Raw genomic sequence first — 72,089 nt, 5'->3', positions numbered from 1 at the left:
GGGCTGCTAAGAGCTAATCATTGGAGTGTATATACATATAGTACATACATCTAAAAGCTGTGTATTGTACGAGTACGAATACGGGTGCATACGAGTAGAATTGTTGATGAAACTGAACGAGGATGTAATTGTAAGCATTTTTGTTAAGTAGAAGTATTTTGATAAGTGTATTGAAGTCTTTCAAAAGTGTATAAATACATATTAAAACACTACATGTATATACATTTTAACAAAGCCGTTAAGTCATCGTTAGTCGTTACATGTAAGTGTTGTTTTGAAACCTTTAGGTTAACAATCTTGTTAAATGTTGTTAACCCAATGTTTATAATATCAAATGAGATTTTAAATTATTATATTATCATGATATTATCATGTATGAATATCTCTTAATATGATATATATATATATATATATATACATTAAATGTCTTTACAACGATAATCGTTACATATATGTCTCGTTTAAAAATCATTAAGTTAGTAGTCTTGTTTTTACATATGTAGTTCATTGTTAATATACTTAATGATATGTTTACTTATCATAGTATCATGTTAACTATATATATATATATCCATATATATGTCATCATATAGTTTTTACAAGTTTTAACGTTCGTGAATCACCGGTCAACTTGGGTGGTCAATTGTCTATATGAAACATATTTCAATTAATCAAGTCTTAACAAGTTTGATTGCTTAACATGTTGGAAACATTTAATCATGTAAATATCAATCTCAATTAATATATATAAACATGGAAAAGTTCGGGTCACTACAGTACCTACCCGTTAAATAAATTTCGTCCCGAAATTTTAAGCTGTTGAAGGTGTTGATGAATCTTCTGGAAATAGATGCGGGTATTTCTTCTTCATCTGATCTTCACGCTCCCAGGTGAACTCGAGTCCTCTACGAGCATTCCATCTAACCTTAACAATTGGTATCTTGTTTTGCTTAAGTCTTTTAACCTCACGATCCATTATTTCGATGGGTTCTTCGATGAATTGGAGTTTTTCGTTGATTTAGATTTCATCTAACGGAATAGTGAGATCTTCTTTAGCAAAACATTTCTTCAAATTCGAGACGTGGAAAGTGTTATGTACAGCCACGAGTTGTTGAGGTAACTCAAGTCGGTAAGCTACTGGTCCGACACGATCAATAATCTTGAATGGTCCAATATACCTTGGATTTAATTTCCCTCGTTTACCAAATCGAACAACGCCTTTCCAAGGTGCAACTTTAAGCATGACCATCTCTCCAATTTCAAATTCTATATCTTTTCTTTTAATGTCAGCGTAGCTCTTTTGTCTACTTTGGGCGGTTTTCAACCGTTGTTGAATTTGGATGATCTTCTCGGTAGTTTCTTGTATAATCTCCGGACCCGTAATCTGTCTATCCCCCACTTCACTCCAACAAATCGGAGACCTGCACTTTCTACTATAAAGTGGTTCAAATGGCGCCATCTCAATGCTTGAATGGTAGCTGTTGTTGTAGGAAAATTCTGCTAATGGTAGATGTCGATCCCAACTGTTTCCGAAATCAATAACACATGCTCGTAGCATGTCTTCAATCGTTTGTATCGTCCTTTCGCTCTGCCCATCAGTTTGTGGATGATAGGCAGTACTCATGTCTAGACGAGTTCCTAATGCTTGCTGTAATGTCTGCCAGAATCTTGAAATAAATCTGCCATCCCTATCAGAGATAATAGAGATTGGTATTCCATGTCTGGAGACGACTTCCTTCAAATACAGTCGTGCTAACTTCTCCATCTTGTCATCTTTTCTTATTGGCAGGAAGTGTGCTGATTTGGTGAGACGATCAACTATTACCCAAATAGTATCAAAACCACTTGCAGTCCTTGGCAATTTAGTGATGAAATCCATGGTAATGTTTTCCCATTTCCATTCCGGGATTTCGGGTTGTTGAAGTACACCTGATGGTTTCTGATGCTCAGCTTTGACCTTAGAACACGTCAAACATTCTCCTATGTATTTAGCAACATCGGCTTTCATACCCGGCCACCAAAAATGTTTCTTGAGATCCTTGTACATCTTCCCCGTTCCAGGATGTATTGAGTATCTGGTTTTATGAGCTTCTCTAAGTACCATTTCTCTCATATCTCCAAATTTTGGTACCCAAATCCTTTCAGCCCTATACCGGGTTCCGTCTTCCCGAATATTAAGATGCTTCTCCGATCCTTTGGGTATTTCATCCTTTAAATTTCCCTCTTTTAAAACTCCTTGTTGCGCCTCCTTTATTTGAGTAGTAAGGTTATTATGAATCATTATATTCATGGATTTTACTCGAATGGGTTCTCTGTCCTTCCTGCTCAAGGCATCGGCTACCACATTTGCCTTCCCCGGGTGGTAACGAATCTCAAAGTCGTAATCATTCAATAATTCAATCCACCTACGCTGCCTCATATTCAGTTGTTTCTGATTAAATATGTGTTGAAGACTTTTGTGGTCGGTATATATAATACTTTTGACCCCATATAAGTAGTGCCTCCAAGTCTTTAATGCAAAAAAAACCGCGCCTAATTCCAAATCATGCGTCGTATAATTTTGTTCGTGAATCTTCAATTGTCTAGACGCATAAGCAATCACCTTCATTCGTTGCATTAATACACAACCGAGACCTTGCTTTGATGCGTCACAATAAATCACAAAATCATCATTCCCTTCAGGCTACGACAATATAGGTGCCGTAGTTAGCTTTTTCTTCAATAACTGAAACGCTTTCTCTTGTTCATCATTCCATTCAAATTTCTTCCCTTTATGCGTTAATGCAGTCAAGGGTTTTGCTATTCTGGAAAAAAAGTCTTGGATGAACCTTCTGTAGTAACCAGCTAGTCCTAAAAACTGGCGTATGTGTTTCGGAGTTTTCGGGGTTTCCCACTTTTCAACAGTTTCTATCTTTGCCGGATCCACCTTAATACCTTCTTTGTTCACTATGTGACCGAGGAATTGAACTTCTTCCAACCAAAATGCACACTTTGAAAACTTAGCGTACAATTCTTCCTTCCTCAATACTTCTAACACCTTTCTCAAATGTTCACCGTGTTCTTGGTCATTCTTTGAGTAAATAAGTATGTCATCAATGAAAACAATGACAAACTTGTCAAGGTATGGTCCACACAATCGGTTCATAAGGTCCATGAACACAGCTGGTGCATTAGTTAAACCAAACGGCATGACCATAAACTCGTAATGACCGTAACATGTTCTGAAAGTGTAGCGACCCCGACAAATCGTCAAGTGACGGCGTCGGCTACGTGGGTCCCATTACCTGATTATAAGTCTTTAAGATAACGTTTGACCGAAAATATGTCGCATACAATCCATAAAGGATGTTCCAATGTTTACAAAAGTAATTCCCAAGACAAGTACATAACAAAAGTTATTATTCATATGAAACACGCGCGACATAGTTTAAAATAGCCAAAAAGACGCTCCACGTATGCAAGTATACTCGACATCCAATGCAAGTATCAAAAAGTATGTGCGGAAGCATGTATCACTTAAGTTCAAGGACCTGAGAAAAACATAGAGAATCTGTCAACGAAAACGTTGGTGAAATCATAGGTTTAAATAAGTAAATGAGTAATAGTAAGTTGAACCACAAGATTTGCAACATCGATAAAGCCATAGTACATTCTAAAAGTTAATATTCACGAGCACCCAATTATCAAAGCTTAACGTTCCGTCCGTTGAATACCCCATCAATTAGTGCTAGAACAACACTGTTCCCGAAAATATATTTCATTCGTAAACGGTAGCGAACCGTTTGAATGAGGGTTTGTCAAACCCATATGGCCATATAACATAAGTTCTCGCTTACACCATCTGATGTAACTAATGATAATCGGATTGAGGATTTTCGTTCTAAACTCGTATGTAGAATGTTTGTTTTCCCGTTCTTGTGTTCACTTAGTTCAAAAGAATCGTTTATGTTTTCTCATCCCAATATAAGTTCAAAAAGAGTAAAAGTGGGACTATGATCTCACCTTTGATTGCAAGAGTGTAAAAGTACTTCAACAAGTAAACGTGCAAAGAACAATGCTAGTCTCGACCTAAACAAATAGGTTGTATCAATAACGATAGTCACGAAGGGTCAAAGTTGTTCAATTAGTCCTATGGCTCAATACGACTCGATTAATATAGCATGTGAATCAAATCATCAAGTTTTATGCAAGACACAAGTATAAAAGCATGTTAGAAAGATTGCATAATTAATTGATTAAGTTTGACAAAAAGTCAAACTTGGTCGGTCAAAGTCAACGAAAAAGTCAACACGTTCGGGTCGTATCCCGAACTATTTTTCTGAGGTTTTTAATCATGTATGAGCATGTTAGGACAAGTTACATGTGAATCGGAGGTGCGTAGCATAGCAAACATTATTCAAAAATTGACCAAGTTGGACAGAATTCTGGCCAGGCCATTTGGCGCGCCGCGCGGGGTAGGGGCGCGCCGCGCCACCCTCTGTGCAGGTCTGTTTCTGTTTTTCCCAAGTATGCACGAGCCAAAACCTTTTCCAACCCAACTCTTGACCCGCAAACACTTATAATGCCTATTATATATCGTTGGAAAGGTATTTTGACGAGGAATACAACTAAGTACATTTCATCAATCAAACTTCCACTTACAACAACCAAAAACCGTAATTAAACATTCATAATCAAAGTTTAAGTTCCAAAAACGCATTTTATGATTCGGGCAACCAATTTACATGTATGTTATGCCGTTTCGAAGGTAATCAAACACACATTGCAACAAAACACTTAACAACAATATCTCATAGCATTTGACGCATCAAAAGTTCATGTAAAGCTCATCAAACCCTAATCCAAAATCACAAATTTAACAATCTTGCATATGAAACTAATCCATGTCAACCTACATACCAATTTGAAGCTAGTGATGTTAGGAACACAATTAAAAACATGAACTTTCATCATTCAACAATATATGAACACCTAAAACTCAAGATTAAGCAAGCATTCTTTCAATATGAACTAGTTACATCAAAATATCAAAAACGAGCATACAAATCACATAAACAAACTAGACTCGAGCCATAGACACTAATTAACAACCTTATAACTTAAAAATCTCAAGAACACAAGAATTAGTGATTTTAGAAAGTTACCTAAAATTGATGAAATTGGTATGGAAACGAAGAGGAGATCACGAGGAGTTCAAATATGCAATTTGTTTTGATCGAATCCTTCTTGAACGAATTTGGATGATGATTGAAGGTTTGAGGGTTTTGAGAGAAAAAGGTGAAGTATTATTTGGGAGGTGATAAAATGAATGGAGGGGAAAGAGTTGACTAGTTGACCTAGTCATCTCTTTCTCCATTTGGCAACTTTAGTCCCTCAACTTAGGAAACGGGTACGGGAATTACCTAAACGAGATAATTCAAACGCGTATTAACGAGATGTGTTATAAACATATAACGGAACTTAAATAGTTAAACGGAAAAGTAAATGGAAAAAGGCGGGATGTTACATTACCTACACCTTAAAAGAAATTTCGTCCCGAAATTTAAGTAGGCGTAGTAGTCGTTGTTTCTTCCTCGAGATCTTGCGTTTCCGAATTCACGAATAGATGAGGATACTTCCTTTGCATTTGATCTTGTCTTTCCCAAGTAAACTCGGGTCCTCTTTTGGCATTCCAACGAACCTTGACAATCGGGATTCGGCTTTGTTTCAATGTCTTGACGGAGGTGTCCACAATTTCAACTGGTTCCTCCACGAAATGAAGTTTGTCATCAATGGTAAGCTCCTCGAGAGGAATGACGATATCGGGTTCGGCAAGACACTTTTTCAAGTTAGATACATGGAAAGTAGGATGAACGGAGTTCAATTGAGGCGGAAGATCTAAACGATAAGCAACGGTTCCAATACGCTCCAAGATTTCGAAAGGACCAATATACCGCGGATTTAGCTTCCCGCGTTTCCCAAAACGGATTACACCCTTCCAAGGTGCGACTTTTAACATTACTCGGTCACCGACTTGAAATTCAAGATCGTTGCGTCGTTTGTCGGTATAGCTCTTTTGACGACTTCGGGCCGTCCTAAGCCTATCTCGGATTTGAACGATTTTCTCGGTGGTTTCGTGAATGAGTTCGGGTCCGGTGATTTGCACGTCGCCTACTTCGGCCCAACAAAGAGGTGAACGACATTTGCGGCCATATAGCGCTTCAAAAGGTGCGGCTTTAATACTCGCGTGATAACTATTGTTATAAGAGAACTCGGCGAGAGGTAAGTGCTTGTCCCAAGCTTTTCCGAAATCAACCACGCAAGCTCGTAACATGTCTTCTAAGGTTTGAATTGTACGTTCGCTTTGTCCATCGGTTTGAGGATGATATGCGGTGCTCATGTCTAAACGCGTTCCCAACGCTTCTTGCAATGTACGCCAAAATCTAAAAACGAAACGGCCATCTCGGTCGGAGATAATCGATAAAGGTACACCGTGTCGGGCTACGATCTCCTTAATGTAAAGTTGTGCAAGTTTCTCCATTTTGTCTGTTTCTTTCATGGCAAGGAAGTGTGCGGATTTGGTGAGACGGTCAACAATAACCCAAATGGTATCATAACCGCCCGTCGTTTTTGGTAGTTTTGTGATAAAATCCATCGTTATCCTTTCCCACTTCCATTGCGGGATTTCGGGTTGTTGAAGTAGTCCGGACGGTCTTTGGTGTTCGGCTTTGACTTTGGAACATGTCAAACACTTGGAAACATAAGTAGCTACGTCCCTTTTGATGTTCGGCCACCAATATAGTTGTTTAAGGTCGTGGTACATCTTATTGGCACCGGGGTGAATCGAGTATCGTGACTTATGGGCTTCATCTAAAATAAGGCTTCGTAGGTCCCCATAACTAGGCACCCAAATCCTTCCGGCGTAATATCGGAGTCCGGTCTCCCTAATTTCGAATCGAGAGACGAGAATGTTCAAGAGCTCGTGTGAAAGGTTTTCATCCTTGAGAGCCTCATCTTGGGCTACCCGAATTTGGCTATTAAGGTTTGTGTGGATGGTGATGTTTAAGGCTCGGACACGAAGAGGCACCGCTCTTTCTTTTCGACTTAAAGCATCGGCTACTACATTTGCCTTCCCGGGATGGTAACGAAGCTCGCAATCGTAATCGTTTAAGGTTTCAATCCACCTTCGTTGTCTCATGTTTAGTTGCTTTTGATCGAAAATGTGTTGGAGGCTTTTGTGGTCGGTAAAGATAGTACTCTTGGTTCCATAAAGATAGTGTCTCCACATTTTAAGTGCAAAGACAACGGCTCCGAGTTCGAGATCATGCGTCGTATAGTTTCGTTCATGAATTTTGAGTTGTCGAGAAGCATAAGCAATGACTTTCGTTCGTTGCATCAATACACACCCAAAACCATGTTTTGAGGCATCACAATATACAACAAAGTCATCATTGCCTTCGGGAAGTGACAAGATAGGAGCGGTGGTTAGCTTCGTTTTCAAGATTCGGAATGCGGATTCATGTTCGGTCGCCCAAATGAATTTCTTTCCCTTGTGAGTCAATGCGGTTAGAGGACGTGCAACCAAAGAGAAGTTTTCGATGAATCTACGATAGTACCCGGCGAGACCCAAAAATTGACGAATGTGAGTAGGAGTAGTAGGAGTCTCCCATTTGCTAATGGCTTCGATTTTCGTTGGATCGACTTTAATACCTTGGTCACTTACAACATGACCAAGAAATTGAACTTCCTTTAACCAAAATTCACACTTGGAGAATTTGGCATAGAGTTGTTCTTGTCTTAAAAGTTCAAGCACAAGTCGGAGATGTTGTTCGTGCTCTTCTTCATTTTTGGAATAGATCAATATGTCATCGATGAACACAATAATGAATTTATCGAGATACGGTTTGCACACGCGGTTCATAAGATCCATGAACACCGCCGGTGCGTTAGTGAGACCAAATGGCATGACAAGGAATTCATAACTACCATAACGAGTTCGGAAAGCGGTTTTGGAGACATCTTCCCCCTTAACCCTCAATTGATGATAACCCGAGCGGAGATCGATTTTCGAATATACACAAGACCCTTGTAGTTGATCAAAGAGGTCATCGATGCGAGGAAGAGGATATCGGTTCTTAACCGTCAATTTATTTAGTTCACGATAATCAATGCACATTCGTAGGGATCCGTCTTTCTTTTTAACAAACAAAATCGGAGCGCCCCAAGGTGAATGGCTAGGTTGGATGAAACCACGATCAAGTAGTTCTTGGATTTGACTTTGCAATTCTTGCATTTCAGATGGAGCGAGTCTATATGGTGCACGTGCTACGGGTGCGGCTCCCGGAATAAGATCGATTTGGAATTCAACCGGTCGATGAGGCGGAAGACCCGGCAATTCGTCGGGAAATACATCGGAATAGTCACCTACAATTGGCACATCATCGATGTGCTTCTCATCGGACTCGACTTTCTTAACGTGAGCAAGGATCGCAAAACAACCCTTACGGAGTAGTTTTCTAACTTTAACACACGAAACGAGGTTGAGTCCGGTGCAACTCTTATCGCCATAGACGATCAAAGGTTCACCATTCTCGATAGGAATTCGGATTGCGTTAAGATCACAAAGAATGTGAGATTTATTTTTAACCATCCAATTCATACCGATTATTACATCAAAACTCCCTAGTCCCATGGGTATCAAGTCAATTTCAAATTCATTACCCAAAATGTTTAAAGTACACCCCCGGTAATACGTGTCGGCACTTAAGAGTTTTCCGTCGGCCACTTCGATGGAATAAGTAGTATCTAAAGGGTGTGGTGGAGTGCAAAGGGTAGGAGCTAAAGTCTTGGACACAAAACATTTATCGGCACCCGAATCGAATAAGCAAGTAACATAAGAGTAGTTGAGAAGAAACGTACCCGTGACTAGTTCGTTGTCATCTCGGGCTTCCTCGGTGTTGATGTTAAAGGCTCGGCCTCGGTTGTTGGGGTTGGTTTTCTTTTTCGGACATTCGTTCTTATAATGGCCCGTTTGGCCACATTCGTAACAAGTGACCGTTTTTGGAGGATTGGGCCCCTTTCGAGCAACGGGGGCGACGCTTGTGCAATTGTTGGCCCTATGACCAACACCTTGGCAACGGTGACAAACTAGCTTGTTACATTCACCGTGATGATGCTTGTGGCATTTGTTGCAAAAAGGTAAGTTTCCGACATAACCCTTCTTGCCGTCGTTGTTGAAGGGCTTTTTGGTGGAGGTGTTGTTGTTGTAGTTAGTTGATGGAGTGGCTTCCCATTTCCTTTTGTTGCCACCCGACTTGTCCTCGGCCTTAGGTGCCGGAACTACGACTTCGTCAACCGTTTCAATTAGTTGGCGAGCCATGTTCATAGCGGCTTGATGAGTAGTGGGTTTGGATGACATCACCCCTTGTTTGATGCTTTTTGGAAGACCGAGCATGTAGAGCTCAATCCTTTGAGATTCGGGGTTAACAAGATTAGGACACATCAAGGATAGTTCGGCGAAGCGTTGATTATAAGCTTTAAGATCGTTTCCGACCGCTTTCAAAGCTCTTAGTTCTTCCTCAAGCTTTCGGGTTTCTTCGCGCGGAAAATATTCAACAATCATCTTTTCCTTTAGATCGGCCCAAGAGAGGGCATGAGCTTCATCGGTACCCACCGATTGAACATAGGTGTTCCACCAAGTGAGAGCAACACCGGAGAACGTGTGGGTGGAGTATTTGACCTTGTCTTGATCCCGACAACCGCTTATGCTAAAGACGGCCTCGGTTTGTTCAAACCAACGAGTAAGCACAACCGGTCCACCGGTTCCATCATAAGTGTGAGGTTTGCACCCCATGAAAGCTTTGTAGGAGCATCCCTCGTTTGAGTTACCGGCCCCATTGTTGTTGTTGTTGTGGTTGTTGTTATTGTTATTGTTGTTGGAAGAGTGACCGGCCATGGCCGCATCTACGGCGGTAGCTATCATCCGTTCGAGAGCTTGTTCGGGAGTTTCATTGCGGCGTACACGACGAGGAGCCATTGTTCCTTCAAAACAAAATAATACCGTTGGTTAGTATTCTAAATAATACTAACCGTGATATGGGATAAAGATAGAGGGAAAATTTTCCTTGACCCGCCTTAAATTCTTTATGTCATAATGTCGGTATGTTCATATGAGTCACCGTAATATAATTTCCGGGAATTATATTACCCTAATTCATATGTGCATTCGACATTACATCATATAGTCAAGGTGGCGTGTCAATTAAATTATACAACGCAAGATTTAGATAGGATAAGAGTAGATATGAGTAAGAGAGTTCGAGTATAAATGCACAAATAGTCAAATAATTCCTACGTCAAGTCTATATGCCGGTTGTAGTCTAGACTCACCAATGTACCCTAAGACTCGGGGTTGACACCAATGAACTCTAAATCCCTACAACCAAGGCTCTGATACCAACTGTAGCGACCCCGACAAATCGTCAAGTGACGGCGTCGGCTACGTGGGTCCCATTACCTGATTATAAGTCTTTAAGATAACGTTTGACCGAAAATATGTCGCATACAATCCATAAAGGATGTTCCAATGTTTACAAAAGTAATTCCCAAGACAAGTACATAACAAAAGTTATTATTCATATGAAACACGCGCGACATAGTTTAAAATAGCCAAAAAGACGCTCCACGTATGCAAGTATACTCGACATCCAATGCAAGTATCAAAAAGTATGTGCGGAAGCATGTATCACTTAAGTTCAAGGACCTGAGAAAAACATAGAGAATCTGTCAACGAAAACGTTGGTGAAATCATAGGTTTAAATAAGTAAATGAGTAATAGTAAGTTGAACCACAAGATTTGCAACATCGATAAAGCCATAGTACATTCTAAAAGTTAATATTCACAAGCACCCAATTATCAAAGCTTAACGTTCCGTCCGTTGAATACCCCATCAATTAGTGCTAGAACAACACTGTTCCCGAAAATATATTTCATTCGTAAACGGTAGCGAACCGTTTGAATGAGGGTTTGTCAAACCCATATGGCCATATAACATAAGTTCTCGCTTACACCATCTGATGTAACTAATGATAATCGGATTGAGGATTTTCGTTCTAAACTCGTATGTAGAATGTTTGTTTTCCCGTTCTTGTGTTCACTTAGTTCAAAAGAATCGTTTATGTTTTCTCATCCCAATATAAGTTCAAAAAGAGTAAAAGTGGGACTATGATCTCACCTTTGATTGCAAGAGTGTAAAAGTACTTCAACAAGTAAACGTGCAAAGAACAATGCTAGTCTCGACCTAAACAAATAGGTTGTATCAATAACGATAGTCACGAAGGGTCAAAGTTGTTCAATTAGTCCTATGGCTCAATACGACTCGATTAATATAGCATGTGAATCAAATCATCAAGTTTTATGCAAGACACAAGTATAAAAGCATGTTAGAAAGATTGCATAATTAATTGATTAAGTTTGACAAAAAGTCAAACTTGGTCGGTCAAAGTCAACGAAAAAGTCAACACGTTCGGGTCGTGTCCCGAACTATTTTTCTGAGGTTTTTAATCATGTATGAGCATGTTAGGACAAGTTACATGTGAATCGGAGGTGCGTAGCATAGCAAACATTATTCAAAAATTGATCAAGTTGGACAGAATTCTGGCCAGGCCATTTGGCGCGCCGCGCGGGGTAGGGGCGCGCCGCGCCACCCTCTGTGCAGGTCTGTTTCTGTTTTTCCCAAGTATGCACGAGCCAAAACCTTTTCCAACCCAACTCTTGACCCGCAAACACTTATAATGCCTATTATATATCGTTGGAAAGGTATTTTGACGAGGAATACAACTAAGTACATTTCATCAATCAAACTTCCACTTACAACAACCAAAAACCGTAATTAAACATTCATAATCAAAGTTTAAGTTCCAAAAACGCATTTTATGATTCGGGCAACCAATTTACATGTATGTTATGCCGTTTCGAAGGTAATCAAACACACATTGCAACAAAACACTTAACAACAATATCTCATAGCATTTGACGCATCAAAAGTTCATGTAAAGCTCATCAAACCCTAATCCAAAATCACAAATTTAACAATCTTGCATATGAAACTAATCCATGTCAACCTACATACCAATTTGAAGCTAGTGATGTTAGGAACACAATTAAAAACATGAACTTTCATCATTCAACAACATATGAACACCTAAAACTCAAGATTAAGCAAGCATTCTTTCAATATGAACTAGTTACATCAAAATATCAAAAACGAGCATACAAATCACATAAACAAACTAGACTCGAGCCATAGACACTAATTAACAACCTTATAACTTAAAAATCTCAAGAACACAAGAATTAGTGATTTTAGAAAGTTACCTAAAATTGATGAAATTGGTATGGAAACGAAGAGGAGATCACGAGGAGTTCAAATATGCAATTTGTTTTGATCGAATCCTTCTTGAACGAATTTGGATGATGATTGAAGGTTTGAGGGTTTTGAGAGAAAAAGGTGAAGTATTATTTGGGAGGTGATAAAATGAATGGAGGGGAAAGAGTTGACTAGTTGACCTAGTCATCTCTTTCTCCATTTGGCAACTTTAGTCCCTCAACTTAGGAAACGGGTACGGGAATTACCTAAACGAGATAATTCAAACGCGTATTAACGAGATGTGTTATAAACATATAACGGAACTTAAATAGTTAAACGGAAAAGTAAATGGAAAAAGGCGGGATGTTACAGAAAGCAGTCTTTGGAATATCATCTTCTTTCACCCGCATTTGATGATACCCGAAACGTAAGTCAATCTTTGAATAAACAGACGAGCCTTGTAGTTGATCAAATAAGTCGTCGATTCTCGGTAGTGGGTAACGGTTCTTGATGGTAAGTTTGTTCAACTCTCGGTAGTCGATACACAACCTGAATGTACCATCTTTCTTCTTGACAAACAAAACAGGAGCTCCCCACGGTGATGTGCTTGGTCGAATAAAACCACGCTCTAAAAGTTCTTGTAATTGGCTTTGCAGTTTTTTCATCTCGCTGGGTGCGAGTCTGTAAGGAGCACGAGCTATTGGTGCAGCTCCCGGTACAAGATCTATTTGAAATTCAACGGATCAATGTGGGGGTAATCCCGGTAATTCTTTTGGAAATACATCGGGAAATTCTTTTGCAATGGGAACATCATTGATGCTCTTTTCTTCAGTTTGTACTTTCTCGACGTGTGCTAGAACAGCATAGTAACCTTTTCTTATTAGTTTTTGTGCCTTCAAATTACTAATAAGATGTAGCTTCGTGTTGCCCTTTTCTCCGTACACCATTAAGGGTTTTCCTTTTTCTCGTATAATGCGAATTGCATTTTTGTAACAAACGATCTCTGCTTTCACTTATTTCAACCAGTCCATACCGATTATCACATCAAAACTCCCTAACTCTACTGGTATCAAATCAATCTTAAATGTTTCGCTAACCAATCGACATATATTATCTGCTGAAATTAATTTACCATTTGCTAATTCGAGTAAAAATTTACTATCCAAAGGCGTCAATGGACAACTTAATTTAGCACAAAAATCTCTACTCATATAGCTTCTATCCGCACCCGAATCAAATAAAACATAAGCAGATTTATTGTCAATAAGAAACGTACCCGTAACAAGCTTCGGGTCTTCCTGTGCCTCTGCCGCATTAATATTGAAAACTCTTCCGCGGCCTTGTCCATTCGTGTTCTCCTGGTTCGGGCAATTTCTAATAATGTGGCCCGGTTTTCCACATTTATAACAAACTACATTGGCATAACTTGCTCCGACACTACTTGCTCTGCCATTACTCGTTCCGACACCATTTGTTCCTTTCGTTCTATTAACCCCTGGTCCGTAGACCTCACACTTCGCCGCACTATGACCATTTCTTTTACACTTGTTGCAAAATTTGGTGCAGAACCCCGAGTGATACTTTTCACACCTTTGGCATAGCTGCTTCTGATTGTTGTCGTTGTTGCGGTTATTATTGTTGTTGGGATGATTGTTGTAGTTGCTGTTGTTGTTGTTGTTGTTGTTGGGCCGTTTGTTGTAGTTGCGATTGATGTTGCGATTGTTGGGATAATTGTTGCGATTATTGTTGTAATTGATGTTGTTGTTGTATTGGTGATTCTTATCACCGTTTTCCTCCCACTTTCTTTTGACTTGCTTCACATTGGCCTCTTAAGCAGTCTGTTCTTTAATTCTTTCTTCAATCTGGTTCACTAGTTTGTGAGCCATTCTACATTCCTGTTGTATGGAGGCGGGCTCGTGTGAACTTATATCTTCTTGGATTCTTTCCGGTAATCCTTTCACAAACGCGTCGATCTTCTCTTCCTCATCTTCGAATGCTCCCGGACACAATAGGCACAATTCTGTGAATCGTCTTTCGTACGTGGTAATATCAAATCCTTGGGTTCGTAACCCTCTAAGTTCTGTCTTGAGCTTATTGACCTCGGTTCTGGGACGGTACTTCTCGTTCATCAAGTGCTTGAATGCTAACCACGGTAGTGCGTACGCATCGTCTTGTCCCACTTGCTCTAGATAGGTATTCCACCATGTTAACGCAGAACCTGTGAAGGTATGCGTAGCGTACTTCACTTTGTCCTCTTCAGTACACTTACTTATGGCAAACACCGATTCGACCTTCTCGGTTCACTGTTTCAATCCGATCGGTCCTTCGGTTCCATCAAATTCCAAAGGTTTGCAGGCGGTGAATTCTTTGTAGGTGCATCCTACACGATTTCCTGTACTGCTAGATCCAAGGTTATTGTTGGTATGTAGCGCAGCCTGTACTGCGGCTATGTTTGAATCTAGAAAAGTACGGAATTCCTCTTCATTCATATTCACGGTGTGTCGAGTAGTCGGTGCCATTTCCTTCAAAATAGTCAAATGGAACAAGTTAATCATACAGAATATTAAGAGTAGTTAATAGTATTTCGTAGCATAATATGAACTCATTTATAAAAGCTTTTTCTTCATATTAGCGTTTTATAAGTTTAAATTCGGGTAGTACCTACCCGTTAAGTTCATACTTAGTAGCTAATATACAATTCAACTACTACAATTCTATATGAAAAACTGATTATAATAATATTTCGCGTTCAAACTTTTATACAATATTTTACAAACTTACAATACCGCTTATTTTACATAAAGCATGAAATATAGCACACAATAACTTTGATACAAGATAGTTGTGAAGATAATTCTAGCTAGTACACAAGTCGTTCAGCAAAGGCAATAAAGACACGTAATTCATACGTCCAGAAACAAGTCATGCATTCTGGTTTTACTAGGACTACTTCCCATCCTTGATCTTGTGGAACATAACCGTTATGGCCGTTGATAAGACAGCGTGTTGTAACGTCGTCAAAGGGACGAGGGTTACGTAATGTCCAACAGTCCCGTACCAATCTAAAAACCTCATTTCTTACCCCAATTACCGACTCCGTCACTTGTGGGAACGTTTTGTTTAATAGTTGTAGCCCGATGTTCTTGTTCTCACTTTGGTGAGAAGCGAACATTACTAATCCGTAAGCATAACATGCTTCTTTGTGTTGCATGTTAGCCGCTTTTTCTAAATCACGAAGTCTAATATTCGAATATATTGAGTCAAAATAATTTCTTAACCCATTGCGTAAAATAGCATTTGGGTTCCCCGCAATATATGCGTCAAAGTAAACACATCGTAACTTATGGATTTCCCAATGTGATATCCCCCATCTTTCGAACGAAAGCCTTTTATAAACCAAGGCATTCTTGGAACGTTCTTCGAATGTCTTACAAACTGATCTCGCCTTAAATAGTTGTGTCGAAGAATTCTGACCGACTCTAGACAAGATTTCATCAATCATGTCTCCGGGTAGGTCTCTTAAAATATTGGGTTGTCTATCCATTTTGTGTTTTTATACTGTAAAATAGACAAGAGTTAGATTCATAAAAAAAAATACTTATTAATACAAGCAATTTTTACGTATATCATAAAGCATAAGCACACTATATTACATATATTACACCACACGAATACAACTATCTTATTCTGACTCGCTTGTTTCTTCTTCTTCGGTTTTGGTTCGTTTTGCCAAGTTTCTAGGGATATATGATGTTCCCCTAATACGAGCTGTCGTTTTCCACATTGGTTTAGAAAAACCTGGTGGTTTAGAGGTTCCCGGGTCATTGTTACAACTTAAGGACTTCGGGGGTTGACGATACATATAAAGTTCATCGGGGTTGGAATTAGATTTCTCTATTTTTCTGCCCTTTCCCTTATTATTTTCTTTTGCCTTTTTAAATTCAGTTTGGGTAATTTCTATAACATCATCGGAATTCTCGTCGGAATCCGATTCATCGGAGAATTGGTAATCCTCCCAATATTTTGCTTCCTTGGCGGAAACACCATTGACCATCATTAACCTTGGTCGGTTGGTTGAGGATTTTATTTTACTTAACCGTTTTATTATTTCCCCCACCGGTTCTATTTCTTCATCCGGTTCCGATTCTTCTTCCGGTTCTGATTCTTCTTCCGGTTCCGACTCTTCTTCCGGTTCCTCTTCGGGAACTTGTGAATCAGTCCACGAATCATTCCAATTTACATTTGACTCTTCATTATTATTAGGTAAGTCAATGGGACTTGTTCTAGAGGTAGACATCTATCACATAATATCAAACGCGTTAAAAGATTAATATATCACATAATATTCACATGTTAAAAATATATAGTCTCCAACAAAATTTGTTAAGCAATCATTTTTCAAGTAAACACGGTCGAAGTCCAGACTCACTAATGCATCCTAACAAACTCGATAAGACACACTAATGCAAAATTCTGGTTCTCTAAGACCAACGCTCGGATACCAACTGAAATGTCCCGTTCTTATTGATTAAAAACGTTCCATATTAATTGATTTCGTTGCGAGGTTTTGACCTCTATATGAGACGTTTTTCAAAGACTGCATTCATTTTAAAACAAACCATAACCTTTATTTCATCAATAAAGGTTTAAAAAGCTTTACGTAGATTATCAAATAATGATAATCTAAAATATACTGTTTACACACGACCATTACATAATGGTTTACAATACAAATATGTTACAACAAAATAAGTTTCTTGAATGCAGTTTTTACACAATATCATACAAGCATGGACTCCAAATCTCGTCCTTATTTAAGTATGCGACAGCGGAAGCTCTTAATAATCACCTGAGAATAAACATGCTTAAAACGTCAACAAAAATGTTGGTGAGTTATAGGTTTAACCTATATATATCAAATCATAATAATAGACCACAAGATTTCATATTTCAATACACATCCCATACTTAGAGATAAAAATCATTCATATGGTGAACACCTGGTAACCGACATTAACAAGATGCATATATAAGAATATCCCCATCATTCCGGGACACCCTTCGGATATGATATAAATTTCGAAGTACTAAAGCATCCGGTACTTTGGATGGGGTTTGTTAGGCCCAATAGATCTATCTTTAGGATTCACGTCAATTAGGGTGTCTGTTCCCTAATTCTTAGATTACCAGACTTAATAAAAAGGGGCATATTCGATTTCGATAATTCAACCATAGAATGTAGTTTCACGTACTTGTGTCTATTTTGTAAATCATTTATAAAACCTGCATGTATTCTCATCCCAAAAAATATTAGATTTTAAAAGTGGGACTATAACTCACTTTCACAGATTTTTACTTCGTCGGGAAGTAAGACTTGGCCACTGGTTGATTCACGAACCTATAACAATATATACATATATATCAAAGTATGTTCAAAATATATTTACAACACTTTTAATATATTTTGATGTTTTAAGTTTATTAAGTCAGCTGTCCTCGTTAGTAACCCACAACTAGTTGTCCACAGTTAGATGTACAGAAATAAATCGATAAATATTATCTTGAATCAATCCACAACCCAGTGTATACGTATCTCAGTATTGATCACAACTCAAACTATATATATTTTGGAATCAACCTCAACCCTGTATAGCTAACTCCAACATTCACATATAGAGTGTCTATGGTTGTTCCGAAATATATATAGATGTGTCGTCATGATAGGTCGAAACATTGTATACTTGTCTATGGTATCTCAAGATTACATAATATACAATACAAGTTGATTAAGTTATGGTTGGAATAGATTTGTTACCAATTTTCACGTAGCTAAAATGAGAAAAATTATCCAATCTTGTTTTACCCATAACTTCTTCATTTTAAATCCGTTTTGAGTGAATCAAATTGCTATAGTTTCATATTGAACTCTATTTTATGAATCTAAACAGAAAAAGTATAGGTTTATAGTCAGAAAAATAAGTTACAAGTCATTTTTGTAAAGGTAGTCATTTCAGTCGAAAGAACGACGTCTAGATGACCATTTTAGAAAACATACTTCCACTTTGAGTTTAACCATAATTTTTGAATATAGTTTCATGTTCATAATAAAAATCATTTTCTCAGAATAACAACTTTTAAATCAAAGTTTATCATAGTTTTTAATTAACTAACCCAAAACAGCCCGCGGTGTTACTACGACGGCGTAAATCCGTTTTTACGGTGTTTTTCGTGTTTCCAGGTTTTAAATCATTAAGTTAGCATATCATATAGATATAGAAAATGTGTTTAGTTGATTTTAAAAGTCAAGTTAGAAGGATTAACTTTTGTTTGCGAACAAGTTTAGAATTAACTAAACTATGTTCTAGTGATTACAAGTTTAAACCTTCGAATAAGATAGCTTTATATGTATGAATCAAATGATGTTATGAACATCATTACTACCTTAAGTTCCTTGGATAAACCTACTGGAAAATAGAAAAATGGATCTAGCTTCAACGGATCCTTGGATGGCTCGAAGTTCTTGAAGCAGAATCATGACACGAAAACAAGTTCAAGTAAGATCATCACTTGAAATAAGATTGTTATAGTTATAGAAATTGAACCAAAGTTTGAATATGATTATTACCTTGTATTAGAATGATAACCTACTGTAAGAAACAAAGATTTCTTGAGGTTGGATGATCACCTTACAAGATTGGAAGTGAGCTAGCAAACTTGAAAGTATTCTTGATTTTATGTAACTAGAACTTGTAGAATATATGAAGAACACTTAGAACTTGAAGATAGAACTTGAGAGAGATCAATTAGATGAAGAAAATTGAAGAATGAAAGTGTTTGTAGGTGTTTTTGGTCGTTGGTGTATGGATTAGATATAAAGGATATGTAATTTTGTTTTCATGTAAATAAGTCATGAATGATTACTCATATTTTTGTAATTTTATGAGATATTTCATGCTAGTTGCCAAATAATGGTTCCCACATGTGTTAGGTGACTCACATGGGCTACTAAGAGCTGATCATTGGAGTGTATATACTAATAGTACATACATCTAAAAGCTGTGTATTGTACGAGTACGAATACGGGTGCATACGAGTAGAATTGTTGATGAAACTGAACGAGGATGTAATTGTAAGAATTTTTGTTAAGTAGAAGTATTTTGATAAGTGTATTGAAGTCTTTCAAAAGTGTATAAATACATATTAAAACACTACATGTATATACATTTTAACTGAGTTGTTAATTCATCGTTAGTCGTTACATGTAAGTATTGTTTTGAAACCTTTAGGTTAACGATCTTGTTAAATGTTGTTAACCCAATGTTTATAATATCAAATGAGATTTTAAATTATTATATTATCATGATATTATCATGTATGAATATCTCTTAATATGATATATATACATTAAATGTCTTTACAACGATAATCGTTACATATATGTCTCGTTTAAAAATCATTAAGTTAGTAGTCTTGTTTTTACATATGTAGTTCATTGTTAATATACTTAATGATATGTTTACTTATCATAGTATCATATTAACTATATATATATATATATATATATATATATATATATATATATATATATATATATATATCCATATATATGTCATCATATAGTTTTTACAAGTTTTAACGTTCGTGAATCACCGGTCAACTTGGGTGGTCAATTGTCTATATGAAACATATTTCAATTAATCAAGTCTTAACAAGTTTGATTGCTTAACATGTTGAAAACATTTAATCATGTAAATATCAATCTCAATTAATATATATAAATATGGAAAAGTTCGGGTCACTACAAGGGGGACACCTTTTTGCTTTTTGGTTAATGGTTGTCTAAAGTTGGTGCTTATGTTAGGATCTCATGCAACATTAAGGATAATGGTAAACAAAAATGCTAGTATGTTCCCTCTAATAAATGGACATTTGTCTTACATATTATTCGGTCACTAGTCATTAATAATTGGGCTAATTAAATAGTCTACTAGCTAGTGTAGGGTGGGCTAAAGTCCAACAAGGTAGAAAGTCCAACAAGACTAACTAGTGTGCTCTAGTAAATTACTAAGCGTAATTAAGCACCCAAAAACCCAAGTAATTATTATTATAAAATAACAATTAGTATTTCGTAGTCATAATATTCCGATTACTACAAAAGTTAAACGTGTACGCAGTTCGTTCTAAACGTCAAGTGACACTAACAGTCAAAGGCTTTCGGGGATCAAGTTAAGTAACCTACGCATTTAAAGGCACGTTTAAACATATAAACGAAAGTAATCCACATGTAGTAAGATCCCAGAGTATAATATAGCTCAGTACGCACAAATACGTAGTTTCGTGAAAGCACAAAAGCAAGTTGAAAAGGTCGAGTCATTACAGAATGTTAAAATAGACATGATTAGGATCATTGGAAATGAGCAATACGAGTTGAATTTGAATCGCTTAATAAAAGAAAAGTTTTCTGATCTATCGTTCTCACACCTAAAGATGTGAAACCTGTGGGGTACAGATGGATTTTTGTGCAAAAATAAAATGAGAAAAATGAAGTTACAAGGTATAAAGCTAGACTTGTAGCTCAAGGTTTTTATCAAAGATCAGGAATTGATTATGTGGAAACTTATTCTCTTGTTATGGATGTAATTACTTTTAAATACTTAATCAGCCTGACAGTTTCTAAAAATTTAGAAACGCATCTCATGGATGTTGTTACTGCTTATCTATATGAATCACTTGATAGTGATATATATATATATATATATATATATATATATATATATATATACATATAGATATATATATATATATATATATATATATATATATATATATATACATATATATATACATATATACATATATATATACATATATACATATATATATATACATATATATATGTATACATATATATGTATACGTATACGTATATATACATATATATATGTACATATACATATGTATATGTACATATATATATATATATATGTATATATAGATATATGTATATGTATATATATATATGTACATATATACATATACATATATATGTATATGTACATATATATATATATATGTATATGTACATATATATATATGTATATGTACATATATATATATATATATATATATATATGTATATGTACATATATATATGTATATGTATATATATATGTATATGTACATATATATATGTATGTATATGTACATATATATATATATGTATGTATATGTACATATATATATATATACATATATATATATATATATATATATATATACATATATATATATGTATATATATATATATGAAGATACCTGAAGGATTTAAGGTATCTGAAGTATCCAATGCAAAACCCAAAGAAATGTACTCAATTAAATTACAAAGGTCTTTATATGGGTTGAAACAATCGGGTCGTATGTGATATAATCGATTAAGTGATTACTTGATAAGCAAAGGGTATACAAATAATCTTATTTGCCCATGTGTTTTCATTAAGAAAACAACATCCGAATATGTGATCATAGCTGTTTATGTTGATGATCTCAACATCATAGGTACAAATAACGAGATCATTGAAGCTATTCAACTTCTAAAGAAAGAATTTAAAATGAAAGATCTAGGAAAAACCAAGTATTGCCTTGGTTTGCAAATTGAGCATATGCCTAATGGTTTACTTGTACACCAAACAACTTATACCGAAAAGGTTTTAAAATGTTTCAATATGGACAAGGCAAAACCATTAAGTACTCATATGGTTGTTAGATTACTCAATGTCGACACTGATCCATTTCGTCCCTGTGAAGATCATGAAGATATTCTTGGACCAGAAGTACCATATCTCAGTGCAATTGAAGCTCTTATGTATCTTACAAATTGTACAAGACCTGACATTTCTTTTGCAGTTAATTTGTTGGCAAGGTTCAGTTCAGCTCCTACCAAAAGACACTGGAATGGGGTCAAACACATATTTCGCTACCTTCGAGGAACTACTGATTTGGAATTATTTTATTCTAACAATTTAAAACAAGATTTAGTTGGTTATGCAGATGCAGGTAATTTATTGAAATGTCCCGTTATTATTGATTAAAAACGTTCCATATTAATTGATTTCGTTGCGAGGTTTTGACCTCTATATGAGACGTTTTTCAATGACTGCATTCATTTTAAAACAAACCATAACCTTTATTTCATCAATAAAGGTTTAAAAAGCTTTACGTAGATTATCAAATAATGATAATCTAAAATATTCTATTTACACACGACCATTACATAATGGTTTACAATACAAATATGTTACAACGAAATAAGTTTCTTGAATGCAGTTTTTACACAATATCATACAAACATGGACTCCAAATCTTGTCCTTATTTTAGTATGCAACAGCAGAAGCTCTTAGTATGCAATATCATACATATATACATATATATATATACATATATATATATGTATACATATATATGTATACGTATACGTATATATACATATATATATGTACATATACATATGTATATGTACATATATATATATATATATATATATATATATATATATATATATATATGTATATATATATATATATATATATATATATATATATATATATATATATATATATATATATATATATGTATATATAGATATATGTATATGTATATATATATATATATATGTATATGTACATATATATATATGTATATGTACATATATATATATATATATATATATATATATATATATATATATATATATATATATATATGTACATATATATATGTATATGTATATATATATGTATATGTATATATATATGTATATATACATATATATATGTATGTATATGTACATATATATATATGTATGTATATGTACATATATATATATACATATATATATATATATACATATATATATATATATATGTATATATATATATATATATATTTATGTATATATATATATATATATATATATATATATATGAAGATACCTGAAGGATTTAAGGTATCTGAAGTATCCAATGCAAAACCCAAAGAAATGTACTCAATTAAATTACAAAGGTCTTTATATGGGTTGAAACAATCGGGTCGTATGTGATATAATCGATTAAGTGATTACTTGATAAGCAAAGGGTATACAAATAATCTTATTTGCCCATGTGTTTTCATTAAGAAAACAACATCCGAATATGTGATCATAGCTGTTTATGTTGATGATCTCAACATCATAGGTACAAATAACGAGATCATTGAAGCTATTCAACTTCTAAAGAAAGAATTTAAAATGAAAGATCTAGGAAAAACCAAGTATTGCCTTGGTTTGCAAATTGAGCATATGCCTAATGGTTTACTTGTACACCAAACAACTTATACCGAAAAGGTTTTAAAATGTTTCAATATGGACAAGGCAAAACCATTAAGTACTCATATGGTTGTTAGATTACTCAATGTCGACACTGATCTATTTCGTCCCTGTGAAGATCATGAAGATATTCTTGGACCAGAAGTACCATATCTCAGTGCAATTGAAGCTCTTATGTATCTTACAAATTGTACAAGACCTGACATTTCTTTTGCAGTTAATTTGTTGGCAAGGTTCAGTTCAGCTCCTACCAAAAGACACTGGAATGGGGTCAAACACATATTTCGCTACCTTCGAGGAACTACTGATTTGGAATTATTTTATTCTAACAATTCAAAACAAGATTTAGTTGGTTATGCAGATGCAGGTAATTTATTGAAATGTCCCGTTCTTATTGATTAAAAACGTTCCATATTAATTGATTTCGTTGCGAGGTTTTGACCTCTATATGAGACGTTTTTCAATGACTGCATTCATTTTAAAACAAACCATAACCTTTATTTCATCAATAAAGGTTTAAAAAGCTTTACGTAGATTATCAAATAATGATAATCTAAAATATTCTATTTACACACGACCATTACATAATGGTTTACAATACAAATATGTTACAACGAAATAAGTTTCTTGAATGCAGTTTTTACACAATATCATACAAACATGGACTCCAAATCTTGTCCTTATTTTAGTATGCAACAGCAGAAGCTCTTAGTATTCACCTGAGAATAAACATGCTTTAAACGTCAACAAAAATGTTGGTGAGTTATAAGTTTAACCTATATATATCAAATCGTAACAATAGACCACAAGATTTCATATTTCAATACACATCCCATACATAGAGATAAAAATCATTCATATGGTGAACACCTGGTAACCGACATTAACAAGATGCATATATAAGAATATCCCCATCATTCCGGGACACCCTTCGGATATGATATAAATTTCGGAGTACTAAAGCATCCGGTACTTTGGATGGGGCTTGTTGGGCCCAATAGATCTATCTTTAGGATTCGCGTCAATTAGGGTGTCTGTTCCCTAATTCTTAGATTACCAGACTTAATAAAAAGGGGCATATTCGATTTCGATAATTCAACCATAGAATGTAGTTTCACGTACTTGTGTCTATTTTGTAAATCATTTATAAAACCTGCATGTATTCTCATCCCAAAAATATTAGATTTTAAAAGTGGGACTATAACTCACTTTCAAAGATTTTTACTTCGTCGTGAAGTAAGACTTAGCCACTGGTTGATTCACGAACCTATAACAATATATACATATATATCAAAGTATGTTTAAAATATATTTACAACACTTTTAATATATTTTTGATGTTTTAAGTTTATTAAGTCAGCTGTCCTCGTTAGTAACCTACAACTAGTTGTACACAGTTAGATGTACAGAAATAAATCGATAAATATTATCTTGAATCAATCCACGACCCAGTGTATACGTATCTTAGTATTGATCACAACTCAAACTATATATATTTTGGAATCAACCTCAACCCTGTATAGCTAACTCCAACATTCACATATAGAGTGTCTATGGTTGTTCCGAAATATATATAGATGTGTTGACATGATAGGTCGAAACATTGTATACGTGTCTATGGTATCTCAAGATTACATAATATACAATACAAGTTGATTAAGTTATGGTTGGAATAGATTTGTTACCAATTTTCACGTAGCTAAAATGAGAAAAATTATCCAATCTTGTTTTACCCATAACTTCTTCATTTTAAATCCGTTTTGAGTGAATCAAATTGCTATGGTTTCATATTGAACTCTATTTTATGAATCTAAACAGAAAAAGTATAGGTTTATAGTCAGAAAAATAAGTTACAATTCGTTTTTGTAAAGGTAGTCATTTCAGTCGAAAGAACGACGTCTAGATGACCATTTTAGAAAACATACTTCCACTTTGAGTTTAACCATAATTTTTGGATATAGTTTCATGTTCATAATAAAAATCATTTTCCCATAATAAAAACTTTTAAATAAAAGTTTGTCATAGTTTTTAATTAACTAATCCAAAACAGCCCGCGGTGTTACTACGACGGCGTAAATCCGGTTTTACGGTGTTTTTCGTGTTTCCAGGTTTTAAATCATTAAGTTAGCATATCATATAGATATAGAACATGTGTTTAGTTGATTTTAAAAGTCAATTTAGAAGGATTAACTTTTATTTGCGAACAAGTTTAGAATTAACTAAACTATGTTCTAGTGATTACAAGTTTAAACCTTCGAATAAGATAGCTTTATATGTATGAATCGAAAGATGTTATGAACATCATTACTATCTCAAGTTCCTTGGATAAACCTACTGGAAATGAGAAAAATAGATCTAGCTTCAAAGGATCCTTGGATGGCTTGAAAGTTCTTGAAGCAGAATCATGACACGAAAATAATATCAAGTAAAATTTCCACTCGAAATAAGATTGTTATAGTTATAGAAATTGAATTAAAGTTTGAATATGATTATTACCTTGTATTAGAAAGATAACCTACTGTAAGTAACAAAGGTTTCTTGATCTTGGATGTTTACTTGGAATGGATTTAGAAAACTTGGAAGTAAACTTGCAATCTTGGAAGTATTCTTGAATTTATGAAAATAGAACTTTTGGAATTTATGAAGAACACTTAGAACTTGAAGATAGAACTTGAGAGAGATTAATTAGATGAAGAAAATTGAAGAATGAAAGTGTTTGTAGGTGTTTTTGGTCGTTGGTGTATGGATTAGATATAAAGGATATGTAATTTTGTTTTCATGTAAATAAGTCATGAATGATTACTCATATTATTGTAATTTTATGAGATATTTCATGCTAGTTGCCAAATGATGGTTCCCACATGTGTTAGTGACTCAAATTGTCTGCTAAGAGCTGATCATTGGAGTGTATATACCAATAGTACATACATCTAAAAGCTGTGTATTGTACGAGTACGAATGCGGGTGCATACGAGTAGAATTGTTGATGAAACTGAACGAGGATGTAATTGTAAGCAATTTTGTTAAGCAGAAGTATTTTTATAAGTGTCTTGAAGTCTTTCAAAAGTGTATGAATACATATTAAAACACTACATGTATATACATTTTAACTGAGTCGTTAAGTCATCGTTGGTCGTTACATGTAAATGTTGTTTTGAAACCTTTAGGTTAACGATCTTGTTGAATGTTGTTAACCCATTGTTTATTATAACAAATGAGATGTTAAATTGTTATATTATCATGATATTATGATATATAATATATCTTAGTCTGATATATATACAGTTAAATGTCGTTACAACGATAATCGTTACATATATGTCTCGTTTCGAAATCATTAAGTTAGTAGTCTTATTTTTACATATGTATTTCATTGTTAATACACTTAATAATATATTTACTTATCATTTAACATAATTAACCAAGTGTATCAATATCTTAATATGATTCATATGTACCTAGTAAGACGTTGTTATAACGATAATCGTTATATATATCGTTTTCGAGTTTCTTAAATTAATAGTCTCATTTTTATGTATATAACTCATTGTTAAAATACCTAATGAGATACATACTTATAATAAAATCATGTTAACTATATATATAACCATATATATGTCATCGTATAGTTTTTACAAGTTTTAACGTTCGTGAATCACCGGTCAACTTGGGTGGTTAATTGTCTATATGAAACCTATTTCAATTAATCAAGTCTTAACAAGTTTGATTGCTTAACATGTTGGAAACACTTAATCATGTAAATAACAATTTCATTTAATATATATATAAACATGGAAAAGTTCGGGTCACTACAGTACCTACCCGTTAAATAAATTTCGTCCCGAAATTTTAAGCAGTGGGAGGTGTTGACGTATCTTCTGGAAATAATGCGGGTATTTCTTCTTCATCTGATCTTCACGCTCCCAGGTGAACTCGGGTCCTCTACGAGCATTCCATCGAATCTTAACAATCGGTATCTTGTTTTGTTTAAGTCTCTAAACCTCACGATCCATTATTTCGACGGGTTCTTCAATGAATTGAAGTTTTTCATTGATTTGGATTTCGTCCAACGGAATAGTGAGATCTTCTTTAGTAAAACATTTCTTCAATTTTGAGACGTGGAAAGTGTTATGTACAGCCGCGAGTTGTTAAGGTATCTCCAGTTGGTAAACTACTGGTCCGACACGATCTATAATCTTGAATGGTCTAATGTACCTTGGATTTAGTTTCCCCCGTTTACCAAATCGAACAACGCCTTTCCAAGGTGAAACCTTAAGCATGACCATTTCTCCAATTTCAAACTCTATATCTTTTCTTTTACTGTCCGCGTAGCTCTTTTGTCGACTCTGGGCGGTTTTCAATCTTTGTTGAATTTGGATGATTTTCTCGGTAGTTTCTTGTATTATCTCCGGAATCGTAATCTGTCTATCCCCCACTTCACTCCAACAAATTGGAGACCTGCACTTTCTACCATAAAGTGCTTCAAACGGCGCCATCTCAATGCTTGAATGGTAGCTCTTGTTGTAGGAAAATTCTGCTAACGGTAGGTGTCGATCCCAACTGTTTCCGAAATCAATAACACAAGCTCGTAGCATGTCTTCAAGCGTTTGTATCGTCCTTTCACTCTGCCCATCAGTTTGTGGATGATAGGCAGTACTCATGTCTAGACGAGTTCCCAATGCTTGTTGTAATGTCTGCCAGAATCTTGAAATAAATCTGCCATCCCTATCAGAGATAATAGAGATTGGTATTCCATGTCTGGAGACGAATTCTTTCAAATACAGTCGTGCTAACTTCTCCATCTTGTCATCTTCTCTTATTTGCAGGAAGTGTGCTGATTTGGTGAGACGATCAACTATTACCCAAATAGTATCAAAACCACTTGCAGTCCTTGGCAATTTAGTGATGAAATCCATGGTAATGTTTTCCCATTTCCATTCCGGGATTTTGGGTTGTTGAAGTAGACCTGATGGTTTCTGATGCTCAGCTTTGATCTTAGAACACGTCAGACATTCTCCTACGTATTTAGCAACATCGGCTTTCATACCCGGCCACCAAAAATGTTTCTTGAGATCCTTGTACATCTTCCCCGTTCCAGGATGTATTGAGTATCTGGTTTTATGAGCTTCTCTAAGTGCCATTTCTCTCATATCTCCAAATTTTGGTACCCAAATCCTTTCAGCCCTATACCGGGTTCCGTCTTCCCGAATATTAAGATGCTTCTCCGATCCTTTGAGTATTTCATCCTTTAAATTTCCCTCTTTTAAAACTCCTTGTTGCGCCTCCTTTATTTGAGTAGTAAGGTTATTGTGAATCATTATATTCATAGATTTTACTCGAATGGGTTCTCTGTCCTTCCTGCTCAAGGCGTCGGCTACCACATTTGCCTTCCCCGGGTGGTAACGAATCTCAAAGTCGTAATCATTCAACAATTCAATCCACCTACGCTGCCTCATATTCAGTTGTTTCTGATTAAATATGTGCTGAAGACTTTTGTGGTCGGTATATATAATACTTTTGACCCCATATAAGTAGTGCCTCCAAGTCTTTAATGCAAAAACAACCGCGCCTAATTCCAAATCATGCATCATATAATTTTGCTCGTGAATCTTCAATTGTCTAGACCCATAAGCAATCACCTTCGTTCGTTGCATTAATACACAACCGAGACCTTGCTTTGATGCGTCACAATAAATCACAAAATCATCATTCCCTTCAGGCAATGACAATATAGGTGCCGTAGTTAGCTTTTTCTTCAATAACTGAAACGCTTTATCTTGTTCATCCTTCCATTCAAATTTCTTCCCTTTATGCGTTAATGCAGTCAAGGGTTTTGCTATTCTGGAAAAGTCTTGGATGAACCTTCTGTAGTAACCAGCTAGTCCTAAAAACTGGCGTATGTGTTTCGAAGTTTTTGGGGTTTCCCACTTTTCAACAGTTTCTATCTTTGCCGGATCCACCTTAATACCTTTTTTGTTCACTGTGTGACCGAGGAATTGAACTTCTTCCAACCAAAATGCACACTTTGAAAATTTAGCGTACAATTCTTCCTTCCTCAATACTTCTAACACCTTTCTCAAATGTTCACCGTGTTCTTGGTCATTCTTTGAGTAAATAAGTATGTCATCAATGAAAACAATGACAAACTTGTCAAGGTATGGTCCACACAATCGGTTCATAAGGTCCATGAACACAGCTGGTGCATTAGTTAAACCAAACGGCATGACCATAAACTCGTAATGACCGTAACGTGTTCTGAAAGCAGTCTTTGGAATATCATCTTCTTTCACCCGCATTTGATGATACCCGGAACGTAAGTCAATCTTTGAATAAACAGACGAGCCTTGTAGTTGATCAAATAAGTCGTCGATTCTCGGTAGTGGGTAGCGGTTCTTGATGGTAAGTTTGTTCAACTCTCGGTAGTCGATACACAACCTGAATGTACCATCTTTCTTCTTGACAAACAAAACAGGAGCTCCCCACGGTGATGTGCTTGGTCGAATGAAACCACGCTCTAAAAGTTCTTGTAATTGGCTTTGCAGTTCTTTCATCTCGCTGGGTGCGAGTCTGTAAGGAGCATGAGCTATTGGTGCAGCTCCTGGTACAAGATATATTTGAAATTCAACAGATCGATGTGGGGGTAATCCCGGTAATTCTTTCAGAAATACATCGGGAAATTCTTTTGCGACGGGAACATCATTGATGCTCTTTTCTTCAGTTTGTACTTTCTTGACGTGTGCTAGAACAGCATAGCAACCTTTTCTTATTAGTTTTTGTGCCTTCAAATTACTAATAAGATGTAGCTTCGTGTTGCCCTTTTCTCCGTACACCATTAAGGGTTTTCCATTTTCTCGTATAATGCGAATTGCATTTTTGTAACAAACGATCTCTGCTTTCACTTCTTTCAACCAGTCCATACCGATTATCACATCAAAACTCCCTAACTCTACTGGTATCAAGTCAATCTTAAATGTTTCGCTAACCAGTTTAATTTCTCGATTCCGACATATATTATCTGCTGAAATTAATTTACCATTTGCTAATTCGAGTAAAAATTTACTATCCAACGGCGTCAATGGACAACTTAATTTAGCACAAAAATCTCTACTCATATAGCTTCTATCTGCACCCGAATCAAATAAAACGTAAGCAGATTTATTGTCAATAAGAAACGTACCCGTAACAAGCTCCGGGTCTTCCTGTGCCTCTGCCGCATTAATATTGAAAACTCTTCCGCGGCCTTGTCCATTCGTGTTCTCCTGGTTCGGGCAATTTCTAATAATGTGGCCCGGTTTTTCACATTTATAACAAACTACATTGGCATAACTTGCTCCGACACTACTTGCTCCGCCATTACTCGTTCCGACACCATTTGTTCCTTTCGTTCTGTTAACCCCTGGTCTGTAGACCTCACACTTCGCCGCGCTATGACCATTTCTTTTACACTTGTTGCAAAATTTGGTGCAGAACCCCGAGTGATACTTTTCACACCTTTGGCATAGCTGCTTCTGATTGTTGTTGTTGTTGCGATTGTTATTGTTGTTGGGACGATTGTTGTAGTTGCTGTTGCTGCTGTTGTTGTTGTTGTTGTTGTTGTTGTTGTTGTTGGGCCGTTTGTTGTAGTTGCGATTGATGTTGCGATTGTTGGGATAATTGTTGCGATTATTATTGTAATTGCTGTTGTTGTTGTATTGGTGATTCTTATCACTGCTTTCCTCCCACTTTCTTTTGACTTGCTTCACATTGACCTCTTCAGCCGTCTGTTCTTTAATTCTTTCCTCAATCTGGTTCACTAGTTTGTGAGCCATTCTACATGCCTGTTGTATGGAGGCGGGCTCGTGTGAACTTATATCTTCTTGGATTCTTTCCGGTAATCCTTTCACAAACGCGTCGATCTTCTCTTCCTCATCTTCGAACGCTCCCGGACACAATAGGCACAATTCTGTGAATCGTCTTTCGTACGTGGTAATATCAAATCCTTGGGTTCTTAACCCTCTAAGTTCTGTCTTGAGCTTATTGACCTCGGTTCTGGGACGGTACTTCTCATTCATCAAGTGCTTGAATGCTGACCACGGTAGTGCTTACGCATCATCTTGTCCCACTTGCTCTAGATAGGTATTCCACCATGTTAACGCAGAACCTGTGAAGGTATGCGTAGCGTACTTTACTTTGTCCTCTTCAGTACACTTACTTATGGCGAACACCGATTCGACCTTCTCGGTCCACTATTTCAATCCGATCGGTCCTTCGGTTCCATCAAATTCCAAAGGTTTGCAGGCAGTGAATTCTTTGTAGGTGCATCCTACACGATTTCCTGTACTGCTAGATCCAAGGTTATTGTTGGTATGTAGCGCAGCCTGTACTGCGGCTATGTTTGAAGCTAGAAAAGTACGGAATTCCTCTTCATTCATATTCACGGTGTGTCGAGTAGTCGGTGCCATTTCCTTCAAAATAGTCAAATGGAACAAGTTAATTATACAGAATATTAAGAGTAGTTAATAGTATTTCGTAGCACAATATGAACTTATTTATAAAAGCTTTTTCTTCATATTAGCGTTTTATAAGTTTAAATTCGGGTAGTACCTACCCGTTAAGTTCATACTTAGTAGCTAATATACAATTCAACTACTACAATTCTATTTGAAAAACTGATTATAATAATATTTCGCGTTCAAACTTTTATACAATATTTTACAAACTTACAATACCGCTTATTTTACATAAAGCATGAAATATAGCACACAATAACTTTGATACAAGATAGTTGTGAAGATAATTCTAGCTAGTACACAAGTCGTTCAGCAAAGGCAATAAAGACACGTAATTCATACGTCCAGAAACAAGTCATGCATTCTGGTTTTACTAGGACTACTTCCCATCCTTGGTCTTGTGGAACATAACCGTTATGGCCGTTGATAAGACAGTGTGTTGTAACGTCGTCAAAGGGACGAGGGTTACGTAATGACCAACAGTCTCGTAATAACCTAAAAACCTCATTTCTTACCCCAATTACCGACTCCGTCACTTGTGGGAACGTTTTGTTTAATAGCTGTAGCCCGATGTTCTTTTTCTCACTTTGGTGAGAAGCGAACATTACTAACCCGTAAGCATAGCATGCTTCTTTATGTTTCATGTTAGCCGCTTTTTCTAAATCATGAAGTCCTATATTCGGATACATTGAGTCAAAATAATTTCTTAACCCGTTGCGTAAAATAGCATTTGGGTTCCCCGCAATATATGCGTCAAAGTAAACACATCGTAACTTATGGGTTTTCCAATGTGATATCCCCCATCTTTCAAACGAAAGTCTCTTATAAACCAAGACATTCTTGGAACGTTCTTCGAATGTCTTACAAACTGATTTCGCCGTAAATAGTTGTGCCGAAGAATTCTGACCGACTCTAGACAAGATTTCATCAATCATGTCTCCGGGTAGGTCTCTTAAAATATTGGGTTGTCTATCCATTTTGTGTTTTTATACTGTAAAATAGACAAGAGTTAGATTCAATAAAAAAAATACTTATTAATACAAGCAATTTTTACATATATCATAAAGCATAAGCACACTATATTACATATATTACACCACACGAATACAACTATCTTATTCCGACTCGCTCGTTTCTTCTTCTTCGGTTTTGGTTCATTTTGCCAAGTTTCTAGGGATATATGATGTTCCCCTAATACGAGCCGTCGTTTTCCACATTGGTTTAGAAAAACCTGGTGGTTTAGAGGTTCCCGAGTTATTGTCACAACTTAAGGACTTCGGGGGTTGACGATACATATAAAGTTCATCGGGGTTGGAATTATATTTCTCTATTTTTATGCCCTTTCCCTTATTATTTTCTTTTGCCTTTTTAAATTTAGTTGGGGTAATTTCTATAACATCATCGGAATTCTCGTCGGAATCCGATTCATCGGAGAATTGGTAATCCTCCCAATATTTTGCTTCCTTGGCGGAAACACCATTGACCATAATTAACCTTGGTCGGTTGGTTGAGGATTTTCTTTTACTTAACCGTTTTATTATTTCCTCCACCGGTTCTATTTCTTCTTCCGCTTCCGACTCTTTTTCCGGTTCCGACTCTTCTTCCGGTTCCTCTTCGGGAACTTGTGAATCAGTCCACGAATCATTCCAATTTACATTTGACTCTTCATTATTATTAGGTGAGTCAATGGGACTTGTTCTAGAGGTAGAAATCTATCACATAATATCAAACACGTTAAGAGATTAATATATCACATAATATTCACATGTTAAAAATATATAGTTTCCAACAAAATTTGTTAAGCAATCATTTTTCAAGTAAACACGGTCGAAGTCCAGACTCACTAATGCATCCTAACAAACTCGATAAGACACACTAATGCAAAATTCTGGTTCTCTAAGACCAACGCTCGGATACCAACTGAAATGTCCCGTTCTTATTGATTAAAAACGCTCCATATTAATTGATTTCGTTGCGAGGTTTTGACCTCTATATGAGACGTTTTTCAAAGACTGCATTCATTTTAAAACAAACCATAACCTTTATTTCATCAATAAAGGTTTAAAAAGCTTTACGTAGATTATCAAATAATGATAATCTAAAATATTCTGTTTACACACGACCATTACATAATGGTTTACAATACAAATATGTTACAACGAAATAAGTTTCTTGAATGCAGTTTTTACACAATATCATACAAACATGGACTCCAAATCTTGTCCTTATTTTAGTATGCAACAGCGGAAGCTCTTAGTATTCACCTGAGAATAAACATGCTTTAAACGTCAACAAAAATGTTGGTGAGTTATAGGTTTAACCTATATATATCAAATCCTAATAATAGACCACAAGATTTCATATTTCAATACACATCCCATACATAGAGATAAAAATCATTCATATGGTGAACACCTGGTAACCGACATTAACAAGATGCATATATAAGAATATCCCCATCATTCCGGGACACCCTTCGGATATGATATAAATTTCGAAGTACTAAAGCATCCGGTACTTTGGATGGGGCTTGTTGGGCCCAATAGATCTATCTTTAGGATTCGCGTCAATTAGGGTGTCTGTTCCCTAATTCTTAGATTACCAGACTTAATAAAAAGGGGCATATTCGATTTCGATAATTCAACCATAGAATGTAGTTTCACGTACTTGTGTCTATTTTGTAAATCATTTATAAAACCTGCATGTATTCTCATCCCAAAAATATTAGATTCTAAAAGTGAGACTATAACTCACTTTTACAGATTTTTACTTCGTCGTGAAGTAAGACTTGGCCACTGGTTGATTTACGAACCAATAACAATATATACATATATATCAAAGTATGTTCAAAATATATTTACAACACTTTTAATATATTTTGATGTTTTAAGTTTATTAAGTCAACTGTCCTCGTTAGTAACCTACAACTAGTTGTCCACAGTTAGATGTACAAAAATAAATCGATAAATATTATCTTGAATCAATCCACGACCCAGTGTATACGTATCTCAGTATTGATCACAACTCAAACTATATATATTTTGGAATCAACCTCAACCCTGTATAGCTAACTCCAACATCCACATATAGAGTGTCTATGGTTGTTCCGAAATATATATAGATGTGTCAACATGATAGGTCGAAACATTGTATACGTGTCTATGGTATCTCAAGATTACATAATATACAATACAAGTTGATTAAGTTATGGTTGGAATAGATTTGTTACCAATTTTCACGTAGCTAAATTGAGAAAAATTATCTAATCTTGTTTTACCCATAACTTCTTCATTTTAAATCCGTTTTGAGTGAATCAAATTGCTATGGTTTCATATTGAACTCTATTTTATGAATCTAAACAGAAAAAGTATAGGTTTATAGTCGGAAAAATAAGTTACAAGTCCTTTTTGTAAAGGTAGTCATTTCAGTCGAAAGAACGACGTCTAGATGACCATTTTAGAAAACATACTTTCATTTTGAGTTTAACCATAATTTTTGGATAGGGTTTCATGTTCATAATAAAAATTATTTTCCCAGAATAACAACTTTTAAATCAAAGTTTGTCATAGTTTTTAATTAACTAACCCAAAACAGCCCGCGGTGTTACTACGATGGCGTAAATCCGGTTTTACAGTATTTTTCGTGTTTCCATGTTTTAAATCATTAAGTTAGCATATCATATAGATATAGAACATGTGTTTAGTTAATTTTAAAAGTCAAGTTAGAAGGATTAACTTTTATTTGCGAACAAGTTTAGAATTAACTAAACTATGTTCTAGTGATTACAAGTTTAAACCTTCGAATAAGATAGCTTTATATGTATGAATCGAATGATGTTATGAACATCATTACTACCTCAAGTTCCTTGGATAAATCTACTGGAAATGAGAAAAATAGATCTAGCTTCAAAGGATCTTTGGATGGCTTGAAAGTTCTTGAAGCAGAATCATGACACGAAAACAATTTCAAGTAAGATTTCCACTCGAAATAAGATTGTTATAGTTATAGAAATTGAATTAAAGTTTGAATATGATTATTACCTTGTATTAGAAAGATAACCTACTGTAAGTAACAAAGGTTTCTTGATCTTGGATGATTACTTGGAATGGATTTAGAAAACTTGGAAGTAAACTTGCAATCTTGGAAGTATTCTTGATTTTATGAAACTAGAACTTTTGGAATTTATGAAGAACACTTAGAAATTGAAGATAGAACTTGAGAGAGATCAATTAGATGAAGAAATGTGAAGAATGAAAGTTTTTGTAGGTGTTTTTGGTCGTTGGTGTATGGATTAGATATAAAGGATATGTAATTTTGTTTTCATGTAAATAAGTCATGAATGATTACTCATATTTTTGTAATTTTATGAGATATTTCATGCTAGTTGCCAAATGATGGTTCCCACATGTGTTAGGTGACTCACATGGTCTGCTAAGAGCTGATCATTGGAGTGTATATACCAATAGTACATACATCTAAAAGCTGTGTATTGTACGAGTACGAATACGGGTGCATACGAGTAGAATTGTTGATGAAACTGAACGAGGATGTAATTGTAAGCATTTTTGTTAAGTAGAAGTATTTTTATAAGTGTCTTGAAGTCTTTCAAAAGTGTATGAATACATATTAAAACACTACATGTATATACATTTTAACTGAGTCGTTAAGTCATCGTTAGTCGTTACATGTAAATGTTGTTTTGAAACCTTTAGGTTAACGATCTTGTTGAATGTTGTTAACCCATTGTTTATTATAACAAATGAGATGTTAAATTGTTATATTATCATGATATTATGATATATAATATATCTTAGTATGATATATATACAGTTAAATGTCGTTACAACGATAATCGTTACATATATGTCTCGTTTCGAAATCATTAAGTTAGTAGTCTTATTTTTACATATGTATTTCATTGTTAATACACTTAATAATATATTTACTTATCATTTAACATAATTAACCAAGTGTATCAATATCTTAATATGATTCATATGTACCTAGTAAGACGTTGTTATAACGATAATCGTTATATATATCGTTTTCGAGTTTCTTAAATTAATAGTCTCATTTTTATGTATATAACTCATTGTTAAAATACCTAATGAGATACATACTTATAATAAAATCATGTTAACTATATATATATAACCATATATATGTCATCGTATAGTTTTTACAAGTTTTAACGTTCGTGAATCACCGGTCAACTTGGGTGGTCAATTGTCTATATGAAACCTATTTCAATTAATCAAGTCTTAACAAGTTTGGTTGCTTAAAATGTTGGAAACACTTAATCATGTAAATAACAATTTCATTTAATATATATATAAATATATAAACATGGAAAAGTTCGGGTCACTACATTTATCTGATCCACATAAAGCTAAATCTTAAACTGGATATGTATTCCTAAATGGAGGTACCACAATATCATGGCGTTCTCAAAAACAAACACTTGTTGCAACATCATCAAATCATGCCGAAGTGATTACATTACATGAAGCTAATCTGGAATGTTTTTGATTGAGATCAATGACACAACTCATTATTGATTCTTGTGGACTAGTTAGCGATAAAAGTCCAACAACTATCTATGAAGATAATTCAGCTTGCATAGCACAGATGAAAGAAGTGTATATCAAAAGTGACTGAACGAAACATATACCTCCTAGATTCTTCTCATATACTCAAGATCTCATTAAGGACAATCAGATTGAAATGAGATATGTTCAATCCAGCAACAACTATGCTGATTTTTTTACCAAAGCACTTCCAACCGATTTTTTTGAGAAAAACATTCACAATATCGGCATGAGGCATGTTCAAAAGATGTAACAACCGAGGTGATGTCTATTTGAGGGGGTGTCAACTATATGCTGCACTCTTTTTTCTTTAGCTAAAGTTTTTATCCCACTGGGTTTTTCTTTGGCCAAGGTTTTTAACGAGGTAGTAATTTATAGTCGATATCCGATCTAATAAAATTGTCATTCAAGGGAGAGTATTGTGATAAAGTAAATGTGGATGACAAATATTTCTATAGTACTGTGTCACCTATATCTATAAATGCAGTCAAATAATGTACAATATATCATGTATTATAAATACCTCCATCAGATGTAATCATGGAATACACTTGGAAAAAATATATTACTCATATCTTTCTTATCTAATACTCCGTATATAGTAATATGTAGTCAAGAATCAAGCCACTAAAGGTAGTAATAACTAATTTTTCTTAACAGTGGTGTTGGTTGAATGTGGGTTAATACACTAAACGATAAACTTAAGTATGATTAACCAGAGTGTAATTAACCAAAGAATATGTTTTGATGATGACACACACACATACACATAAGTGATGACTGACATCTTAACATAAAACACGCAAGGTCACTAATCCATACTTTATCTTGTAAACGACCAAGTCAAACATAGGTTAAAGAATGAAATTAAAAGTTCAGGCAAACACACGGTCGAGGTACGGTCGACCGCATAGTCAACCGTGAAACCCCAAACTGAATTGCAATGAAGTTTTGTGAAAACAAGTTGCACGGTCGCCACCACGGTCAACCGCAGTGCGACCGCAGTTTCTTCTGTCTCAAATTTTGACCAAATAAAGTTTGACTAGTTCCCGGCATCTATAATTCATGAAACCTTTCTAAACATACTTAGGATAGATGCTCTCTCCATACTCAATTGAGGCTTGGTCATAAAAACACTAATTGTGATTAATTACGCCTAATGACATCTTAATGACAAGTTAACCAAGATTAGGCATAACACATAAGTGTTAATCGACAACTTGTGATCTTAATTCTTATCTAGATTTTTTTATTATGATCATCAAGTATCAACACACGCAAGCCAATATCACTAGAACAATGATTGCTATTAAAAAGGACTTAGTGATTAATTAAGGCTAAATGAAGAACAATGATCTCAAGGTTAAACTAGAAATGACTTGTAATCCTAAAACACACTTAGATACATTTAGGATGGTCACCAAGTCCCAACTAGAGATTGCTCTTCCCTTGTGCATGTGTTGGATATTAATGTGTGCTTACACATTAATCATGACATGTGTTATATTGCACATTATACTTATTAAGTGCTTGAAATATAAGTTGTACAAGTATCTATATGATTGATCTTAGAATAACTATCTCTTGCTATGTGAGTATTACTTGCTACTTGCTAATATGCTTAATACTCATAAACTTGTCAACTTAATATGTTTGCCATGTGCTCATTAGTTAGAATTTAAGTAACTAACTTACTCCAATAGATTAAGTGTAAAATGGTTCACAATAGTTAATTGTCTATTTGGTCTAGTCTAAGTAACTAAGTATGATTGCTTGCTCAATAATAACTTAACCTTAATGTCTCTACATACTTCTTGATTATCCTATAGAGACATTATTCAATTAATCCCTAACTAAACTCAAATAAAACATGACTTGAGATTAATTGGAACTAGAAAGTTAATGATATAGTGACTAGCCTTTAGAATTGAACCAAGAGCATTAAAGTGACTAACTAAGTGTTGACCAATCTGAAATTTCCCTAAATATCAATCAAGACACTTATCCAAGAATGTTGGGTTTGCCACTTTTGGAATGATTAGTCACTTTCATGCAATAAGACCAAATCTCACACACTTAATGCATATAGTACTTGTATAGGATGTTTGGTTTCTTTTGCAGGTGCTAGAAGGAGTAAAGGTGCCAAAAAGTGGTGTTCAAATCTGAGTCAAATGGCTATACAACGGATACCAATTTTGGACTGGAGCACGCACGGTCGCACCACGGTCGATCGTGCTGGGAACCGTGTGTCAACGGCTATTTTTTGAATCTCACTATAGAAGGCAAACATTTGAGTTCATTTGAGGTGGCCCCTCTTGCACATTTAAAAGGCATATCTCCAGTGATCACAAGTGCATCAATTACTACTAAAATGTGATCAAGCAAGAGAAGATTCTATGATCTTATAGATATATAGAATTGGGTTGTTGTAAACTTACTAATCAAATTCATTTATCTTGTGAGTTTACTTAATGTAATGTATGTTCTAGTATTGTGTTAGGATCATCATTGCAGAGTGTATAAGTCTTGTAACTTCAATTAGTGGAAACATAGGCTAGCTTAGTGATCCACTTCCTTAAAGGGACTTAGGAAGTTGATTAATCTTATTTGGAGATTAATACTTGTCCAAGGTGAAGACAAGTTGATCTAGGTTAGAGTTGATCTTTCGAAGGGATAGAAAGATTAGGTTTGTTGTCTACTAAAGAAGATTGAAGACTTGTAAATCGGATCTCCACCGGGTTTGGAGAAAAGTGCTTAGTGAAGCAACAAATCCCGATTTGTGTAATCGGGGAGTGGAATAAGGTGGATTAGTTAACATCCACCCGAACCACTATAAATCTTTGTGTCTATGTTCTTTACATTACTTCATTTATCATTTTGAACATATACACCACACACATCAAGTTTGAGTTGAATTGGTTGATCAAAGTAAAATCGAATTTGGTGATCAATCGAAAAATTGTTAAAAAACGCATTAAGTAACTATTCACCCCCCTCTAGTTACTTACACGTGAGTAGATTATCATTATTAAAAAAAAAATTGAAATTGATTGAAATCGCATTGAAAGCATTCCCGACGCTCTTGTCTTCCAACTGCCAATCCTAATGCCAATAATTAGCTCCAATGGGAGTCAAGTGCCTATCCTTAGCCAATATTTTATCATGATCATTTTCGTGAATATTTGGCATTTTGCATCATGTGAGATATGAAGAATTTGCAGTCAAAGGTAACATTGAGTGGCTAAAATTAATAATATAATAATAATAATAATAATAATAATAATAATAATAATAATAATAATAATAATAATACAGAGTAATAAACTTCCTTCTCAATGCCCGGGCATCCATCCAATGCATTCTTTTCGATCTTGTACCCACGGAGCGGTACACTGAACACCAACCCAATCGAGACGAAAAAAAGAAAGAATAGCAACTACATCAACAACCTTGATTCCTGACGTGAACGGAAATTAAGTTTAATAATAAAATTAATAAAGTGGGTTCATGTGATGGTATATTATGGTTGAGAGTGAATTGTGATGGGTTAGGCCAGTTGTAACGGGTACAAGAAACGCCAAGGTGAGATGATGTGGAGGGGAAGAAACACCATTTTGTGAAGTATCGGTGTGTCTCTTTGAGGCATTTCATAGGCGTTTGTCGGAAAGAAACACCAAAAGAAACATCCGTTTCTTACTTTTTATTATTTTTTATTATTTTAAAAATATTATTTATATCCCCATTTAATACTTAACACAATTATATTTTAACACATCATCACAATACTCCTAACTAACACCACCAATACTCCACTCAACAAAGAAACACGTCATACTCATCCAAAAAGTGCAAAAAGGCAAGTGACACCACAAATGACACCGCTAACTGATCAAGCCAAAATTGACTTGAGTGCAATTAATTAAAATGACTAACCTTCGGAAGGGATTCCTCCGGTTAACGTGATGGGTATGAGGGGTGTTGTGGTGGTTGACTTTTGCTGAGCCTCCAAGGTGAGCTTAGAAGAGTGATCAGTGGTGGTAAGTGCGATCGTTCTGAATGTGTGATTATGAGTAGTATTTATAGGCATAAGATGACAGTTACCAAGGATAACCGCCATTAGCCCACTAACCCACGATTACCACTCCTGAAATCCTCTAATCATGCCCACTACCTACTCCACGTTCTCCTAATTTGTCGGACGGGTAAGCAGCCGAGTGAACCAAGTCAAATAATTAACGCTACGCTACGGGTGGCGTAGCGTAGGAATAATCGTAGCTTAAGAACAAGGTTGACTTGGCAGTAATCTAGCCTGAAGTTGAAGGCAGAGGTCCAGTTGGGAGATACGCAGTGGCGGTACCAGGATTTTTTTTCACTGGGGGCAAAAAAAAAATTAAAACCGTAGCAAGTTTTTTGGGAAAAATATGGAGGTTTTGGGCAAAAAATGGAGGTTTTTAGGCAAATTATGGAAGTTTTGGGGCAAAATTTGAAGGTTTGTGCGCAAAATTTGAAGGTTTTGAGGTAAAATTTGAAAATTTTTGGACAAAATCTGAAGGTTTTGGGGCAAAATCTGAAGGTTTTAGGGCGAAAAAAAAATCCACCGGGACAAAGTCGAAAAATCCAAAATTTTTACACTGAAAATTGCAAATCCAGTGGGGGCGGCTGCCCCCGCTTGCCCCTAAATAAAACCGCCCCTGGAGATACGTCATGCGTCGCACATGACGTTTATGGCGGGACGTACGTCATTACTAACCATTACAAATGGTCTTAGTGATGAGAAGAAAATGAAGTAGAAATAATGATGTGACACTGATACAGTAGTTTTTTAATATGAAGAAGAGTGCTATGAATGATAAAGCTTCACAATATTATTATTATTATTTTTTAATTTTTTTTAAGGTTACTCGGTATTTCGTAAATTTGACTTGTGCATCTTTCTAGAAGTAAAGCACACAAAGGGAAAGACACACAGGGAGATAGTCACACAGAGAAAAACAATACAAGGAAAATAAAATAAAAATAAAAACAAAATTTTAATTTGTTTTTCTCGAATCTTTGATTAGCTGCGGTTTAATCTCGATCGTCAAAGAAGGTACCGATTAGCATTCTATAATCATGATCTTGCTATCAAATCTACGTACACTACTTAGGGATCTCTTATGGACTTCAATTTCTCTGATTTATTAGTTATTATTCGATCTTTATATAATTTTTTTATTTATGAATCGATTTATCAAATTAGCAATTGTAATTAACGATTCGTAATCTCCTTTTAATATGTGGTTCTGATTCAGAAATAAAACAGTTTTATTGTTGATTTCGATTGCTGATAACTTATTAGGTGTGATTTACAGCTCATTTTATAAGTTTTTGTGCTTTTTTATTTATTTTATTTTATGCTTTATTGAGGTGTTTAATATAATCTTGTTATGATGCTGAAATTAAAGTGTAATATTTGCAGTCTAATTTACCATGCATTAAATTACTTATTACTTATAAACATAATTTGATTTGTATTTTATTAAAGTTTACTGCCTATTTTTATTGTGCAGCTGTGAATAATGGCATCTGCTGTTGCGAAAACGTGTAGTACTAGTAATAGTAGTAGTTTAAGTTATGTATCACCGGTTATAACAGTGCAAGAAAAGGTGAGTAGGAATAAGAGAAAATTCAGGGCTGATCCGCCGCCTCTAACGGATCTAAAAATAAGTTCTTTGTCTCATAATGAATGTTTGACTTACGAGTTCTCAGCCGAAAGTTTTATGAGTCACGAACACTCAAATAGTTGTGACATGTGTAGTTTCGGTTGTGAGGATACGGATCATGTTGAACTTGACCTAGGGCTCTCGTGTTCGGTAGGGCCCAGTCATAATAGAGTGGAAATAGAAACGAGTGATGAGTTTCATGATGCTGATTGGAGTGATCTTACTGAATCTCAACTAGAAGAACTTGTGTTAGCAAACTTGGATACAATTTTTAGGAGTGCTATTAACAAGATAGTTTCGTTTGGTTATACGAAAGAGGTTGCAACTAAAGGTGTATTAAAGTCGGGTCTTTGTTACGGTTGTAATGATGCTGTGTCGAATATTGTTAACAATACTTTAGGTTATCTTAAAAGTGGTCAAGAAGTAGATTCGTTAAGGGAACATAATTTTGAAGATCTGAAACAAATGGAGAAGTATATATTAGCCGAACTGGTATGTGTGGTTCGTGAAGTTAGACCTTTTTTTAGCACCGGGGATGCAATGTGGTGCTTGTTGATATCCGATATGAATGTTTCTAATGCGTGCACATTGGATACTGAGACGTTGAATAGTTTAGTTGGTGATGGTGTTGGTTCTTCAAATAGTTGTGTTTCTGATTCATCAGAAACACAACTAAAAAAGGAATCTACTATTACTTCAAATACAAAAATTCCCTATAAACCTAAGGCTCCGTTTGTTTTGAATAAATTTGCATTAGAAAAAGAGAACCTTAATTCTACTCATCGAATGGTGATTAAGTCCCAAAACCATGAAGAAAAAGTTGTAGGTGGTCGAAAGGTTATCGGGATTAATAAGAGAGAATCTATAATAAGACAAAAGTCGGTTCATTTGGAGAAGAGTTATCGTGCATATGGTTCTAAAGGGGTTTCAAGATCAGGAAAGGTCACTAACTTTAAAGGTTTACTTTTGGATAAGAAACTAAAGTCTGTTTCAGAATCTACTGGTATTAATCTTAAAAATATATCAATTAAAGTGACCAAGGGAGCCCGGGTCGCTCCGTCTCAAGTTGATATAACTGAAAAAGAGCCAACAAAACACACGGTCCCACTTAAGTTGACTCCCGATATAACTGAATTATCTCTTTCCCAACTGCCAAAACAGAACGTTACACCGGTACCTGATGTTACTAAGCCTAGTTTCTCAGCCATATCATATGATAAATCTTTTGGGCATGCTAAAAAGGATGAAATAGTTATGAAACTGGGTTCGAGGGTGCATGAGTTGCAGACCCAAATGCAGGAGTGGACCGAATGGGCTAACCAGAAGGTCATGCAAGCGGCTCGTAGGTTAGGTAAAGATAAGACCGAGCTGAAAACACTTAGATCAGAAAAAGAAGAAGTTGAAAGGCTTAAAAAGGAGAAGCAAACATTAGAAGATAACACAATGAAGAAGCTTTCTGAAATGGAGAATGCTTTGTGCAAAGCTAGTGGGCAAGTTGAACGAGCTAATTCTGCTGTTCGTAGGCTGAAGGTGGAGAATGGTAGTCTAAGGCGTGAGATGGAGGCTGCGAATTTAAGGGCTGCTGAGTCAGCTGCCAGCTGTCAAGAGGTGGCAAAAAGAGAGAAAAAGACATTGGTGCAGTTTCAGTCATGGGAGAAGCTAAAAACCTTGTTTCAGGAGGAGCTTATAGCTGAGAAAAGCAAGCTGACACAGTTACGACAAGAATTGGAAGTAGCTAAAGATCAGAAAGATCAACTCGAGGTATGTTATTTTAATGCCCAATTGTGGTTTGATTATTTTTATGAGTTATGTATGGGAATGATTATTTTTGGACTTGAAAATGATTGATGAATTTGGTTAGATTATGGGTTGGAATCTGACTAATACGGATGTTGTGGGCTTCAAAATCTGATTGTCCAACTATGATTTTTTTTTTTTTTTTAAATATTCTGCATTGAAATTTTCTTATCCTCGTCTGGATTATATTGTATTTGGATGAAGATGTTGTAATTGATATACTGTAGCCCTTCAAAAAATAGAAAAATTGATATATTGTAAGAGTATAAACATGCAAGTATGCTACATTGAATGTGTTATGTTTAGATTTCCACGGGTCAAAATTAAGGAATTGATATTTTATATTTTCTGACCAAAAAGTCTTCAATTGCAGACCCGATGGAAACAAGAAGAGAAAGCAAAAGAAGAATTGGTTAGTCAGGCCAATTCATTTAGGATAGGAAGGCTACAGGCCGAATCTTCAGGCAAATTAAGGGAAGATTTAACGAAATTAAAAGCGGATAAAAGTCTGCAAAGATACAAACAAGATATCGAAAAGCTTGAAAAGGAAATCTCCTTTTTGAGTTTAAAAACCGACTCTTTGAAAATAGCTGCTTTAAGAGGAGAAGTTAATGGAAGTTATTCTAGTAAATTAGCCGACATCAAAACTTCAACCGCCCAACACGAATCTCACGGACCTTTTGTCCCGAAAATGGTCAATGATGTCAATGGAGGAGTGAAAAGGGAACGAGAGTGCGTAATGTGTTTGTCAGAAGAAATGTCGGTTGTTTTTCTTCCGTGTGCACATCAAGGTGTATGTAAAACATGCAATGAGCTTCATGAAAAGCAAGGAATGAAGGATTGTCCTTCGTGTAGAGGAACCATCGAGAGGCGTATATGTGTACGCTATGCTCGTTCGTGAAATCACTTGAAGTGAGTTGAGTTTTTCTTTGCAAAATAATCAAGATGCGGGATGTTTACCCGTGTTGTGTTGTTTCGTGTGTAATTGTGCTGTTTACAGAGGTTTGTGCCTTGCTATTATGATTGCTTGAAACCATTTTTATGTGTGGTTTTATGTAATAAAGACGTGTATTTTAAGAGATTTTTTGTTCTCAAAAACTTGAATATCTCACGATGACGATGGAAATGACACCTCCTTTTATAGGCGAAGAAAATGTGTCAATCCTTATATTGGTTGATTTTTAGTCACCGTCGTGTTTTCTTTTCTGTCAGTAAGCCACTGATCGTAGATGTTGCAAGTGTGTTTATACATACGACCGAAACAAGGGAAAAGGATTTAGAAAATATAAATATTGTGTACCTTTGTAGTTTACACTTTGAATAATCGCACAGTAAAACTGATGTGCAGTTGTTGGTGTAACTGTATAGAACACCTTTTAACTGTCAGTTATCGTTTTGCTAGGTTTTCGGGTCAATTTTCATACTATTGGGCTGATTCGAGCATTTTCTGTCAACTTTGAGGCTGAATATTAAACATGTAAATAGTCATTCTTTATATGGGCGTAAAGGAAATATATCTTACCACTTTTTTTTAACGGTGGATAGGAGTTACTGACGGGGTTCGAACGTGATGCCGACTCACTCACCTGATCCGTGACGAACATTACAGTCATACCGCTCCTTATGGTGAGGCTCGAATGCAAGACGTCCGAGACCTCGGAGGCTCATGAAATGATTCCCCCTAAAAAAGTGTTTCTTTCTTGATTAAAACACCATATATATTCACATCAATAAAACCCAATACCACATGAGTGGTGTATGTTGGAGGTGTGATGTAGACAATCTTCCCATATCCGAGAATAAAAACAAATCATTTCTCCACTCAGAGTGAAAACACTCTCAAAAGTAAAGAAAGTCATCCCTCTCTATTTGACGGATAAAAAGATTGCTTCCGAGTGAACTTCCGGCCAATAAGTAGATATTTTTTGTTTTTTTTTTTTAAAGGTAGAATGAAATTATAATATAATTGAAACGTCATGAAAATGGTATAATCAATTTTTCATGAGTGTTAAAACTTGTCTAGAATTCAATTTAGGCTCTAAACGGCAGTTAAGACGTCAAAAAATCAACGTTTACTCCATTACTATAATATTTCTTTCAAAAACTCGCGAATTTGCGGGTCTTAAACTAGTAATATAAGTAAACCATATATCAAAACAACACTTAATGAGTTAATTAAAAAAAAAAAAAAAAAGGGTAAACAGTGCTTACTCCATTGGTGGATTTAATCCATCCAAAATAGAAACCCGGGTCATGGGTCGAAAATTACCCTAATAAAAACCCATAAACATATGTTCTGAGTTGTTCCTAACGTCATCTTCATCTTCATCTTCATCTCTTTAGCTAATTTTAATCATCAAATATCCCAACTGCAGGTAAATTTTACTCATTTATTTAATAGGGTTCTTGTATCCAAAACTAGGGTTTAACATTTAATTATGTTGATAAAATTAGTGTTCAGTTTGGTTCTTTCTACACTCATTACTGCTTATTGTACTTAATTCTCTTATAATCATGTAAAATTTCGTATATGGCTTACAAAATGGTCCAATTTCACTTTCTTAATACAATTTACATATTTGCAGCTCTTCAATTGATATTGCGAAACAATGTCATATGTATTAATCAGTTAATGTATGCTTACTGTTCAATTTTAGTTTCAGATTGTGAGGAAAAAAAATGGGAAGCAGAGCATTAGTTTTGCTAGCACCTGCGTTTTTATCAGACCGTATTCTTATTACTCAGTTATCAAAATCTGGATTTCATCAATCCCTTAGAGTAAAGGAGAATAGGTTTCGGGTAGGAGTTCGTGACTACTCGGTTCGTTCCAGTTTGGAACGACCTAATGTTGTTCGTTTAGCGGAAACCGCTCGCATCTCACTCACTCCGCAGGAGGTACCGAATAGACTTATCTATGCATTTAAATACAAAAAGTGTTCATGTGTTTATTAGATGAATTGCTTTAAGTAGAAGTTATTTGGGATTGCAAGATCTATACTTATTATCTGCTTAAAGAAAAAAGTTATAAGATTTTCGCTGTTTGAGTTATCCAAGGCGAGTATTTCAACACCATACTCTAATGTACACGGCCCAACCGGATTACTCTATGGCCGTTTCCAACCTATCACCGGACACCACAAGATTCGAACGATATTTGGGCCCCAACTACTGGGCTATCTTGTGATGGTTTTTTATCTGCTTAAAGAGTATATTCAAAATAAGCACCACCTAATAAGATTAAAATTCTGTTTTCTAAATACTTAAAAGGGTTATTTTCGTTTTTAAAACGCATTTCAGCTAGAAGTACTTGAAATTTGCAGTCCCAAACACCTTCAAAGACTCTGCGTACATGTGTATGTGTGTATTTGTTTCTATCAATATTATCGCATATAAACATATTCATGGGGTTTTAGATAATTTTGTGATGCAAGTTAAATGTATCACAATGGAACAACAATATAAGCAAACTTTCATATGTTTAGTGAAATCTGATGCAATATTTTTCGGTGAATGCAGGCTGAAGAGTTTGCTCCCAAAATTCAGCAAGTTGTAGACTGGTATTCTTCTCTCCTTTTGCATATGTGTTGAATGTTGCTCTAATACGCTAGTTAATGTTATCTCGATTTGGCATGTTTATGTTATTTGATTGTCCACAATGGTGGATCTTATGATATTAAACAAGTTTCATATACTATTAGTTTGTTTGGACTCTTAACCATACATTTATTGATTATCATATTAATGAATAGACTAACATGATAGTCTGCTCAGTGCCAAGGAATTAAATTCTATGATCGTAACATTTAAACAAAGATTGTGTTGAAATTAATAATAAGACTAATTGTATTTTAGCAATTTTTTTATATGTGGTATATCTGTTATGCTAGTGTAGTTGGGTGTATGATCGTTAGGTTAGGTACTTTCATAGTTTCAAGGTGGATCAAGGATAATGAGTTTAGATTACGCGACTTACTATTTTTAACAGGTTTGGCCAACTTCAAGAAGTGGATCTTCAAAGTATCGAACCAGCAATACGTGCAGGTGCTCGACTTGACATGCAACTTTGCCTAGTTTATGAAAAAAACAATAAGCTTATTTACATTACAGCTCGATAATGTTGAAGCCTAATTTTTATGTTGAGGATAGTGTACTACTAGTAATAATCTTTCGCTCTTTATTTTATAGATACTGAAGCAGGAGGCTTTCGAGAGGATAGTCCTGAGACATTTGCCAATAGGTATCAACTATTACGTCGTGTTTGTTATTTATTTTTTTGCTTGTTTGTAACAACACTTATAATGGCTTATTATGACAATGTAATTTGTTGGTAACAGGGAGGCCATAATAGCTGCTGTTCCTTGTTATGAGGAGCCATATATTAAAGTCCCGAAAGTCTTGAACAAAGATTAATTCAATAGGGTTAGTAGATCATTTAAAAGTAACAATTTTAGTTATTCTTTTAATATTCAGTCGTTGAATAGAAACTAATAGTTATAGTTATATTAAAAAAATTCAGTTTAAAGAGCCTCCCTTTAGACTTTTCTGTTATCAATAGCTTTTGCTGATTAGGAGGTATCTTTTTAATCGATTTGAAAAAAGATCATTGGAATATTGGAACTAGTCGATAATTGCACCAAAAACGACAGTCGTACACATGATCAAATACTAGTACTAACTGCTTTTGTGTAAATGTCTGCGAAAATGGAATTAAATTATTGATATGTAGTTTATTTACAGAGGCGGCCCAATAGGGGTACAAGGTGGACACATGTCCAGGGTCCAACTTTTTAAGGGGCTCAATTTTTTTTTCCCTTATACTAGTCCATGTAATTTTGGGCCTTTTTGCTTGTATTATCCTTGGGCCCAAAAAAAATATTATCCTTGTACAGGTCTTGGGGCCCTTTTGCTTCGCATCGTCCCGGACACTCAAATTCTCGGGACCGGCCCTGTTTATTTAGGTTTATTTTAGTCTAGAATTTGCCTAATATGTTGACATTTTACAGGCTTCTTTTGGTGTTTGATCTTTCTTCTCTAGCAAAATCGCCACAGCAGTGGCATATGGTTTCGTTCTTATTTTTTTGGCGTTTTAGCAAATCCTTACCAAGCCTTGTTTAGAGTTTGGTTATATAAACTTATACATTTGAAGATTAATGATACATAATTATACACCCAATTCTCACGAGCTTAGTTGGCGACAACAATTGTAAGTGAAACCATTTTAGTGATCGATCGCTTTAAAGGTATCGATTTAAGTAGGTTACTACTACATACAGTAGAAAACAATTTGTTTAAACTTTTCTAATTTACATCAATGTGATCATATACCATATGTTCCACATTTCAGTATTGCTAAACCTGCTAGTTTTATATGGTTGCGTTACGTTTTGTTATTGTATATAAAAGTGGCAAAATATTCATGAAATATGATGCATGTATTTCGCTGATACAGTGTAATTTGAAGAATATGATAAGGTATATATGATAATTAAATTCAAATGTTTTATGTATCTTTTCACGTTTGACCATTTTTAAGCAATCTAGAGAGCTCTTAATTAAGGTCAAATGGCATTTTACAAGACTTTGGATATATGGAAACTTGAACTGAATTACCTAACATTTGAATTATCTATTCTTTGGTTTTGTGATAGTTGTCTTACTTTTGATTAATATAAGTAATTAATACATGTATATAGATATAAATATAAATATTTGATTTGATATATGAACATTATAAATGCAAATGATAAAGGAATATTGACTAAGGTATAATTTAACCTGTTTAATGTTAGCACGCGTTAACAATTTTTTTTATGTTGTGTCCTTCAAATGAAAAACAAAAATATAAAAGTATAGTAATAAGAAAAAAAAAAAACTTTATGATTGACAATAGATATAGATTACTTTGTTCTTATTTAATTTAAATGTTCAAAATAAATGTCAAGAAATGGATAATGATAAATTCACTCGCATTATTGATAGATCCACTATACATGTGTATTATGATGTTGTACCGTATAATATATTAGTGCATGTGTACGAGCAGATTTATTAAAAAAATGAGTGAAAATATAAGTACTCATCATAAATAATCTCTGAGAAATAAAATAATCTCTGCAACTTTCTTAAACTGTATGCACTTTTTTTTTTTGTGAAACTTTTGTGGTGCCATTTTCTAATATTGATTTAACACCTAGTTATTCCGGTTTATTGAAACACCTTGAAATTTACTACTATTAATATAGAATTTTTCTATTTGTAAATCTAATCTAAGAGTTATAATTAAAAAAAAAAAAAATGTGTGCATAATATGTTGTACATGAGAGTGATTATTTGTAGGACATGCTTAGTTATCAACAACATATAAATAAATTTTGCTTGAGTCAATTTTTTAAGAATAACCTTTGGACTATCTTTATATAAATTCTTAAATTAAATAAAAAAAATCTCCACTTGGTAACCACATATATTCCAAGTGCTACAGTTTAATTTGAAGATATTCGTATGAATAAATTAATTAATAATTACCTCATAACTATATGAATGATGCTATTACGTTAACCCAGCTAATTAAACTAAACCGAAACAATAAAAAAGTAGTAACAACTTATAATTATGATTATTATCATTATCATTAATCGATAACTATATGTTAACTAATTTGATAAGCTTTAACAAAATAATTATTAATTATATTAATTATTAATTGTTAAATAATATAAATCCCCTATATGTATATCTTTCTAAGTATCAGGTAATCAGGTATTTTTTTGTATATAAAAGTTTCGTAAAGTAATTGGTAGTTTCGAAAAAACAAAATAAAACATAATAAACCGCGTGTAAACCGGGTAGAGATCATCTATAGGTATTGTTCATCCATTTTCTTCTTCCCTCTCTAAACCCAAAACAATACCCTTCCTTTTTTTCATAAATTATTAGTATAATTTTTCATTTTCTTTAGCAATTAATTAACACATTAACATTGATAACCAGGTGCATTCATCGTCCATATATATGTGTGTAACATATAAATATAAATAATATATAAATTTTTGATAATTATATTTTTGTTATTGTGATCAGGTTCCAAGAACACATAAAGAGTAAAGAATGTTTACTCGATTATTTGGCAAACACAAAAAAGAACCCAACACAGTTGCTACGTTAGAAAAGTTAAATGAGGTACTTGTTTTTATCGTTGCAATTCGAAATTTTGAATTTAATTTGTCAACTTCTTCTATAGCATGTAGCATGTCAAATAGTGACGTGGAACTCGTTAATCAAAAACTGTTGTCAAGTTACCACTTATACAGTGGTAAAAGCTCAAAGTTTGTTAGATATAATGACAAAAAAAGGTGAAAGTAAATTACTTTCTGCAGGGTATAGTTAAATATAACATGATTAAATTACTTAGAGTATTGGATTTGTGTTGTTATCAACTTTTTTGAAGTGAGCTCGTGTAAGTATCGTTTTCGTGCTAAAGAAAAACAAGTCCATCCTCTGATTAAAAGTCACTTCATTAAGCATGTTTGGGGACGGAGAAATATGAAACGTAGCCGACGTAGGGATAATTTTCGATGGCACGAGAGATATTTTATCGAGAATGTGATGAAAGCCTCGGAAGAGGACGATGTTTGTTGCTCATGTTGCTCCTCCTGCGCGTCATCGGATTCGGAAACATAGTTTTATTTAGATATATAGTCGCGATGCATTGATTTTAGTGTCCTTGTGCTAGTGTGTTTCCATTAGTTCGAGTCTCTAGTTTTGTTCGTGCGTATAATTGTGCGGATGTGTGTGGTCTTGTGTCATATCTAGCTACTTGCTAGTTTGTTTCGTGTAATTTTTTTAATTTTAATAAAACTACTTGCCTTTCAAAAAAAAAAAAAGTATTTTAACTAGAGGGCCTAGTGCTAGGAAAGGTCGGGATAACCCGGTTAGGGCACATACATCTAAGTAAAATAACTGCCCTCCTTAGGTAAACTGAATATGGAAAATTCATCCGGCTAACCGTGTGAGTGTTTAATTGACTTTAAAAACTATTACTATGAAAACTAGTTCTTGAATTTTGATGTGATCAATCTTTTTGTTATCTTATTATATAGTTAAGTTATAGTTATATGTGCTATACATTAAATATTCACTTTAACCATCATAATATGGCCTAGTGGTTGTCATCATGATTTCTTAACAAAAAGTCAAAAAGTCTCAGGTTCAAATCTTACTAGCTCGGTTTACCGACTGTATTACATATTGATTCTAACATATTTCATCCTGCTAGACAATAATTGCCAATTTTTTCAATTAATTTATTTTCTAATTGCTACTCTTATATATCTTACTAATATCCGTACTGTTGAATTATAATGACTCATCTTAAACACACTGAATAAGAAATATTGCAAGATTATGGAGCCTAAATATGGTATCATTGCTTGCTGTTAATTGCCATATGGTGGTATGCTGTTACAATATATTTTACTTTATGTATTTAATAAGTTTTATAAGACGTGCAGACACTTAAGGTACTAGAGAAGAAGGAGAATATACTTTTAAAGAAGGCTGCTGCTGAGGTTTTAAAAGCAAAGGAATTTACTAAACAAAAAAATAAAAGGGGTATGAATTGAAACTTCTACAAGTCTAATGTTTCCTGTTTTTAATTATCATTTTATAATTAAATAAATATAAAAATGTAGATTTTATAAGTTTAATGTTTCTTGTTATATTGTTTGTGATTTATGATACTTTTTCATTTGTGGTGAACGTTCAGCGGCATTACAATGTCTAAAAAGAAAAAGACTTTATGAGCAGCAAGTTGAACAACTGGGCAATTTTCAGTTGCGGATTCATGATCAGGTGCCTTAAACCTTTGCAATTTGCTTCTAAACTTTTATGAACATATATGCTAAACTTATTTATTTATTTTTATTTTTAAATTTTATTAATAAACTTGTGTAATTGGACACCAGATGATTCTGCTAGAAAGTACAAATGCTACCGCGGACACGGTCCAAGCTTTACAAAAAGGAGCTCAAACAATGAAGGCAATGCAAAAATCAGTGTATGTACCAAATTTACATCTTATATGCACCAATTGCACTAGTCTTTTTTGTTTACTCTTAAAAAAAAAACCGTTAAGTTTTTTTTTTTGGTGAGTTGTGTGTATATTGTCACAACCCAATAAGTTTGTGGCCCAACCCACTAAGATTACGACCCAATTAAGGGTTTTAACCCAAGAATTTCATGGAAGGCCCAAGAACATCATGGAAGCTCCCTAGAACTTTCCCATGAGTTCTTCCATGGAATGGTATGGAATGTTCATGGAAACATCTATCTCCATGTATATACTTGAAGTTTCTAGTACTTAGATCCTAACCATTGATTTAGATTAATCTTAGCCATCCATTTTGTGTTAGAAGTAGTATAAATAGGGGTGGTCTCATTTGGCACACCACACCTCAAATCTCAAACATTCTCTCTTGTAAAGCATTCTCAAGCAATATAAGTATTTTCGTCAATTCCACTTGTTCTATAATATTTTCTCTTTTGGTTACTTGAATCGTTATAAGGTCCGAGAAAGGCTGACTTAGTAGAGACTAAGTGCCGCACGTGAGCTTATCGGGATAAGTCCGTGACATTTGGTATCAAGAGCAAGGTCGATTCAAGGAGATGGCAACCGAGACCGAGAAGAATGTGAGCGCAACAAGTGGTGTGATGGGTGATGAGACTCGTGGTCGGGTGGAGACTCGCCAAGGAGCCAAGAAGAACCGAGGTACGTCCAAAGACTTTGTCGCAAACTTGGACAAGAGGATCATGGATGTAGAGACATCCATGGACGACGTGAAAGCAAAGGTCGGAGACGTCCACCAACGTTTGGATGGTTTGGACGGGGACTTTGACGAATTGAAAGATGATTGCAAGAGTGCAATCAACGTGCTAGACGTTGACATGCGACGTGAGATCCATGACTTAAGGGGTATGCTCATGGGTGAGATTACGAAGTTGCGAGGCGAAATGGAGGGGGAGGTCTCCACTATTCACCAACGCCTCGTGGATTTACAAACCAACATGAACTCTTGTTTGAGATTCATGGCTAGTGGGGGTGGCAACACTGGATGCAATGCTCTGAAGGTGGACGTTCCCAAGCCGTCACCGTTCTTGGGGAAGCGGGAAGCCCGAGCGGTTGATGATTTTATATGGGAGATGGAACAATACTTGGAGGGAGTCAACATAGTGGATGATGCAATGAAGATCAAGACGGCAACCCGTTACCTGAAGGATACCGCAGCGTTATGGTGGCGTCGTCGATATGGAGATATCGAGAAAGGTACGGTTACTATTGATACTTGGGATGATTTCCTTACTGAACTTAAGAATCAATTCTACCCCAAGAATGCTCAAAAGGATGCGATGAGTCGTCTGCGTAAATTACATCATTCCGGGACGATTCGGGAGTATATTAAAGAATTCACGAACCTTAGCCTGGAGGTCCCAGATATTCCCGATGATATTCTTCTCTTCTATTTTCTCGATGGTTTGCAACATTGGGCTAAAACGGAGTTGGAGAGACGAGGAGTCCAAGACCTTGCCACCGCAATTGCTCAAGCGGAGGCACTAGTCGACCATGCTAATAGGAAAGATTCGTTCAAGTCAAAAGATAAGAAGGTGAGCCATGAGAAAGGTGGGGGAGATAAGCCCGCCCAATCAAGGAATGATAATACACGTAAACCACCAACCGGGAATAACAAGAGCATAAAAACTTCTTACAAGAATGATGGATGTTTCATATGTGATGGACCGCATAGAGCCCGAGATTGTCCGAAGAAAGCTAGCCTTCATGCTATGGAAGCTCAAAAGGCGGGTTGTCAGGATGAGGAGCGGTGCATAGGATCAATGCATATCCTCAACGCAATCAAGGCCAAGACGGAGATACCCAAGGTAGTGGCTAAAGGACTCCAATTCGTAGATATTAACATTTGTGGAGATCGGGTACGAGCTTTGGTGGATACGGGAGCAACTCATAACTTTATCTCCACCGATGAAGCCAAAAGGCTAGGACTTAAGGAAACAAAAGAGAGTGGCATGATGAAGACGGTGAACACGAGTGCCAGACCGATTAGTGGGGTGGTTAAAGACGTATATGTGAAGATTGGAGAATGGGAAGGAATGATTGATCTCTCAGTCGTGCCTATGGACGACTTTAAGTTAGTACTTGGGATGGAGTTCCTAGATAAGGTACGCGGTTTCCCTATGCCGTTTGCTAATTCACTGTGTATCTTGGATGGTGAGAAGACTTGTATGGTGTCAACCGAACGTGGAAGCAAGAGTGCATCCAAGTCACTTTCGGCCATGCAATTCAAGAAGGGGTACAACAAGAATGAGACATGCTATTTAGCGGTAGCAAAGCAAGAGACGGTCGAAGATAAGGGAAAACTAGAGGTACCCAAGGAGATTGAGAAGGTCCTCAATGAGTTCAAGGATGTCATGCCCAAGGAGTTACCAAAGAAGTTACCACCTAGGAGGGAGGTTGACCATGCGATCGAGTTGGAGCCGGGATCAAAACCACCTTCCAAAGCCCCATACCGAATGCCACCACCCGAGTTAGAGGAGTTGCGAAGACAACTCAAGGAGTTGCTGGATGCGGGATACATCCGACCGTCAAAATCCCCGTATGGTGCTCCGGTGCTATTTCAAAGAAAGAAGGATGGGTCCTTGCGGATGTGTATAGATTACCGGGCACTCAACAAGGTAACTATCAAGAACAAATACCCAATCCCACTTATTGCTGATTTGTTCGATCAACTTGGGAAGGCGAGATACTTCTCCAAGTTAGACTTGAGATCGGGATATTATCAAGTCCGAATTGCCGAAGGAGATGAGGCTAAAACCACATGCGTGACGAGGTATGGCGCTTATGAATTCCTAGTCATGCCCTTTGGTTTAACCAATGCCCCTGCCACATTTTGTACTTTGATGAACAAATTATTCCACCCGTTCCTCGACAAGTTTGTCGTGGTGTACCTGGATGACATAGTCGTGTATAGCGATACCATGGAAGATCATGCGAGGCACTTGAAGCAAGTATTCCAAGTACTAAGGGACAACGAGTTGTATGTGAAGCTAGAGAAATGTTCATTCGGATTACAGGAGGTGGATTTTCTTGGACATCGAATTAAAAATGGGAAGTTACTCATGGATGGGGCTAAGGTCAAGGCAATTCAAGAGTGGGAGGCACCAATGAAGGTGACTGATTTACGATCTTTTCTTGGTTTAGTAAACTACTATCGTCGTTTTATCAAGGGATACTCGGCGAAAGCGGCTCCATTGACAGAATTGTTAAAGAAGAACAAAGCTTGGTTGTGGGATGAGAAATGTCAAGCAGCATTCGAAGAGTTGAAAGGAGCGGTCATGGAAGAACCGGTGTTGAGACTTCCGGATGTGACCATTCCGTTCGAGTTACACACAGACGCATCGGACTTTGCTATTGGAGGAGTTCTAATGCAAGAGGGTCACCCAATCGCGTTCGAAAGCCGAAAACTTAACGAGGCGGAAAGGAAGTACACTGTGCAGGAGAAGGAGATGACGGCAGTGGTTCATTGTCTGAGGACATGGAGGCATTATCTTTTGGGATCAAGGTTCGTGATTAAGACGGATAATGTGGCAACGAGTTATTTTCAAACTCAAAAGAAGTTGAGTCCCAAACAAGCTCGTTGGCAAGACTTCCTAGCCGAATTTGACTATGTGTTAGAGTATAAGCCTGGGAAAGCCAATGTGGTAGCTGATGCCCTAAGTCGTAAGGCGGAGTTTGCAGCGATCACAAAACCACAATTCTTCCTTCAAGATCTTATAAAGGAGGGATTAGAGCATGATTCTATAGCCAAAAACCTTGTTGGATTGGCTCGAGATGGGAAAACGCGAAGGTTTTGGCTCAAGGGTGATCTATTATTCACCAAAGGAGACCGGTTATATGTGCCTAAGTGGGGTGATCTTAGACGGACAATCTTGAAGGAGTGTCATGATTCAAAGTGGGCTGGTCATCCAGGTATCAAGAGGACACTGGCATTAGTAGAAGGCACTTATTATTGGCCAAGGATGGAAGACGACGTAGAGACGTACGTGCGAACATGCCTAATATGCCAACAAGATAAGATAGAGCAACGCCAACCAGGAGGACTATTACAGCCGCTACCTACACCGAAAGGACCATGGGAGAGTGTTTCCATGGACTTCATTACTTGCTTACCTAAGTCGGAAGGGTGTGGGAGTATTATAGTCGTGGTAGACCGGTTTTCTAAGTATGGTACCTTCATAGCCGCATCATCCGAAGTTACCGCGGATGAAACCGCAAAACTATTTTTCAAGAATGTGGTGAAGTATTGGGGGATACCGCATGTGATAGTAAGTGATCGAGATCCGAGGTTCACAGGGCGTTTTTGGACGGAGTTGTTCAAGATCATGGGGACGGACTTGAATTTCTCCACGAGTTTTCATCCCCAAACAGACGGACAGACGGAAAGGGTGAATGCACTATTGGAGCTCTATCTTCGACACTATGTAAGTGCAAATCAACATGATTGGGCTAAGCTTCTTGATATTGCTCAGTTCTCTTATAACATGCAAAGGAGTGAGTCCACGGGGAAGAGTCCTTTTGAGTTGGTGACAGGACGCCAACCATTGACCCCGAATGCTTTGGCCGCTTCATATGATGGAAGCAGCCCAGCCGCTTATAGAACGATGAAGGAGTGGCACGAACAAGCCGACTTAGCGCGAGCATCACTAGATAAGGCGGCCAAGAAAATGAAGAAATGGGCGGATGAGAAAAGACGACATGTTGAGTTCAAAGTTGGGGACCAAGTGATGGTGAAGCTTTTACCTCAACAATTCAAAACATTTAGGAAGGTGCACAAAGGATTGATCCGGAGATATGAAGGCCCATTCCCGGTAATTGGACGTGTTGGGAATGTATCTTATCGAGTTCAACTACCGCCCAAATTAAAGATTCATCCAGTCTTCCACGTAAGTTTTCTAAAACCTTATCATGGGGACGAGGAAGACCCAGAACGAGGAGTTTCCAAACGAGCACCAATGGCAGTTGCGACTTCGTTCGATCGTGAAGTGGAAGATATCTTGTTGCATCGAACGGTACGGAGACGAGGTGTGCCGAGCTATAGAGAATACCTGGTTAAGTGGCGTAACTTGCCCGATAGTGAAGCAAGCTGGGAAGCCGAAGACTTATTGTGGCAGTTCACAGACAAAATCAAGAAGTATCACGAGGATCACACGACGAGGACGTCGCGAGCTTAGGTGGGGGAGAATGTCACAACCCAATAAGTTTGTGGCCCAACCCACTAAGATTACGACCCAATTAAGGGTTTTAACCCAAGAATTTCATGGAAGGCCCAAGAACATCATGGAAGCTCCCTAGAACTTTCCCATGAGTTCTTCCATGGAATGGTATGGAATGTTCATGGAAACATCTATCTCCATGTATATACTTGAAGTTTCTAGTACTTAGATCCTAACCATTGATTTAGATTAATCTTAGCCATCCATTTTGTGTTAGAAGTAGTATAAATAGGGGTGGTCTCATTTGGCACACCACACCTCAAATCTCAAACATTCTCTCTTGTAAAGCATTCTCAAGCAATATAAGTATTTTCGTCAATTCCACTTGTTCTATAATATTTTCTCTTTTGGTTACTTGAATCGTTATAAGGTCCGAGAAAGGCTGACTTAGTAGAGACTAAGTGCCGCACGTGAGCTTATCGGGATAAGTCCGTGACAATATGCTATGAGAATGTATAAATTTAAAAAGTTTGATTATGGAATGAATATTTAAAATCGATGTTAGGCCCCTTATTATGTTTATGGGAGTAATGAAGTTATGTGATACAGGAAAATTGGTTGCATTGACCAAACAATCGATGAAATAAACGAGCAATCTGAGAACATGAAACAGATCCAAGAAGCGTTGTCAGCACCGTTTGGTGCATCTGCTGATTTTGATTTGGTAGTGTCTCTTATTCCTTTAATACCTAATGGTCAAAGAGATTCGTTTGACTTTTATAAAGTCAAGATCATTTGACTATTATATAATCGACTATACTAATTGACTCTTTGTAACACTATCATATTTTGTAAATTTTTATTCAATTCATCAAGTAATAACTTTAATGTTTTTATAGTAAATAATTGTTCATGCTATTAAGGGGATCTTTTTAATAGTATAAGTTAATAAACGCAGGATGAACTGGAGGCTGAACTTGAAGATTTAGAAGGAGCTGAGCTGGAAGCAGAACTTCTTAAGCCTATCACTACTGCCATAGCGGCCCCGGTGTATGTGCCAGCTGTCAAACAACCAACACGTCCAGCTACAAAGCTAAACAAAGATGAGGAAGATGAACTTGCTGCATTGCAGGCAGATATGGCACTATAAACAGGTAAGTTGGAACATGATATATATGCTTCGTATAGTTTTGAACTCTGTTTTTTACACTGAAGTTGATTCATGAGTGAATTTACACTTTGCAAGTAGTTAGACGTTTGATGAGAATTTGTTCTTTCTTGCAGTTTCGGCTTGTATTTGAGTGAAGACTGTAAAAAGTAGAATATAATGTGGCAATTCACATTATCATCATTTCATTAGTAATATTATGAATACAAAACGTTGTGGTCTTTTAAGTTGTGTGGTGTTGTGTTAATTTTGGTGAGGTAGTTGAAACTTGAAAGTGTTCGGTATCAGAAAGTTGGATTTTTTATTTGCAACAAAGACTTTGCGTGGTCGAATGGGAAGTTTGATCATAGTATTGAGATATCAAAGACTAAAAGAAGATTTGAGTATAACTGCAGTTTTAAAATGTGCTTTACGATAGTTCAGTAGTTGAGCTTAGTATCATATTGGTTATATTGTTATATCATTCTCGTGTTCAATTGAGATTTGTGCATATAAAACTTATGTGAGGTCAGGGGTTCGACTCTCATGCAAAATATTTGCCTGAAGGTTACCCACCTATTTCATGAGTAGTCCCAGAGGTCGCGGACATCTTGCGTTTGAATCTCACCCTGAGGTGGTTTTACCACACGCGATGCCCGTATGGAATTGTCTTGGGGGTTTCCTCCCGAGGGTATAGGACTGCATTGGTTCGTCCCATGAAATGATCGGGTGAGTAGGCGTGTTCGAACCCCCATCAATGATTCTAACCGCAGTTAACAAAAAAACCTATGTGGGTGTACATTTGAGTATGATGCGTGATAACCACAAATAAATGAATATCAGAAATGTTAATAACTTGTTGTGGGCTCAATTGAGTACGTATATAGTTAGGCCTGATTCCAGTTATGGTCCTAACTTCGAGCTACTAAAGTCTAGCAATAGGCCTGTAGGTTGAAAGAATAATAAGCCCATATCAAAGGCCCGTAGGCTTGCAATTGTTTTCTAGATTTTATGTTTTCTTGAATTTTTTTTTTTTTTTTTTTTTTTTTTTAACTTTTGGAAAAATATTACGATATTTAGCACTAGTTGATGTTTTCGTAAAGGAGGTAAATTATGTATATTCAACAAAATTGAGGGCTGAAAATGCAAGTGTATAACGCAGGAAACAAAACTTGTCATTTACCGAAATGATTTGTCATTCACTCGCAATGACTCGAGCTGCCCGCAAAGCAAGGGATTAATCGGCTGGCAAAGTGGATCGAAAACTCAAGTATACTAAAAAATTATATATATTAGTTTTCGTTTTACTCTTTTGTGCGGCTGCATTTCTATTATCATATTTGTGACTATTCTCATATAAACAAAGTATTTATGTTTAGACCTACCCGTGAGGCACAGTAATTTATTCAGATGTATATATTTTAATCGGCTTATCCCTGTTAATGTTTTGTACTCTTTTCATAGTCTTGAAAATACATTGACATTTAGATATTAAGATCCAAACTACTAGATTATCTTGTAGAGTAATATAAAAGAATATAATATTTATAGTAGTTTGTTTTGATGTGCAAACTTTGGAATTTTTTTTTAAAAATGGTAGATTTTGCAGCTGAAATTACAAAAATAGAAATTTAGAAAAATTTATTATAAAAATAGGAAAACTGAAGTTTAAAACTCCGGTTTTAATGAATCGGAAGTTTCAAACTTCGATTTGTACGCTTTTTCACTAAATGTGCATCAGAATTTGTCACATGACAAATCCGGAGTTTCAAACTGATGCACATATATTTCAAACTTCGTTACTATTTTTTTCTTTTGTTTCATATAGAAGAATACAAAACTACATGTATATATTATCTATTTAGATTTATTTATTATATTATTTGAATAAAAACAACACTACAAATATAACAACCATAACGTGCCTCAAATGTTAATTCTATTTTAGTCTTATTCCAAAATGAATATCAATAGTTACTCCTAAAATTGATTTTCACTACAATATTTCACTCATTTATTTAATATAATGAGTATATAAAAGTATGTGAAGGTAAATATTTTGATAACTCTTAAGGTTGGCATTAAAAAATTCCTACATACAAATATAAGAGTTTTTTTAAACATAGATGAAATCGTCCATTTAGATCCATTTAACATATACTCCGTGTATAAAAGTGAGTCCCCGGCCATGTGACCCATTTATATACAAATAGGTGACAAACAATAGACATCGTCTAACAAAATGGTCAAATGTAAGTTGACAGTTTGGTCACATGTTATGTATATAAATGAAAATACCAAGTATTATGTGTAGAAAAAGTGGGTCATGACTCATGTAAAGTTTTTTTGTATAATTAACCAACCTCTAATGCCTTGAGTACATGTTGTGGCGCAATTGTTTTTTTATCATCTCTGCCACAAACTTCATCCGACTCGGATGAAATAAGATTAATGAACTCTGCATAGTGAAAAGCAATGAGTCTAGTCAACTCGAAGGAATAATATAAGAAGTTTCAAACTTTATAGCAGTGTAGGCTCAATACATATTGAAATGGTGTAATACCATCATAAAGTATAATATGTGAAAAAGAAATTAGTCTCACCGACACATGCAACACTCAATTAATAAATCTTGAGTATCTCGATCATGCAACACGTACATCTGGAGGCAACATTTTCTTGATTATCTTAGTCATCGTAGCTGCAATCAAACACTTTGCATTAGCATTTACATGCTCCATCAACACATGGGTGAAACAAACAATCCAGATCAACATAAAGACATTTACAACTTGCAATTATTTCACGTGTAAACTGTACACCATGCATATTAACGTATGTACAGTACGTAGTATAAGCTGTACACCAACATAGACTTGCCTTAACAAATTTTCTAGCACAAATTTTTCACGAAATAAAAATGATTAATCCAAATGCTTAGGGAAACTGATAAAGGAATCTTAATAGGATCCAAATCCAAATGGAAGAAATTTTACATTTTTGGGAAGATTAGTATAAACGGACGAATATACCCTCACATGCGTGTCACATATTAGGGCTTAACCATTAATATTTGACTCTAGTTAACCAGAGGTACCAACCACGCAAGTTACACAAAACCTAGGTACTAAATACGCAAAAAAAAAAATGTTTAGATGTTGTCATGATAATCTAAACAAACTACAGGTACCAACGGCGTAATTTTTTCAAAAATAAATATAAAGTTACATGATAAATAAAAGAAGTTTAAGAGTACTTTGTTCGGGTCCAATTTGAAGAAGATGGCGTTCTTGTTCGGTTCGATACGAAATTTTTCTATAATTGACTTTGTAATAGAGGAAAATTTAAAATTCGTATGGATGATTGACTCATGAAGCCGTTGTAAATGTTTGTTTTTTACCTCTCTAGCGCTTTGTTAATGGTTTTTTTTAATAAAAATATTTTTTTGCGGGTAAAAAAAAAAAAGCATAAGTTTAAGAGTAGAAGGAAGAAGTGGTCGGTTGACAACCAGGTTGCTTTGTGTGTGCCAGAGGCGAAGCTATGTTATGGCTAGTGGGTGCAAGTGACACCACTCAGCAGCCCACTAGCCCATATTCTATCAGTCCATGTAGTGTAAAATATTAGCATTTTCAATATGTGACCCCATTATATTTAAAGCCCAACATTAAGTGCTTTTGCTGAAACCCAACAACAAATGGCTGTAAAGCCCAACAACACAAATACGGGGTAAAGTTTTTGAGTATATATGTAATTTAGCGTTAAACTCCAAATTTACACGTTGAAGAACCACTCAAGGTCAAATAGATAAACATTTCTGATCTAAAATCCTGGCTTCGCCACTGACTGTGTGCTACGTAGCCTTTCAAAAACTGCTAAAACAATCAACCGTTTTTGCTTTTTTTTAGATGCTTTTTTCACATGTACGGCCACTTGCTGCTATATTACAATCGTATTTATGCATCTTTATAACTCTTAAGTTTTAAGCTTATAATATTGTTTAAGAAACCAACGAGCTTCTAGCTCAGTGGTACCCGATGCCTTTGATCCCTGGGCCCACAGTGGGGGAAGCTTGACCAAATAAAGGCGCAGGTTCGATTCTCAGTCTGGGCGCCCCGCATGGAATTATTCTCCCCTCCGGGGGGGGGGGGGGGGGGGGGATATGTGAAGTGCTTCGGGGGACTAGCTAGTTGGGGTAAAGATCGTCTTGCCGTCACTGTGGTTCCCGGGAGGAGGTGCTTTTCCGGCACAGGTCCCTTTCGGGGTGGGATTGGTGGGTGCTACGGCACACAGAGTTAGCGTGTCTCTGCCAATATACACGTTTTGACCAAATATTGTTTAAGAAACTACTACAAATTAAATGTGTTTACAATTTGATCTAAAAGCGTTCCCAAATGGTACTTAAACACTATTTTAATAGGGCTTTGCATGCTATTTAACGAACAACGAAGACATTCCAAACTCTCACGTTAAGCAAACGTTATCTTTGCGTAATAGAACTCCAAAACTCACATTTGAAAATCGGAGCCTTTGCCGTTGGGTAATTAACGTATACCGAGTAACTTACCAAGTAAATGTGGGTTAGATCTCCTTTGTTGAGCATTAAAAACTGTTAGTTTGTCGAACGGTCAAATAATAATAGGAGACTCGCTATTGACCGTTTTTTAAAAGGGTAATCGTTTCTCTATTAGACTTATCCCATCGCACAGTTAAATCCATTCCATCAAATAAGTTGGCATCGTGTGGCGGAACTGAAGCCGGTTAACCCGGCGTCAGTTTGTGACCGGAAGCGTGAGTTGAATTTTTGACGAAAGTGAATTTGCATTTGACATTTTTCTTATCTAATCACAATTCAACACATTTTATATTTGTTATTTAAATTTTTTTTCACCCAATTTCTAATCAGATTTTACCACATCACGTTACCAATATTTAATACAAAAATTTGAGTTTTTGGTTAACGAATGTTAAATACAGTACTTTTTCACCAAAAAGTGCACAATTCGACTCTGACATCACAGTCAGGGTTAGGAATAGTGTTAAGGGTATGTTTCACGTGCAAGTTGGATTTTGATCTTGTAATAATTTTGATTTTGTAATAAATGAATATTCATTTGAAATTAAGTTGAGATCTAAGGGACCAATTAGAGCGCGACATATGATGCGAAAAGCACATGTGATTGAAAAAAAAAAATCAACAAAACTTTTTTTTTCGAATTTTTTTTTTTAATTTTGAAATTTTTTTTCGAAATTTTTTTTTACAATCAAATGTGATTTACCTGCACAATCATACAATCACATGTGATTGGATTTAACATGCATAATCACATGTGATTGACATGCAGAATCACATGTGATTGTAAAATGTCAATAGATTTCTTCCTTAGCAACTGTAATTGACAAATGTACATGTATTTGAGAATTGAGATGGTGGGGCTGTAAATGTGGCCTCCTTTCTGATGTAAATTTTTGAGAGTATATATATATATAATGTCTGTTTTTTTTTTTTTTTTTTTTAAATCGGAAAAAAAAAATTTAATTTTTTTTTTCAATCACATGTGATTTTCGCGCCACATGTCGCGCTCTCATTGGTCTCTTGAATTTTAAGCAAATTAATGGATATAAGAGATTACAACTCTCTTTTAATAATTTTAATATAAGTCGGAAATGTATCGGGAGGAGATAGAAAATAAATTTTATGAAAATCAAAAATCTTTAAAAAAATAAGTTTTTATCATAACTTAACTTATTGAAAAAATAGAACTAAGCTACAACTACAACTACTATATCAAAAGTACTTATTATATAAAATAAGTTTCAGCTCTCAACTTTAAAATTATAAACTTCAGCTTGGTTGTAGCTAGTTTTTTTCAAACAAACCTTAAATATTAGAATCATCGTGTTTTAAATAAACTTAATCATAAAACTATAATAAGCTTTCTTTTAATTTGAACAGTATTTCAATTCGATTGTAATAAATTGATCAAGCCTAGGTAGCAGTGTAGCGCAATGGTGTGATGGAGTAGTCTACTATTTTTCATTCAAGATGCTTTTACTACAACATACGCCAAGAAAAAAAAAGGTAAGAACCAATCTCTCTCAACTTCGTTTTGCGTGCAGATCTTGATTTCTTTTTTCTTCACCGTCGGTAGTACTCCGGTAACTATACTCCACAATTTTTCTTGCTTTTCATCTTCTTTTTAAGTGTTATCTTCCTAGAAATTCATAAATCACCTCCTTCTTTTTGCCTCTTTCTTTTCCATTTTCCTTCTGCTCCCAACACCAAAAATAAAACCTTTATTTTTTCAGCAACCTCCATCATCCTTCTCTACTTCCACGACTGTTGTTTTGTAGATTTGGTGATGCTATCCTCTCCGACCACCGGCATCTCGCCGGTGGTTTGATTTTAGTAAGCTTTCTGTCAGAATAATGGTCCTCTGTCTTTCTCTTCTCCGGAGGTTTTTAGCGCCGATCTACTGCTCTGATATCTTCTCTTGTTTTCACTAGACGAATCCTGGTGTTTCCTACTTGGATTCTGGGAACTGTTAGAGTTTTGGGGTATTTTTTGGTGACGTTTCGGCCGGTGGTTGGGTTTGCCTTGCCGCTTCTTTTCTCCGTCTTTGCCGCTGTTTCACTTCACATGTTAGTTTGTAGGCGACGAGTTCCGCCTGGAACTCTACAACTCACTAGGTTGGGCTTCGGTTTTGGGTGGAGGTGGGGTAGATATGGCAGGGGTAAGGTGGATCGTGTTGAAATCCGGCAGACCTCGGTGGTCCTGCCGTCTCCGACCACTGCTAGCTGCCATTGGTAGTTGTCTGGCTGACGACGTGTAAGACTCTAATATTTATTGTACGGAAGTGTAATTATGCTACGTTGAATGCAGGAAGTATTGTGGATTTAAACGAAGGTCAGAATCTGCCCAGACTGTTGTGCGCGCCGCGCATAGTTATGGGTGCGCGCTGCGCACCTTGCCAGCGACAGATTTCAGCCTTTTTCTATTTTGAGTTTATCGAAGGGTAATTTGGTCATTTCACTTGAGGCCGGATCTGTGGGCTTTATCAGTTGGTTTGGATCCACCTTTGGATCATTTTCACATCCATTCATCACTCTCAACTATCTTAGAGAGAGAGGGAGATTTCTAGTGAGAGAATTGGGGTTTTGGAGAGGAAGGAGCTTGAATTGATCAAAGTCTCGGGTTTTAAAGTCGTTCACCTAGTTCCTAGCTTCGTTTTGGTTGTTGTGGTAAGTTCTAACTCCGAATTTCATTGTTTGATTTTGATATTCAAAGTTAGGGTTTGAACTTGATTTGTAGAGAAAATCCATTTAAACTCTTGAAGTGAGTTTATTGATGCTAGTAATCGGGTTTATTGTTGTTATTGGTGGATTTTGGGTTGGTGAACAAATTGGCCATGTTTATGACTTGTAATTGGGTTTAATCACTAGGTTTAGTGATTATGGATGTATTGGAACCCTTTTGGTGTGTTTGAAAGACTTATTTTGGAATTTAGTCAAAATTAGGGTTTTTGGCTGATTTTGAGATTGATAAGTGTTTAACACTTAAGATTGGGTTCATTTGGCTTATTAGGATCATTTTCACCTGTGATTGGTGATTATTGGTTAGTTTGGACGTGTTTTGAGTTTATAAGTGCAATTGGTCGAATTTGCACTAAGTGTCGAATTGAGTTGGTTTGTAAATCCACTCTAAGTGTATTGTTGTAATTGTGATAATGGAATAGGTACTTTCCAATTGATGAGTTGCGGATTACTTGGAAGCATTCATCAAGGCGACAATGTGAGTGTTAATATCCTATGTGCATATGTATGTGTAGGATCGAGATGAACGATTTGGAGTTTAACGCTAGAGTTGCGGCCGCAACGGGAGCAAATGGGTGCTTTGGAAGAAAGAATGGATAGGAGGTATTCCGAATTTCGGAGTAGTAGTGAAATGGAGCGCTGTCTTAAGAGCTTCATGAGGACTAAACCTCCGATGTACGATGGAAAACCGAATCCCTTGGTAAGCACCACTTGGATCTCGGATGTCGAAAGGTGTTTTCGCACGATTGAATGTCCTCCCGAGAAGAGGACAAGGCTCGCTACTAGCTTGTTGTGGGGTAGAGCAAAGGATTGGTTGGATGGTAAGATTGATCTTGTCGGTGGTGAACCGTTTATGACTTTATCGTGGGACGAGTTTAAGAGGAAATTCTTCGAGGAGTTCCGGACTTCAGTCGATTTGTCGGAAATGCGGAATGAGTTGCGAAATTTGCAACAAGGATCAATGGACTTGAATACTCTAAAGACGACCTTTATGTCGAAGGTTCGTTTTTGCCCGGAGTATATTGGGAATGATCGGATGTTGATGGAAGATTTCTATCGGACGTTGAATGATGATTTGCAGGGCAAAATTAGCATTGGCCAAGTGAACTCGTTTGCGGAGTTATTCAACATGGCTAGGGGTTTTGAATCACATTCGCGATTGAAAGCTAGGGAGCTTTCAAGTAAGAGAATGGTTGATTCGTATGGTGCTCCAAGTAAGAGGACTAAGGGTCCGAGTGCAAGCACGGGTGGTACACGGACGGGTATATCGGACTATAGTGCGCCTAAGTATTACAATTGTGGCGTGAGGGGTCACAAGTCTTTGGAATGTTCGGTGCCAAAGGGTGATGGCATGGTGTGCTTCGTTTGCCAAGAGGAAGGACATCGTAAGTCGGAATGTCCCAAGTTAGCGGGGACGGGTGCGACAAGGAGACGTTAAGGTACGTTTCGTTTTAATAAATATGTCCTTTTGATTATTTATTATGTGCCGTTGAGTTTGAGTTGGTTAAATGCATGGTGTTGTGCATGTTAGTGATATGGGTGACGTTCCTAATGGAAGTATCCTATGGTGACGTTTTGATTTATGGGCGAAGGGCGTAAGACTTGATGCAACCAAGCATTCCTTAGTATTGGAAAATGTTTCTACCAAGCCATGTGTGTGGGCTTTGGCGTTCGGACGTTAGAGCGTGTTCGCTCTCGTGTTAAAGTTGATGAACCGTGAGGTTCGTCGGGGGGTTGGAACCCTTGAGATCGAGTGTCTTAGATCTCGATGTATGTTGGTAATGGAGTCTACATGACGCGACGTTAGGTGCCTCTTTTATGAAATGTCCCGTTCTTATTGATTAAAAACGTTCCATATTAATTGATTTCGTTGCGAGGTTTTGACCTCTATATGAGACGTTTTTCAAAGACTGCATTCATTTTTAAACAAACCATAACCTTTATTTCATCAATAAAGGTTTAAAAAGCTTTACGTAGATTATCAAATAATGATAATCTAAAATATCCTGTTTACACACGACCATTACATAATGGTTTACAATACAAATATGTTACAACAAAATAAGTTTCTTGAATGCAGTTTTTACACAATATCATACAAGCATGGACTCCAAATCTTGTCCTTATTTAAGTATGCGACAGCGGAAGCTCTTAATAATCACCTGAGAATAAACATGCTTAAAACGTCAACAAAAATGTTGGTGAGTTATAGGTTTAACCTATATATATCAAATCGTAACAATAGACCACAAGATTTCATATTTCAATACACATCCCATACATAGAGATAAAAATCATTCATATGGTGAACACCTGGTAACCGACAATAACAAGATGCATATATAAGAATATCCCCATCATTCCGGGACACCCTTCGGATATGATATAAATTTCGAAGTACTAAAGCATCCGGTACTTTGGATGGGGTTTGTTAGGCCCAATAGATCTATCTTTAGGATTCGCGTCAATTAGGGTGTCTGTTCCCTAATTCTTAGATTACCAGACTTAATAAAAAGGGGCATATTCGATTTCGATAATTCAACCATAGAATGTAGTTTCACGTACTTGTGTCTATTTTGTAAATCATTTATAAAACCTGCATGTATTCTCATCCCAAAAATATTAGATTTTAAAAGTGGGACTATAACTCACTTTCACAGATTTTTACTTCGTCGGGAAGTAAGACTTGGCCACTGGTTGATTCACGAACCTATAACAATATATACATATATATCAAAGTATGTTCAAAATATATTTACAACACTTTTAATATATTTTGATGTTTTAAGTTTATTAAGTCAGCTGTCCTCGTTAGTAACCTACAACTAGTTGTCCACAGTTAGATGTACAGAAATAAATCGATAAATATTATCTTGAATCAATCCACGACCCAGTGTATACGTATCTCAGTATTGATCACAACTCAAACTATATATATTTTGGAATCAACCTCAACCCTGTATAGCTAACTCCAACATTCACATATAGAGTGTCTATGGTTGTTCCGAAATATATATAGATGTGTCGACATGATAGGTCGAAACATTGTATACGTGTCTATGGTATCTCAAGATTACATAATATATAATACAAGTTGATTAAGTTATGGTTGGAATAGATTTGTTACCAATTTTCACGTAGCTAAAATGAGAAAAATTATCCAATCTTGTTTTACCCATAACTTCTTCATTTTAAATCCGTTTTGAGTGAATCAAATTGCTATGGTTTCATATTGAACTCTATTTTATGAATCTAAACAAAAAAAGTATAGGTTTCTAGTCGGAAAAATAAGTTACAAGTCGTTTTTGTAAAGGTAGTCATTTCAGTCGAAAGAACGACGTCTAGATGACCATTTTAGAAAACATACTTCCACTTTGAGTTTAACCATAATTTTTGGATATAGTTTCATGTTCATAATAAAAATCATTTTCTCAGAATAACAACTTTTAAATCAAAGTTTATCATAGTTTTTAATTAACTAACCCAAAACAGCCCGCGGTGTTACTACGACGGCGTAAATTCGGTTTTACGGTGTTTTTCGTGTTTCCAGGTTTTAAATCATTAAGTTAGCATATCATATAGATATAGAACATGTGTTTAGTTGATTTTAAAAGTCAAGTTAGAAGGATTAACTTTTGTTTGCGAACAAGTTTAGAATTAACTAAACTATGTTCTAGTGATTACAAGTTTAAACCTTCGAATAAGATAGCTTTATATGTATGAATCGAATGATGTTATGAACATCATTACTACCTTAAGTTCCTTGGATGAACCTACTGGAAAAGAGAAAAATGGATCTAGCTTCAATGGATCCTTGGATGGCTCAAAGTTCTTGAAGCAAAATCATGACACGAAAACAAGTTCAAGTAAGATCATCACTTGAAATAAGATTGTTATAGTTATAGAAATTGAACCAAGGTTTGAATATGATTATTACCTTGTATTAGAATGATAACCTACTGTAAGAAACAAAGATTTCTTGAGGTTGGATGATCACCTTACAAGATTGGAAGTGAGCTAGCAAACTTGAAAGTATTCTTGATTTTATGAAACTAGAACTTTTGGAAT

At 35.7% G+C, this 72,089-nt stretch overlaps 3 protein-coding genes across 3 annotated transcripts; all 3 read left to right on the top strand.

Annotated features, from left to right (window-relative positions):
- The first annotated feature begins 42,762 nt into the window (after positions 1-42,762).
- On the top strand, positions 42,763-46,524 carry LOC139857113 (putative E3 ubiquitin-protein ligase RF298). The gene is made up of 3 exons (XM_071845838.1): positions 42,763-42,873; positions 43,334-45,247; positions 45,657-46,524. Exons 2-3 carry the CDS (start codon positions 43,343-43,345, stop codon positions 46,182-46,184), a joined length of 2,433 nt encoding a protein of 810 aa, XP_071701939.1. The 5' UTR covers positions 42,763-42,873; positions 43,334-43,342; the 3' UTR covers positions 46,185-46,524.
- Positions 46,525-47,961: 1,437 nt separating this feature from the next.
- Positions 47,962-50,621, top strand: LOC139858169 (glutamyl-tRNA(Gln) amidotransferase subunit C, chloroplastic/mitochondrial-like). The gene is made up of 6 exons (XM_071847021.1): positions 47,962-48,178; positions 48,800-48,840; positions 49,269-49,324; positions 49,469-49,520; positions 49,618-49,702; positions 50,287-50,621. Exons 1-5 carry the CDS (start codon positions 47,963-47,965, stop codon positions 49,691-49,693), a joined length of 441 nt encoding a protein of 146 aa, XP_071703122.1. The 5' UTR covers position 47,962; the 3' UTR covers positions 49,694-49,702; positions 50,287-50,621.
- Positions 50,622-52,390: 1,769 nt separating this feature from the next.
- On the top strand, positions 52,391-60,713 carry LOC139858491 (vacuolar protein sorting-associated protein 32 homolog 1-like). Its single transcript, XM_071847334.1, has 6 exons — positions 52,391-52,462; positions 53,794-53,893; positions 54,048-54,133; positions 54,247-54,338; positions 60,173-60,287; positions 60,522-60,713. Exons 1-6 carry the CDS (start codon positions 52,391-52,393, stop codon positions 60,711-60,713), a joined length of 657 nt encoding a protein of 218 aa, XP_071703435.1.
- Positions 60,714-72,089: the final 11,376 nt, after the last annotated feature.

This window comes from Rutidosis leptorrhynchoides, chromosome 7, assembly GCF_046630445.1.
Source record: "Rutidosis leptorrhynchoides isolate AG116_Rl617_1_P2 chromosome 7, CSIRO_AGI_Rlap_v1, whole genome shotgun sequence".
In the NCBI taxonomy this organism is placed as follows: domain Eukaryota; kingdom Viridiplantae; phylum Streptophyta; class Magnoliopsida; order Asterales; family Asteraceae; genus Rutidosis; species Rutidosis leptorrhynchoides.
This window is presented reverse-complemented; position numbering and strand designations above follow the sequence as displayed.

Excerpts from the sequence above, each read along its gene's own strand:
- LOC139857113 (XM_071845838.1), top strand. The coding sequence starts at position 43,343 with ATGGCATCTGCTGTTGCGAAAACGTGTAGTACTAGTAATAGTAGTAGT. Across the intron at positions 45,248-45,656 it reads ATCAGAAAGATCAACTCGAG|ACCCGATGGAAACAAGAAGA; the intron begins GTATGTTATTTT and ends CTTCAATTGCAG.
- LOC139858169 (XM_071847021.1), top strand. The coding sequence starts at position 47,963 with ATGGGAAGCAGAGCATTAGTTTTGCTAGCACCTGCGTTTTTATCAGAC. Across the intron at positions 48,841-49,268 it reads ATTCAGCAAGTTGTAGACTG|GTTTGGCCAACTTCAAGAAG; the intron begins GTATTCTTCTCT and ends TATTTTTAACAG. Across the intron at positions 49,521-49,617 it reads CCTGAGACATTTGCCAATAG|GGAGGCCATAATAGCTGCTG; the intron begins GTATCAACTATT and ends TGTTGGTAACAG.
- LOC139858491 (XM_071847334.1), top strand. The coding sequence starts at position 52,391 with ATGTTTACTCGATTATTTGGCAAACACAAAAAAGAACCCAACACAGTT. Across the intron at positions 52,463-53,793 it reads CGTTAGAAAAGTTAAATGAG|ACACTTAAGGTACTAGAGAA; the intron begins GTACTTGTTTTT and ends TAAGACGTGCAG. Across the intron at positions 54,339-60,172 it reads AAGGCAATGCAAAAATCAGT|GAAAATTGGTTGCATTGACC; the intron begins GTATGTACCAAA and ends TATGTGATACAG.